This window comes from Equus quagga, chromosome 3, assembly GCF_021613505.1.
Source record: "Equus quagga isolate Etosha38 chromosome 3, UCLA_HA_Equagga_1.0, whole genome shotgun sequence".
In the NCBI taxonomy this organism is placed as follows: Eukaryota; Metazoa; Chordata; class Mammalia; order Perissodactyla; family Equidae; genus Equus; species Equus quagga.
The window spans coordinates 101,566,494-101,636,940 of NC_060269.1; the positions used below are offsets into that span (position 1 = coordinate 101,566,494).

General features: G+C 36.5%; 1 pseudogene; it reads right to left on the minus strand.

Annotated features, from left to right (window-relative positions):
• Positions 1–23,026: 23,026 nt before the first annotated feature.
• Positions 23,027–60,674, minus strand: LOC124236811 (UDP-glucuronosyltransferase 2B31-like; annotated as a pseudogene).
• Between the last annotated feature and the right edge of the window lie 9,773 nt (positions 60,675–70,447).

Consider the following 70,447-nt stretch of genomic DNA (forward strand, 5'->3'; position numbering starts at 1 on the left):
TGCTATATTAAAAAATGATCTATCTAAGAAACTCTGTTCGAATTTTAGAGTTATCATAATATGCATAGCTAGGCAAGTGATGTTGGCAAGATGGCAGAATAAGAAGTCTCTCACTCATGTCCACCCACAATAAAAATAATTTGACAGCCAACCATGGACAAAAGGGCTCTTATGGAAGCTTTGGGATCCAGGTAGGAGGTTGTCAAATCCTGCTGGAGGGGCAAGATTAAGGATGGCCATTTTATTTTATGTATTATTATTTTTTAATCACATGCTTTATTTGGAACATGGGCCTACCTAAAAAATAAAAACGAGAGAGTTGGGAAATGAGACAAGGAAGGTAGGAAAGCCACCCACAGGGGCATTAGTGAGCAGGTTATGCTCACTACTCCTGGGGGAATCTCTGAGAAGCTGTGTGGAACACTCAGAATCAACCTTGTTGAGTATGTGAGACTGCAACATTTACCCACCAACTGCTATGCCCCGTTGTTTTAGGAGTACCCTCAGAAACTATCATTTTCATAACCCTAGTACCTGTCTGTGTGCAGTCAAGTAAGTTCACATGGAACAAAGAAAGCCTCAGGCAGAGAAGAGATGCCCATACCTGGGATGTGTAAAGATACTAGCACACTGACAAGCTTTCTTGCTTTACAGCAGCAAGTGAACTTGAGTGGGCCAAGGGAGTGTAGGAGGGGCCTAAACAGTGTGTGATATGCATTTTGATGCAATCTAGTGAATGAATCAGAGATTCCATCTTCAAAAGGACAATCAATGGAACCACTCAATTCCTCTTAAGTGGGAACCTGAGAAACTTGGAATATTGCTTATAAATTTGTTCAAAGCACAGAGTAAGTTCAGATAATCATACTTTCTGCAAATTCTTATTAATTTCAAGAAAAGATATTTCTTGCCAGAGGGTGTTTAACAGGATTCTTTAAGATTATGAGGTCTTATATCTTTTCCATGGGCATCCACATTCACATGGTGTAAGAGTTGCTGATTTACTTTCGCCAGGAGGATGAAGCCAACCAAATTGAGATAGATGAAAACATCTAATTATGGAGAGAAATTATGAGGTTTTCCTAAGTTATTTTTCTTTATGAGAGAAAGCATATTGGTCATAAAGTAGAATTATAGCTTTTAAGGCTGGTGTTAAGAAAAAAGACCTTGGAAAAGCATAAGTAACTCCAAAAGACATAAATACCAATTTGCTATGGATGGGCAGAATTTTCCACAAGAAAATCAGTGAAACTGAATTTCAACAGATGAGTAAATGCTATATGGAGGAATGTGGCAAATCATCTTCACTTTGTATATTATAAATGTATCAATTTCCTTTGAGTCTAGATGGAGTTATACGAATACCCATGAACTGCCACACACACCAAGTCCTGTGTGTGACTGCTGCCCCAAGAAAGTCATAAAGCCTAGAGAGATAGGCCTCCTTTTGATGGAAGGAACTGCAAAGTCTCACTGCAAAGGAACACATTGACAAAGAGGTGACAAATAAAAATGGCAAGCAATAGGATATACTGGAGTATATGAGGAAATTCGGTGTAAACCTACTTTGGCCTGACTTTGTTTTTCAAAAAAGGTCTGACATTGCCATTGAATATGCATTGTACATCTGCTTTAAGCATTTCATATGTCCCAAAGTCAAGAACAAATGGCCTTAAGATAAGGGTGCAACTTCCCCCAAATTGGCATTTCCTTAAGGATAAGCATCTTTCTCTAGGCTAGGAACTGATTGCTGTGCTCACCTGTGACCACCCAGTTCTAGACAATAGATCTGCCACCCTGCTGTGTCTACTAAGACAGCAGATCTACTCCCTGCTGTGCCCATCAATCACTGTGCCACAGAGCAGTTTTGTGACTATTGTAAAAGGGACAATTCAATTATATTTAAAACATACTCTTTGAGAGTGTATAACCACTCTGTACACCCCACTTCTTTGGTGCCCTTCCTTCCTCATATTTTGGCTTGAAATAAACTCACCCCAATTTTGATTTGCAGATTGGTTATGGATTATTTGTGTCAACAGAGGTATAGATAATTGTACAAATTTTGGCAATCTACTTCAAGTCTAGATTTTTCTCTTTCTTTCCCTGGAAACAACTACCCATGAGCATTCAAATTTTTATCAATTGTCTATAATTAAGGACTATCCTAATTTGCATACCTTCCCCTAAAACAGCAAGTCTATTTCCTTTTTGCAGTAGACATTATTTTATTTATTTATTTTTTATTGTGGTAACAATGGTATATAACATCTCTGTATAGATTACATCATGTTCAGCACCTAAAGACTAACTATAATACATCATCATACACATGTGCCTAATCACCCCTTTCAACCTCCTCCCTCCGCCCTTCCCCTCTGGTGACCACCAATCCACTCTCTGTCTCTATGTGTTTGTTGTTGTTTTTGTCTTCTATTTATGAGTGAGATCATACGGTATTTGACTTTCTCCCTCTGACTTATTTCGCTTAACCTAATACTCTCAAGCTCCATCCACATTGTACCAAATGGCAAGATTTCATCCTTTTTTGTGGCTGTTATTCCACTGTGTATATATATCACTTCTTCTCTACCCATTCATCCCTTGATGGACACCTAGGTGGCTTCCAAGTCTTGGCTATTGTGCATAATGCTGCAATGAACATAGGGGTGCACGTATCTTTATGCATTTGTGTTTTCACATTCTTTGAATAAATACTCAAGAGTGGAATAGCTGGATCCTATGGTAGTTCTATTCTTAAGTTTTTTGAGGAATATCCATATTGTTTCCCATAGTCACTGCACCAGTTTGCACTTCAACCCGCAGTGTATGAGAGTTTCCTTTTCTCCACAGCTTCTTTGACACTTGTTATTCCTGTCTTGTTAATTATAGCCATTCTGACGAGTGTGAGGTGATATCTAATTGTAGTTTTGATTTGAATTTCCCTGATAATTAGTGATGTTGAACATCTTTTCATCATTCATTGTATTCTTCATTTCTTGAATTTCTGTTTGGTTCTTTTTTTAGAATTTCTATCCTCTTTTTTGGACTACTTGTTTGTTCATGCATTATTTATCTGATTTCATTGAATTGTATGTTTGTGTTCTCTCAAATCTCAGTGCATTTCCTTTAAGTAATTGTTTTGAATTCTTTTTCTGATGACTTACAGATATCCACTTCTTTGGGATCAATTACTGTAAAATCACTCTGTTCCTTTGGTTGTGTCATGTTTTCTTGCTTTATTTTATGTTTCTGATGGCATTGCATTGATTTCTATGCACTTCAAGGAGTAGTCACCTCTTCCAACCTTTTCAGACTGGCTTCAGTGGGAGAAGATTTTCACCTGAAGGTGGCTGTGAGAGTGCTGGCAGTGCAGTGTCTTGGTTCCTGGGAGGGAACAGCAGCATAGCCTCTGTGAAACTGTGTCAGCTGAGGCCAACCTTGATGCAGATTGCAAGGATCTTCTGTGGCCAAGGATATGAGCGTCCAGTGGGTGGCAGTGACAACTAGAGATATTGGGATCCTTGGAGATGAAGACTGCTGGGTTCTTCCTATTCTCCTATTTTACCTGTGGTAGGAAGTTCTAGTCTAGGGGATCCCTCTTGTCCCCTAGTCTGGGGCACTGGCACTCAGAGCAGTAGCAGAACCAGGGTCCTGTGATCAGGTGCAAGCAGAACCACTACAGGGACTGGGTTTTGGGATACAGCTGCACTTGCTGTAGTGATGACACTGGTATCTAAGGTGGTGACCTGAGCAGACCTTCTGTGGAACCAGGGTCTGGGTATGGGGCTCTCCACAGTGACTTCTGACAGTGGTGAGGAGATAGAATGCAGTATCAGCACAAGGTCTGGGGTGACAGGGTGCATCAGTGGCTTGAGTCCATGGCAGGGTACAGTAGCAGTACAGCCTGGGTGTTGTAGGTCAAAGTTCCAACTCTGATTCCAGCAGGCAGTTCAGAATAGCAGCATCATATCTCCAGTGGTGGCCACTTAGTCATCTGTTGGGGCCCAGGGGCAGGTTTCAGATCAGTGACAGCATAGCCCTAGCAAAGAGGGTCAGAACTGTGACCTAGGAACCAGGGCGTGGGGCTCAGAGCAGTGGCAGTGTGACATTCGAAGTATGAGTTGGAACCCTAAGGGCTCAGAGCAGCAGTGGTTATCCCAGTAATTGTAATGGTGGGACAAAGCCATGACCTGGACTGAAAGTGGACCTCAGAGTAGCAGCAGATCTGGTCCTCTATACAGCAAAGCACTGTGTTGTTCCAATCCTACAGAGTGGGGCACATCAATGGTAGGGACCCCTGGGGACAGGTCTCACTGTCAGATAGGATAAGCATTGGTAAAGACTGTCTGGGAGTCCTAGGTGCCAAAAGCTACAATAGTGAAGCTTGCTGCTGTTTTCTTGATCTCCTTTTTCTGATGAGGTGAGATTCCTCTGAGGGAAAGCACCCTGGTGTGGAGCTGCTCTGGACTGGGATGTGGGGTGATACAGGAAAATGCTTCCTATGCTTTTCTACACAGTCATCCTTGTTTTCTTGTCTCTTCAGTGTTTTTGCTGCTTACATGTTGTAGGTCAGAGCTTTTCCTGAGCTACTTTTTTCAATTTCTAGTTGTGTTTGTGTGTGTGTGTGTGTGAGGAAGATTCTCCGTGAGCTAACATCCATTACCGTTGCCAATCCTCTTTTTTTGCTTGAGGAAGAGCAGCCCTGAGCTAACAGCTGTGCCAATCTTCCTCTACTTTGTACGTGATTTGTCTCCACAGTATGGCTGATGAGGGGAGTAGGTCTGCACCAGGATCTGAACCCTCCAACCCTAGGCTGCCTAAGCAGAGCGCATGGAACTTTAACCCCTCCACCATGGGCCAACCCCAGGTCTTAGTCTTTTAGTCATTATTTTTGTTATTTTTGTGGGGGAGATGAATGGTGGCACCTCCTAGCTCTTCATCCTACTCTCCAGCCAACTAATACATTTTCAAATCACATAAATAATACATGAAAACAGCATTGTGAAAGGTCAAACAATGACGATATATAGAGTAAAAATTTAAATTCCTGTCATTGGAAATTCAGTGTTTTCTTCCAGATTATTTCCTCTGTGTTTATACAAATTAAATATATTTTGTTTTATTTCCAAAGAAGAGTAAAATGCCTATTTTTTTTCCTGGAACTTGTTTATTTAGCATTGTGACATGGAGAGCATTCAACAATGCTTCCAGTAGTATATCTGTTCTCTGTGATGTTGTATACCTTAAGGCTTTCACTGGAAGTAAATGTGTTCATTGACTGTCAGCCATTTAAGTGTTGAACATAAATGTGTGCATGTGCAACTGTTTCTGCATGACGAATTTCTCCTCTAGAATTGCAGAGTTAAGTAGTGTGTATGAATTTTATTTGAAAGTGTTATTCCCATTATGCTCCGTCAAAAGTAATTTTCTCAGATTCTGATGTTTGACAGATCTTCTGTGGGAAAATAATTAATTGATTTAATTTTCATTTCCCTAACTATCAGTGATTTGCCATCTTTTACATGTGATAGGTCACTTTTACTTCAGTAAATTTCCCCTTCATATCCTTCATCTATTTTCATTTTGGACTATCTTTTTGTTTCTGATTTGTAGGATTTCTCACTATATAGTGAATACCAATCCTTTTTCTGTTACATGTGTTTCAGGATAGATTTGAGGAAAATTAATTCAACCCTATATGCATGTTTTAATATAATTATGTACCACGGTACAATATTATTTATATTTTTCTTTGAAAATATGTCAGTTTTCTAAATGAGATGTGTGGAAAAGTCTACTGTAAACTTTTCCTGTCGTTTCCTTACTGTCAAAGTTTGAATTCTTTCTAAAAATAAATTCATGTGTTAGACTGTTTGTTATGATACTTTGATGATGGCCTTCTTGGTCAATAAAGACAAAAACGTTTTTCTCAACCTGGGCCATTTCAATCACAAAGTGATTCTCTGATGTGTTAGTTTGGGGTGGGGGGGGGCTTGAGAATCCTTGTGGTTTGATTTATCTATTTTCTCCCCAAATTGCAGAATTTTGTATTCTTTGTATTGTTATCAATTACGGTCAGTCATATGAGGTCTAGGTTTAAAAGAAAATGGTGATTGTATTATTTTTTGTCATACTAAAGGATTTAATGTTTTTATATCACGTTAATGGCAGAGATAGGACAATAGGCTTCTGAGGAAAGAAAGAATGAGACATGCTGATCTAGTATGGTTATAGAGTACAGTTACTATTATTTCAAATTGTCTTCAGCAAACAACTAATTTGCACAATGAATTCATAACATATCTGTAAGTAACGAAGTGATTCTGTCTTTTTTTGAAGGCAGTGGATATATGTACATACACACATCTGAAGAGAATGAATATTTAATAAATCCCTTTAGAGTATAGTCTCTATATTATCACAATCTAGAAATGAGACTTTACATTCATTATCAAAGATTGAAAGTGAGAGTGAAAGTAATGAGGTGAATCTTTTCAAAGGACTGTAAGGTAAAGAGCGTTAGCTAGTGAAACCAAAGGCTCTCCCAAACAGCTTAAATTCATAGTAGAAAGCAGTTGGCAGTCATCATATTTTTAAATCCACGTACATTCTACCGGGAAACGACTTAAGCTGAATGAAAGCAATGTTGTGCCTTGTCTTTAGGCTGAAATTGATACTGAGGCTGGATGCACAGTAAAGTCAAGTAGCATTAGTGGTCTCCCAAAAGTAAATGAAAGGGTGAGACTTTCTACACAATTGTAATTATTGAATCATTTCTTTAGCAAAAGGTAAAGCTACAAATTTCTGTATCCACATGAAGTGAAAATATTCTGAGTATTGGCAAAATAATATTAGTATGGTGAGTAGACACCTTATGTTCTTGTGTCCATGCACAATTTTAGAAATATAAGTAAGCTCAATAAATTTTTTTGGTATAAATTGTGAATTAGAACTGTAAATTTCAATATAAACCCATATAGTTGCATTTGATTTTTATTTTCCACCAGTTTTCTTTCTCTTGCCATGAAATATTTCTAACTCTTAAATGTGTATTAAATCCCTTGAAAACAAATTTTCTGAGAAGCTAAGTTTAGAAAAGTCATTTGGATATACGAGGAAGGGACCTTTACATCACAACTTCTTGCTGGAGTAAACTGGAGCAGTCCCATCTATGGGGCATATCAGCTTTAGCCCTCAGATACAACTATACCCTTTTTTCCTTCTTTCCTAGTTTAGCCAACTTCTGGTAAGAAAACAGACAGGCTTTTGTGATGACAAATACAATAGTTGCTACACAGGCCAGCAGGAACCCAATCACATCCAAAGAGTGGTACTGGAACCAGGTGAGGTCATGGCTGCAACCCGAAGGTGTTTGGCTCCTGTGTGGTGCATGACAAACTCGATCCAGAAAACAACTCGATCTAGAGGCTTCACTGGCTGATCATGGTGAATTCTTGATAGTTTCATAGCATTCTCTTTATATCTAAAGCAGAAACACAAAGTTAGCAACACTGAAAGGAAGTCAGCTTGCCTAAACATATTAATCACATTAACAACAGTTCTATTCATTTCCTGGGTGAGTGCAGTTAATATTTATAGATCTTTACAGTATTCTTTGCAGGGGGTGAGACTCAGTTTATGCTGGAGGACACAACAAACCTTGGGGCAAAGGTGAGCCAAGGTATGTTTAGGCCAGGCACATACAGGTCCCTACATCCTTTTATATAACTCTCACACTGAGACATCTGACCCTTTAACCCTCTTTCTTCGGCAGGGCCCTGGGGATGTTGAAGGAGTGTTAGTTAGTCAGAAGAGGGTCTTTCTTGTCTATTACAGTGGGATTCACCTTTCCCAGCAGATTCCCCTGGGTAAGCACAAGCGTTATGAAGAGAGCCAATACAGCAACTAGTAACAGGAGTTTGAGCAAGGAGGACCCTTGGCCTTTCCTGCAGGGGTTGCTTTGCAACTCCCGTGCTTCGTGAGCCCTGACTGTGTCACTGGGCTGCAGCAGTTGCAGGACGGCGTCCGGCAAAGACCCACAACTAAAAATGCACAACTGTGTACCGGGGGGCTTTGGGGAGAAAAAGGAAAAATAAAAAAATCTTAAAACAAAAAAGATGATAAAAAAAGACAAATGATCTTGTGCTTTTAAATACGGATAATAAACACTAGTATCATTGTAAATTCTACTGCCTCTAGACTAACAGGACATTACCTTTCACGTAGGAAGTCTCCAGACAAGAGAGCAGCATTGTGTCAACACAAATCTATTCTGATTTATTTTGGCATTTTCAAATATGCTTTCTGAATTCTCTCCTCCATATTTTCAGACCTATTATATTAGCTCCATTTCATTATCTTTGCCTTTGTTTTTCTGACTTTAGGGACTCCTTCCCTTTTTCCCTTTTCATCCAAATATGAGTGACTGTCAAGTCACACTTTAATTTCTTCCTTTATTTGAAAACAGTGCCTTTAAATTATGATCCTTTTCTTTCTAGACATTTGCAACATTCCTTATGTTACTCTTCCTCCCTCAAAACTTACTCATAGAAAGTATATGTTCTCAAAGTTTCTTTTTTTTTTTGAACTTTGCTTTGTAGAATGCCTTCGTAATCCAGTTACGTCATATTTTTTTTAAAAGTTTTTACCAGGAATTCTTAATCAAATTACAAGTAGGGAAGGTGAGATGAATACCATGGGATAGATTTGTTTTCACACTATTAACAATCTGTTGACCTGAAATGAGAGGTGATTCTTTCTGAAAAATAATTTGGACACAAATTCTAGGAAAGCACTGCCAGCAGAATTGCTGTATCCTTCGATTTTGGCAATACCCTTTTGGTGGATCTTCTGATGTGTTACCTGGATTCTCCTTCTGGGCATATAAAAATTGTTCCCCAGCTGATGAGAAAATTGTCAACTGACACCTCTTGTTGATCAGGTTTCTTTGAGTGCTGCCTCTGCTGAAGAGAACTATCTAGTCTAAAATGATGTCTCCTTCTTGGGGAAACCCATATCCAATGCCTGGTCTCCTGATTTCAATTTGGGACAACTCTTAAAGGTGGTCTTAGCTTCAGATCTCCTAGTGGGTTGGTTGAGACCTATGCTGAAACTTTATTATGTCCCTATTTATGTCACTGTCCAACCTTATTTCTTACCCTTCACACTCACAGACTTTGTTTCCAAGAGCAGTCATTAATAATCTCTCTGTGAACTAATCTCCAGCTCAGTGTCTGCTTCTTGGGGGCACTCAACATTTGATAATGGATACCAAGGGTAACATGAGAGAAGACAATGAGATCAGATTTTGTAGCTTATCATTCACTACCAGTTGTAATGAGGACTCTATCGTTAGTGGTAGGTGGGACACAAATAGTCTCAGAACGACGTTAACTGTGAAATTATTACTGATGTCACCAGTGACGGTGAATTAGGACCATACATTTTTGGAAAGCAAGGCATTAGCAGTTGTGATATATCAGGTATTTGATAAATATGGGAAAAAGGAAATTATGAAGATAATGGAATTAGATGATTGCTTCTACTGAATTCATGTTTTGGAGAATACACTGGAAAAATGACAGCTATTAACTGTCAAAGGAAGACTAACTGTGAAAGCCACAGAGGAGTCCTTGGCAACATATAAAGAGATTCTCATCAATTACAGAAAGCCAAAAAGACCGTACCATTTTAAAAATAAAATTTTTCCAATTCTACTTAAATTCCAAACCTAGTCTGATCTCTTACCAAGGTCAGGGCCTTACTGGAGAAAGAGCAGAACCACAAGACATCTGAGACATGGTTAATTGTACATGACGATTTTGAAATCCCAGATTCCCTTGAACCATCTGAGTCCACAGAAGTGGCCCACTTCTCACTGTAAAGGGATAGCCCTTCTCCATTGTTTGAGGATGATGTAGTGTCTTCTACCCACAGGACATCATGTGTCCCTCTCAGCATCTGCTCTTACCTCCTTTCTTGGCAATAGGCCAATAACCAGGGTTGAGTCACACTGTATTACAGCCAGGAATAAGCTGGACTACGGAGGGAGGAATGATATTATTACTCAAAGAACTGAATGTCTAACCAATATTTACCAGCAAGAACAGGGAGATTATTTAGGGAACCCTATGCTGAGCAACTGGATTATGGAAAATAGAACATTCAGTTGCATAGGGAAGCACAGTTTTATTTTGCAGCACTCTCTCAGGAAATAGGATTTAATACCTGGTGTTCAGACTCCAGGAGATGGCAGTAAAAACTACTAAGATTCCATAGAAACTTGGAAAAGTGATGTCCCACACAAAGTGACCTGATGTGCTAGTAGTGCCATGGCAAACAGTGGAAGAAAGAATCAAAAGGCTTAGAACAGTGGATATGTTAAGATATATATGTAAGTCTGGAAAATCTAACAGATGGTTCTTTACTGAAGTGACAAGGAGTGCTCAGTGTGGCTGTCCTCTGAGGGACAGGTTTGTAGGCAATTACAATATTGAGATCACTGATGTTAATCAGAATCAGATCCAAAAATGAAAGAGACCAAGGGATGGCGCTCAATCATCAGAAGTCAGGTAGTCACAATGATCACAGTGATTGATAGGATCAGATTTGTATCCAGCAGGCCTGACCCATGAAAAGCTATGGATATGGTTATAGAACAGGCAGCCATAGGGAGAGAATAGGCCACCAAAAAGGGTATTTCACAATCTACACTAGCTGTGTGGAATCTGTGGTAAGCCTAATGGGGGAGTCACAACACAGCAGGCCAATGCCATCTTGACTGAAGAATTACACGTGTTTGCAAAGACAAATCCTGGCATGCTATGGAGCCCTGTTAGGGATGGAACACATGACCATGGGACACCATGTTAAAGCTCACCAGAAAGCATGATCATGCAATAGGTGGTAAACAACAAAGTAGGCAGAAAGACTCAACCAGTTGTCATCAGCCACTCTCTAGCATCAGCTATCCCAGTTCTGGTCCCAAGAGTAAATTAGTAAAGTGTCCCTAATGACAGAGAGTGAGGCAATGCATGGGCCCAAATGCATGTGCTCTTTTCAGCAAAGATGGTCTCATTACTCCTAAAACTGAAGTCAAGAGTATCAAGTCTGTTAGCAATAGAATCAAACAGTCTGTCCCTGATATGGTGCCACTGTTTAAAAAGAACAACTGGAAGTTTGGGAACCAATTTCCCATATTGGATCCTTTCTATGTGGCTTTTTATGCTGACAGGATTAGCCACATATACTGGGAATCCCTTTATCTTTCTTATTTTTATAAATCAGATATGGAGATAAGAAAGACAAGGTCACATTCCATTAGCCTGGAATTGTAGCAGTTTGAACATTTGACAGGACTGAGAGATGTAAAATTAGCATTAAAATCAAGACAATTTAAGGCCATATGTAAAATTGATTTTAGCAGGTAAAAACAAATTCTTCTCTGGGTTGCTTAATTTTCCATGGAAAATAGTGTAGGTCACTTTGAATTCTCAAATTATGCACATTCAATTCCAAATGTCCAGTCTTCTCAAATTCCACTTTATTTTTCCTTATAATAAATCAGAAATATTAGAGATGAAAGACACAGTGGAAGATATAAAACTAAAGATGGATTCCCTGAACGTTCGAACAGACATGGTGGAGGACCATTTCAGCATAATTGAAGATAGACATGTTGAAATGCTCTAGATAGAGGAGGAGGGAGAAATAAGACTAAAAATAAATGAATAAAATCTCCAAGAAATATCAGACTCAATTAGGAAATGCAACATAAGAATTATAGGTATTTCAGGGGCTGGCCCCGTGGCCGAGTGGTTAAGTTCGCGCGCTCCGCTGCAGGCGGCCCAGTGTTTCATTGGTTTGAATCCTGGGCGCGGACATGGCACTGCTCATCAAACCATGCTGAGGCAGCATCCCGCATGCCACAACTAGAAGGACCCACAACGAAGAATATACAACTATGTACCGGGGGGCTTTGGGGAGAAAAAGGTAAAAAATAAAATCTTTGAAAAAAAAAAGAATTATAGGTATTTCAGAAGAAGAAGAGAAGGAGAACAGAGTAGGAAAGTTATTCAAAGAAATAATAGCAGAGAATTTCCCAAACTTAGGGAAGGAAATCCATGTGGAAGAGGCTGCCAGATCTCCTAAATACATCAATCTACATATGTCACTGTATAAAGACCTACTGCAAGGCATATAGTAGTGAAATTGGCAAAAACTGAATGACAAAGAAAGAATACTTAGGGCAGGAAAGCAGAAGAAAATAACCTACAAAGGAACTACCATCAGGCTTTAAGCAGATTTCTTTGCAGAAACCTTACAGGTTAGAAGAGACTAGAATAACATATTCACATCTTTGAAGGACAAAAACTTTCAACCAAGAACACTCTAACCAGAAAAAAAATATCCTTCAGATATGATGGAGAAGTAAAAAACTTGCCCAGGTAAACATAACCTAAGTGAGTTTGTAGCCACTGGACTCCTCTTAAAGGAAATCCTCAAGAAGGCCTTCAAACCTGAAAAGTAAAAGGGGGAAAGGGGTTGCAAAACATGGAGTAAGTATATAAATAGGTAGACAGAATCAGAGTAGGATAGCAAATACTCAAGTAAGTATTAAAGACAAAGGGAAAGAAAACACCAAAAACAAAAATAATCTTGTCGTTTTAACTACAAACTCATAACGTAAGATGGGATAAGATGTAAGAAAAACAACTTAGGAGGGGAAGAGGAAAGGGAATGAATTGGTTTAATCTAAGGAAATTAGAGGCCATCAGAAAAGGGACTATCTTATCCATGATATTTTGAATACAAACTTCAGGATAACCACTAAATAAAAAATAAGAACAAAGATACAAATGATAAATAATGAGAAAACAAAGAAACACAACATAAAAAACTACATATCTCAATTGGCAGACCAAAACACACAGGATGAGAAACAAAGGAAATGCAGTAGAACCAGCAAATGAGTGTTAAAATGGTAGCATTATGCCCTCATATATCAATAATCACCTAAAGGTAAATGGATTGAATTCTCCAATAAAAAGACACAGAGTGGTGGGATGATTAAAGAACAAGACCTAACAATATGCTGCCTCCAGGAAACTCATCTCAGCTCCAATGATAACCACAGGCTCAGAATGAAGGGATGGAAAATGATACTCTAAGCTAATGGCAAACAAAAGAAAGCAGGTGTTGCAATATTTATATCAGACAAAGAAGACTTCAAGATAAGAGAGGTAAAGAGAGACAAAGAGGGGCAGTATGTTACGATTAAAAAGACATTCCATCAAGAAGAAATAACACTTATAAATATCTATACACCCAAAGCAGGAACACCAAAGTACATAAAGCAACTATTAACAAACCCAAAAGAAGACAATAATAAGACAATAGCAGTAGGGGAACTCAATACTGTACTAACACCAATAGATAGATCATCCAGACAGAAAATCAATGAGGAAACAATGGAATTAAATGAAAAGCTAGACCACTTGGACTTAATAGACATATATAGAACAGTCCATCAAAAAATAGCAGAATACACATTCTTCTCAAGTGTGCACAGACCATTCTCAAGAATACACCATATGTTGGAAAAAAGGGAAAGCTTCAATAAATTAAAGAAGATCAAAATAATAACAAGCATCTTTTCTGATCACAATGTTCTAAAGCTAGAAATTAATTAAAGAAAAAAGCTGAGAAAAGGACAAAGATGTGGAGGCTAAACAACATGCTATTGAACAAGCAATGGATAATTGAAGAAATTAAAGGACTAATCAAAAAATGTCTGGAGACAAATGAAAATGAAAACATATGAAACCAACTCATATGGGAGGCAGCAAAAGCCATATTAAGAGGGAAATTCATCACAATACATGTTCACCTTAACAAACAAGAAAAAGCCCAAATAAGCAATCTCAAACTACACCTAATTTAATTAGAAAAAGAATAAATAAAGCCAAAGTCAATAGAAGGAGAGAAATCATAAAAATCAGAGCAGAAATAAATGCTATTGAAAGAAAAGAGGCAATATAAAGGATCAATGAAACAAAGAACTGGTTCTTTGAGAAGATAAATAAAACTGATAAACCTATAGCCAGACCATCAAAGAAAAAAAGAGAGAAAACTTGGATAAGTAAAATTAGAAATGAAAGAGGAGAAATAACAATGGATACAACAGAAATACAACGGATTATAAGAGAATACTACAAAAAACTATATGCCAACAAAATGGACAATCTAGAGGAAATGGATAAATTCTTAGACTTTTACAACCACCCAAAGCTTAATCAAAAAGAAATAGAGAATCTGAATAGACCAATCACAAGTAAAGAAATTGAAACAGTAATCAAAAGCACCCCAAAGAATAAAAGCCCAGGACCAGATAGCTTTCCCAGGGAATTCTACCAAATTTTCAGAGAGACTTTAATATCATTCCTTCTCAAGTTATTCCAAAAAATTAAGGAAGATTGAACACTTCCTAACACATTCTATGAGGCCAACATCATTCTGATACCAAAGCCTAATGACAACAACACAAAAAGGGAAACTACAGGCCAATATCACTGATGGACAAAAATGGACAAAACCTCACTGATGCAAAAAACCTCAACAAAATATTAGCAACCTGAGTACAGAAATACATCAAAGAGATCATACAGGATGGTCAAGTGGGATTTATACCAGGGACACAGGAATGGTTCGACATCCTCAAATCCATCAATGTGATACACCATATTAAGAAAATGAGGAATAAAAAGCACACAATCATCTCAATAGATGCAGAGAAAGCATTTTACAAGATCCAACAACCATTTATGATAAAAACTCTTAACAAAATGGGGATAGAAGGAAATTACCTCAACATAGTAAAGACCATATATGACAAACCCACAGCCAACATCATACTCAATGGAGAAAAACTGAATGCCATCTCTCTGAGAACAGGAACAAGACAAGGATGCCCACTCTCACCACTTTTATTCAACGTAGTACTGGAGGTTTTGGCTAGAGCAATTAGTCAAGAGAAAGGAATAAAAGGAATCCAAATAGGCACTGAAGAAGTGGAACTCTCACTGTTTACAGACGACATGATCTTATATATAGAAAACCCTAAATAATCCATTGGAAAACTATTAGAAATATTTAACAACTACAGTAAAGTTCTGGAGTACAAAATCAACTTAGAAAATTCAGTTGCATTTCTGTACTTTAATAATGAACTTACAGAAAGAGAGCTCAAGAATACAATTCCATTTACAATGGCAACAAAGAATAAAGTACTTAGGAATAAATTTAACTAAGAATGTGAAGGACTTAGTGAAAACTATAAGAAATTATTGAAAGAAATAGATAAGGACATGAAGAGGTGGAACGAAATTCCATGCACATGGATTGAAAGAATAAAGATAGTCAAAATGTCCACACTACCTAAAGCAATCTACAGATTCAATGCAATCCCAATCAGAATCCCAATGACATTCTTCATGGAAACAGAACAAAGAATCCTAAAGTTCATTTGTGGCAACCAAAGACCCCAAATTGCTAAGGCAATACTGAGAAAAAAGAGCAAAGCCGGAGATATCACAATCCCCTACTTAAAAATGTATTACAAAGTCATAGTGATCAAAACAGCTTGGTACAGATACAAAAAGAGACACACAGATCAAAGGAACAGAATTGAAAGCCCAGAAATAAAACTGCACACATGCGGACAGCTAATCTTTGACAAAGGTGCTAAGAATGTACAATGGAGAAAAGACAGTCTCTTCAAAGAATGATATTGGGAAAACTGGACAGCCACAAGCCAAATAATGAATGCAGACCATTATCTCATGCCATACACAAAAATAACCTCAAAATGGATCAAACACTTGAAGATAAGTCCTTAAACGATAAAATTCCTGGAAGATAATATAGGTATTGTACTCTTTGGTATCGAACTTACAAGGATTTTTTCGAATACTATTTCTTCTTAGGGAAATAAAAGAAAAAATAAACAAGTGGGAGTTCATCAGGCTAAAGAGCTTCTGCAAGGCAAAAGAAACTAGGACCAAAATGAAAAGACAACACACTGATTGGGAGAACATTTTTGTAAGTCATATATGTGATAAGGGTTTAATCTTCATAATATAAAAGAAATGCACACATTTGAACAACAAAAAGGAACAGTCCAATTAAAAAATGGGCAGAGAATACGAACAGACATTTTTTCCAAAGAAGATATACAGATGGCCAATAAACACATGAAAGGTTGTTCAATGTCACTAATCATCATGGAAATGCAAATCAAAACTATAGTAAGGTACAACTTTGCACCTGTTAAAATGGCTATAATCACTAAGACCAAAAATAGCAAATGTTGGAGAGGGTGTGGAGAGAAGGGAACCCTCATACACTGCTGGTGGGAAAGCAAACAGGTGCAGTCACTATGGAAAACAGTGTGGAGATTCCTCAAAAAACTAAAAACCAAACTACCATATGACCCAGCTGTCCCACTACTGGGTATCTACCCAAACAACTTGAAATCAAAAATCCAAATTAATATATGTATCCTTGTGTTCATCGCAGCACTATTCACAATAGCCAAGACATGGAAATAATCCAAGTGCCCATCAACTGATGATTGGATAAAGAAGATGTGGGATATATACACAATGGAATTCTACTCAGGCAGAAAAAAAGACAAAATCATCACTTTTGCAACAACATGGATAGACTTAGAATGACTTATGCTTAGACAAATAAGCCAGACTGAGAAAGACAAACACCAGATGATTTCACTCATATGTGGAATATAAACAAGCACATGGACAAAGAAAACAGCTCAGTGGTTACCAGGGAAATGGGGATGGGCACATGGGGTGAATGGGAGCACCTATGTTGGGACAGACAAGAAATAATATACGACTGAAATTTCACAATGATGTAAACTATTATAAACTCATATATATATATATATGAAGAAAACATATATATAAATATATATAAAATATGTATATAAAAGAAATAATACATGAGAATTTCCCAAACCTGGGGAGAGATTTAGATATCCAAGTTAACAAAGCTAATACATCACCCCAATACTGTGACTCAAAACAATCTTCTCCAAGACATATTACAAGCAAACCATCAAAAATCAAAGGCAAAGAGAGAATCTAAAAGCATCAAGGGAAAATAAAATTGTAACCTGCCAAGAAACCCCCACTAGGCTTTCAGCAGATTTTTCAGCATAATTTTTATAGATCAGGAGAGAGTGGATGGATATATTCAGAGTGATGAAAGAAAATAATTGCCAGGCAAGAATACCCTATCTGGTAAGTTTCCCCTTCAGAAATCAAGGAAATAAAAGACTTTTGTAAAGAAATGAAAGCTAAGGGAGTTTGGAACCCCATACCTACATTACAAGAAATGTCGAAAGAATTTCTTTAGCTGAAATGAAAATACACTACTAAGTAATATAAAAACATGTGAAAATACACAACACACTAGAAAACTTAATTATACAGTCTGATCCAGAAAACTCTAATTCTTAATATGATGATGTGTTAAACACTTAACTATAGTATAAGGTTAAAGGAAAAGGGAAGTAAAGACAAATACCACTACTATAATTTGTTATCAAAAAGATAAAATGAAACGAGGTAAATTGTGACATCAAAAATATAAACAGGGGGGCTGGCCCAGTGGTGCAGTGGTTAAGTTCACATGTTCCACTTCTCTGTGGCCTGGGGTTTGCCTGTTTGGATCCCAGGTGTAGACATGGCAATGCTTGACAAAAGCCATGCTGTGGTAGACGTCGCATGTATAAAGTAGATATATATAAAGTAGAGGAAGGTGGGCATGTATGTTAGCTCAGGGTCAGTCTTCCTCAGCAAAAAGAGGAGGATTGGTAGTAGTTAGCTCAGGGCTAATCTTCCTCAAAAAAAAAAATAAATAAATAAATAAAAATGTGTCTCAAAGGGTATAGTTTTTTTATGCAATCAAAGTTAAGTTGCTATCAGTTTAAATGAAATGTTTTATCTATAAGATGTTTTATGGAAGCCTCATGGTAACAAGAAAGCAGAAACCTCTAGTAGATTCAGAAAAGATAAAGAGAAGGGAGTCAGAGTACACTACCATGAAAAATAACCAATTCATAAAGATAGGCAGAAAAAGAGGAAAAAGAAACAATAAAACTACAAAACAAACAGACAGAAATTAGTAAGATGGCATTACTAATCCTTCACATATCCATAATTACACTAAATGTAAATGGATCAAATTCTCCAATAAAAAGGTACAGAGTGGATGGATAGATTAAACAAACAAAAAAATAGACAAGACCAAAGTCTAGATTCCCACAAGAAATTGACCTAAGCTTCAAGGACACACATGGGCTCAAAGCAAAGGGATGGAAAAGATAGTCAATGCAAGTGGAAACCAAAAGACAACAGAGGTAGATATACAGAGATGAAATAGATTTTAAGCCAAAAGTGGCAAGAAAAGACAAAGAAGATCATTATATAGTGATAAAGGGATGAGCTAACCAAGAAGATGCAACAATTTTAAATATATATGCAGCGAACTTCAGAGTATCCAAATATATTTAGTAAATACTGACAGAGCTGAAGGAAGAAATGGACAATACAATAACAGTAAGGGATTTCAATAACCCACTTTCTGCACTGGATAGATCATTCAGACTGAAAATCAGCAAGAAAACGTTGGAATTGAACTATACCTTAGACCAAACGAATGTAACAAACATATATAGAACACCCCATCCAACAACAGCAGAATACAAATTGTTACATCCATATGAACATTCCTAGTGTAGATAATATGATAGACCACAATACAAGCCTTAGCAAATTTCAGAAGATTGATATCATTCCAAGCTTCTTTTATGACCACAATAGTACGAAATTGTAAATCAGTAACAATATCTGCAAAGTTCCTTTTGCTATGGATACTCAGATATTCACAGATTTTGAGGACTGGGGCTTGGATATCTTTGACAGCCATCATTCTGCTCGAAAGAGTCCATCCTCTGGGATCAAAAGATTCATGTCCGTGCAAAATATGTTCACTACATCATTAAGTCCCACAAAGTCTCAACCCTTTGTTACATCATCTCAAAGTCCCAAATCTCATCATCCATATGATCTAAATTAGGTATTGGAGAGGCTCTTGGAATGATCTATTATGGAGCACAATTTCTTTGCTTTGAAACTAAACAAGAATTTATCTACTCCCCAAATATGATCGTGATAGATCCAGGATAATAGCTATAGATATTTTAGTTCAAAAGAGGAGAAAATTTTTAAAAACATGTTGATGGTTCAAGTCATTGTGAAATCCATCTGGGAAAATGTCACTAGATTTCAAGACCTGGAGATGATGGTTTTGTACTTCACAGCTCTGCCCTCTGGCCTTTTGACCCTCCCTTCTGGGCTGTCCTTCCTTTTTCATGGAAGTAGCAGGTATTTGCAGCCAAGTAGATTCATTATCCCCATTTCCTGCATGTATAAATCTAGAGATCAGACAGTTTTCTTTCATTTTGTACTCTCTTTTGGTCGACACAGAGAGTGTTTCTTCTGGAACAAAATTCTCACTAACTCTGTGGGTCTCCTGTGTATGTCATGGAGATTCACTCCCTTTGATAAGAGGCTCATGCTTTCTGAGCTAATCCTCTATCTTTTGACTTTTACTGAGATCGCTGAGGCTTAACTTCCTAGAATTTCTCTGTCTTGATTGAGTCATGCTCCCAATCCCTTCAGTCTTTTGTGTGACTGAATACTCTAACCTTTGATTTTTCTGAAGAGTTAGCAAAATATTGAATAATAACACCCTCAACTTTTCCTCTAGAATATCTTGTTCTCACAGTGAATTTCTTAATATCAACTTCTTTTGCAATTTTAACAGACTATAAATTTTACAAATCATCAAGCCCAAGTTCCTTATTGTTTAAGAGTTCTTCCATGAATTTATCTCTCACCTCTCATATTTTACTATAAGCAGCAGAATAAAACCCAAATAATATCTTGAAACTTTGCTGGGAAATATGCTCAGGTAAATATATAAGTTTGTCACTTACAAATGCTGCTTTTCATGTCATTATAGGACACAATTCCTCAAAGATTTCTGAAACTGCAGAACGATGATTGCCTTTCCTCCAGTTTCCAACAGCATATTTTTCATTTCCTTGTGAGCCTTTGCTGGCAGCAACTTTAGTGCCTATATTTCTGCTTACAGTCTGTTCTTTGTAATTTAGATATTCTCTAATATAATTTAGATTTCTCTATCATGTTCCTTGTTATAATTTTAAAGGAAATAAGGAATGATTTGCCTATATTTTATTAAGCAAAGACATTTCACTGAAGATTTATATCTTTCTATGTTATGGAGTCAATAATATAGTCTCATTGACTTGGGAGTAAGAAATAACATTTATTCTTAGAGAGGTAGTTAAACTTAATTTTTACTATATATTAGGGGGGAAACATTGTTTCCTGTAATATTGTAGACAGAAATAGTTGACTTGAGTCGAATATATTTTTGCCACTAGATGTCTAGTCAGTTGTTTTCTGTAGATTTGATGTATAAAGCAGACAATCCCATAGAATTGTCAGACATCATAATATTATCATTGATATACCCACAAGAATGAAGATCCCACATTATAGTCAATTGAACATCATTAGCTAAAATGTGAAAATTATCAGGTTATCCTATTAGGTGACCTAATGCCCCTTTATAATATAGAAAATATTGACTAGATCATGAGTCTAACTAGAGCCTGAGGAAGAGGAAGGCTTACTTCTATTAAAATTCAACTTAGGTCTTCAAGTTGAGTACAGGTTTCTCACCAACACTAGTTAACAAGAAGGCTAAGTACTTGTGCCTGGTACAAAGCATTTTGTTTTATTTCCAAAGAAGAGTACAATGCCTATTTTTTTCCTAGAACTTGCTGTTTATTTAGCACTGTGACATGGAGAGCATTCAACAATGTTGCCTGTGATGTACCTGTTCTCTGTGATGGCTGTACATCTGAAGACTTTCACTGGAAGTAAATGTGTTCATTGACTGACAGCCATTTAAGTGTCGCACATTAATGTGTGCATGTCTACCTATTCCTGCATGACAAATTTCTACTCGTAGAATTGCAGAGTTAAGCAGTGTGTTTGAATTTTATTTGAAAGTGTTATTCCAATTATAAGTGTTATTCCAAAATAGTTTTTTCAGATTCTAATATTTGACAGATATTCTGGGAGAAAATAATTAATTGATTTAATTTTCATTTCCGTAACTATCAGTGATTTGTCATCTTTCAAACGTTAAAGGCCATTTTTATTTCTGTAAATTTCCTCTTCATATCCTTCATCTATCTTCATTTTGGACTTTTTATTTGTGATTTGTAGGATTTCTCACTAAAAAATCCTTTTTCTTTTACGTGTGTTGTAGGAGAGATTTGAGGAAAATTAATTCAAGCCTATATGCATGTTTTAACATTACTATATACTATAGCACAATATCACTTGCATTTTCCTTTTAAAATATGTCAGTTATCTAGATTAGCTGTGTGGAAAATTCTGCTGTAAACTTTTTCTATAATTCCCTTACCATCTAGGTTTTAATTCTTTCTAAAAATAAATTCATGTGTTAGGTTGTTTGTTTTGATACTTTGATGATGGTCTTCTTGGCCAATAAAGACAGATCAGTTTTTCTCAAGCTGGACCACTTTGATCACAAAGTGGTTCTCTGATCTGTTGGTCTTTGGAGGGCCTTGTGGTTCCTGGTGGTTTGATTTACCTATTTCCCCCCAAATTTGCAGAATTTCGTGCTCTTTGTATTGTTATTGATTACGGTCAGTCATATCAGGCCTAGGTTTTAAAGAAAACCGTGATTGTATTATTTTTTGTCATACAAATGAGGTAATGTTTTTATATTATGTTAATGGGAGGGATAGGATAACAGACGTCTGAGGAAAGATGGAAAGCATGAGACATGCTGGTCTAGTATGTTTATATAGTACAATAATCATTATTTCAAATTGTCTTCAGCAAACGCAATGAATTTACACAGTTTACACAATGAATTCACACCGTAACTGTAAGTAACTAGCTTATTTTGTGTCTTTTTTGTAACCAGTAGCTATATGTATGTACACACATTTGAAGAGAATGAAAATTTAATAATTCTTTTAGACTACGGGCTCTATATTATTACAACCTACAACTAAGATCTTACAGCTACTATCAAAGGTTGAAAATGAGCTTGAAAGCAACCAAGTGAATCTTTTCAAAGGGCTGTGAGGTAAAGAGAATAAGCTAGTGAAACCAAAGACGTTCCCAAACAGCTCAAATTTATAGGAGGAAGCAGTTGGTAGTCGTAATCTTTCTAAACCCATATACATTCTACTGGGAAACGACTTAAGCTGAATGAGAGCAATGTTTTGCCATGTCCTTAGGTAAAAAGCGATGCTGATACTGAGGCTGATGCACAGTAAAAATCAAGCAGCATCAGTGGGCTCCCAAAAGGAAATGAAAGGGTGAGTCTTTCTACACAATTCTAATTGTTGAATCATTTCTTCAGCAAAAGATAAAGCTACACATTTCTGTACCCACATGAAGTGAAAATACTCTGAATATTTGTAAAATATTACTGGTACTGTGAGTAGACACCTTATGTTCTTGTTTCCATGCACAAAGTTAGAAACACAGTTAGGCTCAATAAATTTTTTTGGCATAAATTGTGAATTCGAACTGTAAATTTCAATATAAACCCAGATAGGTTTATTTGATTTTTATTTCCCCCCATTTTCTTTCTCTTAGCATGAAATATTTCTAACTCTTAAATGTGTATTAAATCCCTTGAAAACAAATTCCCAGAGAAGCTAAATTTTGAAGTCATTTGGATATACGAGGAAGGGACCTTTACATCACAACTTCTTGCTGGAATAAACTGGAAGCATACCAGCTTTAGGTCAAGGATACAGCTTGGCCCTTTTTTTCTTCTTTGCTGTTTTAGTAAACTTCTAGCAACAAAACAGACAGCCTCTTGAGATGACAAATATAGCAGTTGCCACACAGGCCAGCAGGAACCCAATCACATCCAAAGAGTGGTACTGGAAACACGTGAGGTCATGGGCTGCAACCCGAAGGTGTTTGGCTCCTTTGTGGCGCATGACAAACTCGATCCAGAAGACTGCTCGATCTAGAGGCTTCACTGGCTGATCATGTTGAATTCTTGATAATTTCATAGCATTCTCTTTATATCTAAACGAGAAACACAAAGATAGCAACATTGAAAGGAAGTTTGTTTGTCTAAGCATACCAATCCCATTAATGATTTTTGAAGTGTCATACATATTATTCAAAATAAATGCTATAGGATTGCAGAAGTTAGTAAATCTTTATTTGGATCGCATAGAAAGTTTGGCTTTTAAATAGGAATTTTCCAATTGAAAAATATTTTAAAAAGTAAAAAAGGAAGGGCAGGTGAGAAAATTATATCTTTTCTAGCAGAAAAAATGATACAAGCCATTCCAAGCGCTGTAAGGCAGAGGGCGGAAATGCAATTTTAGCATGATGCTTTTTTAATTTTTCAAGGAGACCAGTATCTTGGAGGATGAAATGCCTCTTCACTAGTCCCTGTGTTTTTACTCTTCTACTTATACTGTCTATTTTCCATCGTGTAACCAGAATGATTCTTTTCAAACACATGTCAGCCTATTACACTTCCCTGCTCAGAATTTCAACCTGGCTTCTCATCTCATTCTGAATAAACTCTAAATCTCTTCTTTGGACCTCAGGACCTCCATGGACAGAGCCCTGGCTCCCTCTTCTCCTATCACTTTGTCCCATGCACACTCTGTTGTAGACTGATTGGCCTTCTAGCTGTTCACTGAAGCTGCCCAAAGTTTTCCCACCTCAGTGCCTTTGCACTTTGTGTCCCCTCTGTCCCTCCGCTGGAGCACTCTTCCCTGCAACACCCCAAGCCTTGCTTCTCCCTTTCGAGGGAAGTCTTTGGCTCAGAGTTCCATCTCAGGGAGGCTTTTCCTGGCCACATTCTGACAGCACTCATGGGCATTTCTTCTATTGTTTTTTGTGAATTGTGCTTTCTACCATGTAGGTATTTTTAAACATGTTATATATTCTAAAATAAACATTTAAGTATGAAACATATGAAAGCTGCACATTTCCTAAGTAAGCAGCTCCAAATTCAAAATTAGCTAGAAAATTATGACAAGGTAAAACACTAATCTAACTGCTCTCCAGATCATCACTTAGACAATCATAAGCTCCCGAGAATCACTTCCTCCTTGTGGGCACTTTCAGCCACTGCTATCTTCCCCAAATTAAACACTAGCATGATTTCTAATGTCCCAGAGTAGTTTTGCTCATGTATATACTGGAATCATATAGTGTCTACTCATTCGTGTCTGTCTTTTATGTAGCAATCGTTGGTTAATTCCATTGTTGTATAGTATTCCTTTGAGTGACAATACCATAAATTATTTATTCATTCTTTGATCAATAGATATTTGGGCTGTTAACAGTTTTCTGGCTATTATGACTAATGCAGTTATAATTCTTGTATATGTCTTTTGGTTTGCATACTTATACTTTTTTCTTTTTAAAGATTTGTGCCTGAGCTAACATCTGTTGCCAATCTCTTTTTTTCCTTCTTTCTTCTTCTTCTCCCCAAAGGCCCCCAGTACATAGTTGTATATTCTAGTTGTAGGTCCTTCTGTTCGTGCTGTGTGACACACTGCCTCAGAATGGCTTGATGAGCAGTGCCATGTCTGTGCCCAGGATCCAAATTTGCAAAACCCTGGGCTGCCAAGGCAGAGCGCGCAAACTTAACCACTTGGCCTCGGGGCTGGCCCCTATACATTTTTGTTAGTCATATATCTAGGACTGGAATTGCTGAGAGAATAGTGCATGTATGTTTGGGTCTCATTGATATTACTAAACAGTTTTTTAAAGTTTTTTATTAATTCATCTTCCAACCAGTAGTGCGCGAGAGTTCCTATTTCTCCACATCCTTGTCAAAGACTTGGTTGTATCAGTCTTTCTAAAGTTTAGCTCTTCTGATGAATTAATAGGAGGTTCTAATTTACATTTTCCTGAGGACTAATTAAGAGCATAAAGCTGTATATTTTTTGCCAGTGATATAATATTCGTTGTAGGTTTCTTTTTAGATAATCATTATCAGATTAAGGAAGTTTCTTTCTAGTTTGCAAAAGGTTGAACTTTTTGAATATGATGAACAGATGTTGACTTTTATCAAAAATTTCTTTAACCATTGAAATGGTCATGATATTTTTCTCTTTCATGTTGAAAATTTATTGTATTATGCTGATTGATTTTTCAAACATTTCAGCAAACTTTCAATCCTGGAATAAACCTAAACCTATTTTGGTCACGATGTTTTATTCTTTTTTAAATGTACTCTATTTAGTGACCCAATATTTGATTTCAGAAAGGAATTTTTTTCAAATTTTCTTTTCCTGTAATGTTCTTGTCTTATTTTTATAGGCCTCAGAAAATGACTTGAAAAGTATTAAATATGTTTGACATTATCTAGAAGAGTTTACGTAAACTTGGTGATATTTCTTTCTTAAGTATTTGGAAGTATTCACAGGTGAAGGCATCTGGGCTAGGAGTTTCCTGTGTTGGAAGTTTTAACAAAGACTAAATTGAAAGTTTTAATAGCTTTAACAAACATTCAATTTCTTTTCTCTTTTTTTTGTCAGGAAGATTGGCTCTGAGCTAAAATCTGTTGCCAATTTTCCTAGTTTTTCTTTTTTTTGCTTAATGAAGATTATTGCTGAGCTAACTTCTGTGCCAATCTTCCTCTATTTTATGTAGGATGCTACCACAGGGTGGCTTGACAAGTGGTGCTAGGTCCATGCCCAGGATCGGAACCTGCAAACTCTGGGGCACCAAACCAGAGTGCACAAACTTAACTACTATGCCACTGAACTGGCCCCTCAATTTCTTTAATGGATATGAGGCAAATCAAATTTTCAATTTGTCCTGGGGTGATTTTTTTGTACAATTGTGTTTTATAATATTTTGTTCATTATATAGAATTTTGTTCATATAGTTGCACCTAATACACTGTTAGGAGAAATTTTAATGTCCAATAGCTCTAGATTAATGTCATTTCTTTATTCTTGATATTGGTAATTTGTACCTGCTTTATTTCTTTGTTGATCCAAGTTGCCAGGATTTTATAAATTTTGTTGGTCTATTTAAAGAGCCAGTTTTTGGACTCATTGATCGTCCTCATTTTATGTTTGTATTATATTGATTCATTTCCCTATTGTATTCATTTCTTCCTTATACATTGGTTTAATTTGCTCTTGTTTACCTCAGATCTTGAAACAGAAGCTAAGATCATTGTTTATTAGACTTTTTACCTTTGGCATACATGTGAATTTTAAGATCCAAGATTCCATTTGGGTATAACTTTTGTTGCATTCCACAAACCTTGATACCTTTAATTTTCCTGATCATTTTGTTAGATGTATTAAAATTTCCATTATGCTTTTGTCATTGACTCTGAATTATTAGAATAAAATTGCTTAATTTCCAAAATTTAGATTAAAAATTTTTTGGTGATTTCTAACCAAATTCCACTACAACCAGACAATTTACTTTGTATGAGTTCAGTCTTTTCAGATTTTCTGAGTCTTGCTTTATAGACAAACATATGGCCAATTCTGGTATTTTATTACATATGCTTTTTTTTTTTTTCCTGAGGAAGATTAGCTCTGAGCTAACATTTGCCAATCTTTCTCTTTTTTCTGAGGAAGGCTGGCCTTGAGATAGCATCCATGTCCATCTTCCTCTCCTTTATATGTGGGATGCCTACCACAGCATGGCTTGCCACGTGGTGCCACGTCCACACTCAGGATCTGAACTGGTGAACCCCGGGCCACTGACGCAGAACATGCACACTTAACCACTGCACCACCGGGCTGACCCCCACATATGCTTTTGAAAAATGTGTACTTCCAGTTTATCTGTCTATCTATCTATCTATCAATCAATCAATCTATCTATCTATCATCTATCTATCTTACCTAGGGGTATGAAGTCATGGAGACTGACTAAGGAGTATAAGCTTTCTTTTTGGTGTGATGAAAAAGTTCTAAAATTAGATTATGATGATGTGGTGAAGGTTTCATAACTCTGCAAACATAATGAATATACTTGAATTTTACAGTTTAAGGAGGACAACTTTATGTTAAGTAAATTTTATCTCCTTTTATAACGTATTAAAATAATTATATTAATAAAAAAATTAGGGGAATATTTCTATAGTTTTAAAACTTTTAAGTAATTAATTGAAATATTTCCAGATATTTTTTCACATTCATCAGTTTTTCCTTCTGTGGATTCAGTCACATTTTTTTTTTAAAGATTGTATTTTTTTCCTTTTTCTCCCCAAAACCCCCAGTACATAGTTGTATATTCTTAGTTGTGGGTCCTTCTAGTTGTGCTATGTGGGATACCGCCTCAGCATGGCCCGATGAGTGGTGCCATGTCCGTGCCCAGGATTTGAACCAGTGAAACTGTAGGCTGCTGCAGCGGAGCACTCAAACTTAACCATTCAGCCACAGGGTTGTCCCCCAGCCACATTTTTAAAAATGTGTGCCTCTTACAATAAGCTATATAACTTAAATTTTTTTTTGCTTAGAAAATTGTTGAACTAATTGGTTACTCATTAAATCTATAGAATTAAAATGAAATTTTGAAATAACTGACTGCTTGAATGTAAAAGTGAATTTTAGATTGGTGATGCCATTTTAATTATTTAAAATTAGCCTCTTAATAATAGGACATATATATATATTCACTGCTGAAAAGAGAACCTATCTATAAATACTGCCTGGTTAAAAAAAAATGCTATACTCATGAAGGGTCATTAATGACAGTCTTTAATGCATTGAGCAAATCTGTACTTGACATTGTGTTCAAGTCCAATCTAACAGCTGCTCCCTTGGCCACCATGTGAGCAATATTATCAGGTTGATCAACAAACATGGGGAGTCCCACCATGGGAATCCAATGGTAAATGGCTTCATAGGTGCATTGCCACCACCGTGAGTGACAAAAGCTTTGGTTTTTGGATGATGTAAGAAAGAGATCAAAGAAAACAGTAAATTCTGAGTCCCATGTGTAAAAATAGAAATTGACAGTATAAGCCAGTAAAGAAGGCAGCATTTTCTGCACAGGATTACTATGCTCATGGGATCGTATAAACATTTGTGGATTTCCAAAGGAAGTCTGTCTAAGGAAAAGAGAAAAAGGGTTACATTGAAGGAGATGTTAGTGTAGAGTTGTTTGTCCGATAGACAAGTGTGGAAGTGAATGAAGATTCAAAGAACTTTGCATTCAAAATCATGGCGGTGAAGAAACATTGTCTCAATTGTATAGAGAGGGATCCAATCTGAAAATGTGTGGAGAATCTCAGGAAGTGTTTGGACATAAAGGACAAATGATGAATGAGTTGAACACAAGGTGTTTTGTGTCCTATTGGGTGTACTTTATTTTGTAGGCAGCGTGAGTCACTGAAAGTCCATAGGAAAGGAGTAATGTTTTCTTATATTTTTTAGGAAATGCATTACAACATCAATGAGAAAGATAGACTGGAGAAGAAGAGCATGGAGCTGATAAGACCTATCAAGAAGCAATAGAAAATTTATGGTTAAGAGAGAATTAGCACATGATTGTTGAAGTTTTCAAAACCAAATGTTGCATTACACTGGTGTTCCATTGTTTTTCTTGATATTTCCTCTCAGTAGGATTTTATTTGTTTGCCACAGTCTTACCAAGAAGATCATTCTGTGGGATCCAATTGAAGAGTTGAGTATTGCGTCCTAAGGTACCTGGTTTCTTTCCACTGAATCTCCAAACAACCTATTAAGATGAAGAAAATGCTCTACACCATGAGAAAGATCACATAAGCATAGAGTATTTTTGAAATTAAAGTCTAGCAAGGAGTCTTTTCCAGCTCCCTCCCATTAACAAATTTGGATATTTTTGCCCAGAAATGTTAACATATGAGTGCTATCAAATAGTTTAAAAAATCAAAGTACCAAAAATCTGGGTACCTATTTATCAACTATCTTTCTGTAGAGTTTGCTACAAATTATTAGTTTATTATTCACTGTTATTAGTTATAAAGAGCTGAGGGAAATTAGTTTGTAAATGACACTTTAATATTAAAAGCTTTAAGGGATAACTCAGGACTTTAGTGTAAACACAACATTAACTGCAATTTCTGCAATTTTATTTCAAGTGACTATCTCATATAAGAAACTTGTGGTTTTAATCTAGGAAAGGCTTTGCTTGCTTAGCATTTTCTGAGCAGAATACATGAGGATTTGCTTATGTTCACTTTCTCCATAAAGCATTTTGATGGAAAGTTATACCTTTCTATTTTATATCGTCAGCAATATCATACTTTATTCTACTTAGGACAGAGGGTTAAAGTCCCTTCTTCTATAGAGGGAATATCAAATAATTTAGATTACGTATTGCAAGAACATTGCTTGCTATAATCTTTGAAGTAGGAATCTTCCAAGGCCTTATTTCAGTTTTTTCCCCCAGAAAGGGATTAACAATGGACTTATCCATCCATAGTTTTACATATTTTTTTTTACAAAAGTAGGAACTGCAGAATTAATAATAGGACAAGGGATAAAATTTTTTTAAAAGGTCTTTAATTTTCATTGACCATAATAAGCTAAAATAGGCAAATTAGCAGCTTATGATGTTAAGAGATCTACTTGCATTTTATAAAATAGAAAACACTAATTTAGAATGCCTCATGTATCAAAGATGCTGCAACCAGACATAGTGACTGATACTGAAATTCTCACTTCTAAGTGAGATGAAATCCCAAGGAATCCTAGGTTAGTGGGGCAACTTTTTAAAAGAATAGCAGGTGGCTGTCTATTACCTGTCATGGCAGTCAGCCTGATCTCAGGTTCTCTGCGATAAAAATATTGTGGATTGTTAGGGGCCAGTTTAGATCATGCCTGAAGGTGGAAAGTAGTCCACAACCAGTGAGAGAGCTCAGATGGATCTTGTAGTTTCATTAAAATATCTATAGCATTTTACAGGAGGGAGCACTTCTGGACTTATCTCTATGTTAAACCTGACTCTGCGCAGGCTTTCCCAGTTTTTGCCTCTCTCTTTCCCCCCACCTTTGAGAAAGCAGTTGATAATCCAGTTTGTCAGAACAGTATTTGGATTAGACCAAGTTTTTAATGGGCAGGAATAAGAGCACTTAAAGTCAGAGCCCGTGTCCCTTCCTTCCTATTGCCCTTTCTGCTTTAACAGGAGACAAAGCCTGGCCCTCTGGGCCTGCTCTTCAATCTATCCCCACTATTCAATGCCAAGGGGAATCAGGAGGGCCAGGCTTCTCTCTTGTTCGTTCACATAGGGTTAGTTTTAAGATATATACTGTATTTATCTTAGGAGAAGGGGGAGCAGGAACAGGAGGAAGGGTCTGAATCTTTATTCTCCAACTCAACCTTTTAGAAAATTCTACTTTGACTATTGAGTGTTTATGCAGCTACCAATTGAACTATGATTTGATGCCTCTCTGATGCTCATAATTTCATAATCTCTGAGGAGATGTTTTTGGAGAAGCTTTGATTTGTGGGGTAAAATTTGGGCATTCTTGCTGTGTTACCTGCATACTATTATCATAATAGGAGCAAAACCTTACACAGAGTCTCTAATATATAAATATCTCAGAGAGCATAATGAAACTTAAAGTGGAATATTTAAGCAAATGTGTCCTCTCTGCACTATTTTAGAATTTGACTTCAAATAAAAACAGAGATACAAGTTCATTTTGATCTAATTGCATTATGAAATTTTTACTCCTTTCTAGTAACCATTTTAATGAACCCACTCTACAGATTGTAAAGAGACTTACTCAATTACTTGTTCAGCATAAATGCAACTTATCAGAACTTCTGTGGAATCTGAGCAAGGGCCGATGCAATCATGTTAGCCTTTTCTTCTGGAAGGTTTTGGACCATTGACCATAAACTAAATGCTACAATGCCATCTTCTCCAGAGCTCTGCACAAACTCTTCAATTTCCTGAAAAGAGATAGTTCATGGTAATATGAAAGGGCATCAGTGCAGAGAGATTTTTTTTATTTCATTTGTTCTTTTTTTTAGTTTGCTTGAAGGAAATGAATACATACATTCCTAAACAGAGTAGAATTCTTAGAATAGTCTCATCTTCTAACATGCTAAACCATTAAATCCTTTTAGAAGGAGATGTGTGATATGAAATCCAATTTCTTTCCCAAATGTATATCATTGATTTCTAGGCAAATATGGTTCTTTTTTTTTATCAATTCCCAGCAAGTGATTACAATACAGAGGAAGTGTCCTTTGAGAACCTTTCCCACTATGGCAACATAGGTTTAATTTTCTTATGTGAGTACTAAAAACCATATAATTTCTATTCCATGCATTAAACGTCACCAGGGCGAGACATTTTTTTCTAATTCTGTGTTAAACGTTACTGAGACCTAGCAACAGTATCTTAGTTATTTGTCCCAGGATTACATGATCGTGCCCAACTAAATTAGTTTACTCATTAAAACACATAGCTTGCTTACCAAGATAAGAATTAACACCTCACCTACCTTTGTCCAGCAATCCAAAGTTATATCATAAACTTTGCTCACTTACAACCAACTGCTTACTTTACAAAGCCGTCCATGTATCACAAACCCAGGCCCCAACACCTCGGAATTATCTTGACTTCCTTTTTCTGGAACAATAATAAAACCCAGTCTGGAAGGTGTTGTTCCCCCTTCCTGTAATAAGTCAAATAAACCTAGCTTCGTTTGATCAACAGTTTTGTTTTGTTTTTGGTGTTCGTTTGAGGAAGCAACAGATGACTAAAGAATTAAAAGAATCTAAATTCCTATCAGAATTCCTTGAATAAAGTGAAAGACCATTTGCAACTAGACTTCATGAATTTGTATGTCATTCTATGTCCAATATATTTGTTACTGAATTGTTACACTTTTCATCTTGGCAGTTTTTCAGGAAGTCTCTTTTGGTGTAGGCTTTCCTGATGATAAAGGCTACATGTAATGTGGCCTGATTATGAGGTTATATACGCTTGCTTTGGTATAAGAAGGAAAGTGCTTTTGTTAAGTCAGTTTTACGTACATAAATAAGACCTTCAATTTATTAGCCACAAAGTTTCCTGGAGTTTCAGATTCCCACTACATAACGGATCCCTAAATTTGAGCCTCCGCTAAGACTCTGATCTATTACTTGTTTTTCTGGTGATATTTCATTAACTGACTGGAAGATTTATGTATTTATGAAATAATTTTCCCTTTCATAAAGTCTCATATCCTTTTTTTTCTGGCACATGCTCTGCTAATATTGCGTGTGCTGTACTAAATTTCATCTCATATTAAGGAAATAGCTTTCCAAAACTTCCTGCAGTTTGTTTCTTCCAATTTTCATTCAAAGTCCTAATGAAAGTGCAATGACATGCATTAACATTATTTTTATATAGAGTTCTTCAGCCTGGGTACAAGTTTGTGTCTATCTTATCCTGGCCCAGATATTTCAAGGGAACTAAAGACATGACTGCTAATGAATGTGACCAATTTTGCTTGCAAACTATTTATTTCATGGGTTTTTACTCCTTGAGAGTGTGATTTAATGGGTAACATATTTAATCAGTGTGTATATGAACTAATTGAGATCCATGTCACAAAATGATTGAAAACCATCATTTATATTTCTAAATCTGTGGCATGTTGTACAGGTTAATATTAAATCAGGCATTTCCTCTCTAATATCTTACTTAATATATTTGTTTTCAAGCCATCTTGTGAGATTAGGCCATTTAAAACTTTGAAATAGAATTATATCTAATCCAGTTTATACTCCACTGAATGATTTTTAATGCCCACTATAGCTAATTCCAGAGAAAGGCTGATTTCAACAAACTGTGTTATCATGGTACAACGATCTCTGCTCTGTTTTGTGATATGAAGTTATTTGATCTCATGTATGATGAGATCAAATGCTAGAAAGCATTCAGAAATATCTTTGGAAATGATTTCAGGGGTTTGCCAGTGTACACTCATATATATACATATACATATCTCAGAAGGAGTCCCTCCAGTCTAGATACTGGTGAGGTTGTGTAAAGTTTCAAATAGATTTTAGCAGTTTCATCTGCTCACTTTGTTTTCTAAAATGAATTTCTTCAGTTAAAAGAGTCACTAGTAAAATTGAAATCACAATGGTTAATATCTATTAAGTACTATATTCCTGGCACTGTGTAAGGGCTTTACATATTTAGTCGATTCTTATTATTCTAGGCAGTGTTGTTTTATGAAGTTGCTGCAAACATGTTATTAGCAAATACTGAATCATTGCCGTCAGTGAACACAAGGTTAGTTTCCTGCAAGCTTCTTGTTACAACATTTTTACCATCTGATCAACTCACAGCCTTCTTTCATGTGTGTTTCTGCTTAAAGGCACCATATTTAATATATATTGTTTGATCTCATCAAGATGATGATGTAGGCGGACTCTGAACTCACCTCCTCCCATGAACAGAACCAGGTTCAACTATTCTTGGAAAAATTACCCTTGAGAGGGAACTGAAAACTGGATAAAAAGAACCCCCACCACAAGGGACAGTCCTGACTGAGGCAGAAGATGCAGAAAAATCCTTCTGGAGAGAAAAAAGCCACCTTTGTGAGCCACAGAGCTTGACTGCCAGGTGAGAGCAACCTTAAGGTAGGAAGCCTTCCCTGGAGGAGCAGGGACCAGAGCAAGTGTGTGTTAACACTATAAGCATACTTCAGACCCAGCACAACAGAGACAAGTGTCATAATACCTGGCTTTACTGGTTATTAACTACAATGAGGAATACCTCCAGAAAAGCTATCTGACAAAAGTAGAAAAACTTAGCTAATAAAGGGCCCATGCACTAACTTACCCTTCTCAGAAAGCAGCCTAAAAACATCAGAAAGAAAGGTGGACAGTCCTTTGGTGAAAAGGGACTCACCCAGCAGTTTCTGGCACATCTCAGTGAGAAGTGAAACCTCTCGGGAGGCAGAGACATTGGTGGCAGCCATTGTTGTGACTTTGTACAGGCATACTGACACAAATGCTGACAGATGCCATTGGCGTTCTTCCCCTGGCCTCTTAGCCCAGGGATCTACCACAATCACTAAGGCACCGATTTCATCCAGCTCTGCCAGGGCAGGCAGCCTGCCATAGGGACTGGGACTACCCAACAGCAAGCCCTCAGGCTATTTGTCAGCCTGCATAGATTGGGTGCCTGGATCCTCTGCAGGCAGGTATGTCTTCCTTTCTGGGGCAGGACCTGTGCGAGGAGCAGGCAAAGTGTGGGGCCTCTGCAGTGGGGTGACTGGCTATGCTTCAAGGGGTCGGGAAGTGTACATGGGACAGGACTGTGCTGAAGGTGTGTGTGAACCTGTGAGGGGGTTGGGGCTTATCAGTAGCAAACGACCTCTGCTTCACAAACAGCCACAAAGGGGATTGAAACCACATGATAAAGCCTGAAACAATTGGGTTCTTCCATGTCTGGGCCAAGCCCCAATCAGCTGCAATCCTAAGAGAGCTGACAAGAGCCTTGCAGGTCTAAGGCCTATAGCAATTGTATGTCCCATTGCCTAGCAAGCAGCAACACTGGGTGCCTACTCACTTAAAATGAAAAAATGTAACAGGAATGTGCTATTAGACCTTTTAGCCAATAGTGCTGTGGCTCCCCAGCCCTATTTACAAACTGTCAAACAGTGCAGGAAAGCCTAGACTCTCTGCATACTTGCAGTGAGAGCAAACTTTCTGCAGCAGAAGGACACACATAGCCCACACAGGGGTCACTCATGGAACATTTTACTGGTGATGAGAGGGAAGCACACTGCTGGGCCTCAAAAAGCGTTTCTGACATAAGGCCACATCTCCAAATCAAGAGACATAGCTGACCCATCTAACACATAGATATAAGCATAGAGAAAGAGGAAAAATGAGGAGGCAAAGGAACACATTTCGAGCAAGAAACCAGGACAAAACTCCAGAAAAAGAACTCAATGAAGCACAAATAGGCAATCTACTTGACAAAGAGTTCAAACAAAAACTCATAAGGATGCTCACTGATCTTGGGAGAAGACTGGATGAACACAGTGACAACATCAACAAAGAAGTGGAAAATGTAGAAAAGAACCAATCAGAAATGAAGACTACATCACTAGAGGGACTCACTAGCAGAGTAGATAATACAGAAGAACAGATCAGCAAGCCAGATGAAAGACTACAGGAAATCACCCAAGCTGAAAAGATAAAAGAAAAACGAATTAGAAAGAACAAGAACAGTCTAAGGGAAATCTGGGACAATATTAAGCACACTAACATTTGTAATATAGGTGTCCAGGAGGATAAGAGAGAAAAAGGGGCAGAGAATATATTTGAAGAAATAATAGCTGAAAATTTTCTTACCCTAAGGAAGGAAACAGACATCCAAGTCCAGGAAGCACAGAGAGCACCAAATAAGATAAACTCAAAATGCCCACACCAAGACACATTATAATTAAGATGTCCAAAATTAAAGATAAAGAAAGAATCCTAAAAGCTGCAAGAGAAAGGCAACAAGTGACATACAAAGGAAACCCCATAAGACTATCAGCTGGCTTCTCAGCAGAAACTCTACAGCCTAGAAGAGAGTGGCATGATATACTTAAAGTGCTGAAAGGAAAAAACTTACAGACAAGAATACTCTACCAGAAAAGCTTATCACTCAGAATGGAAGGAGAGATAAAGAGTTTCCCAGACAAGCAAAAATTAAAGGAGCTTAGCACCAAGAAACCAGGTCTACTAGAAATACTAAAAGTATTTAAGTGGGAGAGAGAAGACCAAAAATAGATATGATTTCAAAACACAAAATGTAGGAGGAGAGTGTGAAAGAATAAGACGTTTAGCAAGAGGTCAAACTAAAGAGACTATCAACTCGTAATAGATTGCTATATACATAGAAGATTCTATCTGGACCTCATAGTAATCACAAACAAGAATCTATACTAAATACTCAAATGAGTAAGAGAAAGGAAATCAAACGTTTTAATAAAGAAAGCCATCAAAACACAAGGGAAGAGAGCAAGAGCAGAAGAAAGGAAAAGAGAAGAACTACTAAAACAGCCAGAAAAAACGTAACAAAATGGCATTAAATGCATATTTATCAATAGCTACCTTAAATGTCAATAGACTTCGTGCTCCAATCAAAAGGCATACAGTGGCCAACTGGTCAAAAGCAAGACCTATATATGTGCTGCATACAAGAGACACTCTTCAGACCTAAAGACACTGACAACCTAAAAGTGAAGGGATGGAAAAAAGATACTCAATGCAAATGGCAAAGAAAAGACAGTTGAGGTAGCAATACTTATATCAGACAAAAAGACTTTGAAATAAAAACTGAAACAAGAGGTAAAGAAGGGCATTACATAATGATAAAAGGAACATCCAAGAAGAGGACTTAACAGTTGCAAATATCTATGCACCCAACATAGGAAAACCTAAATATGTAAAGAAAATATTAACAGACATAAAAAGAGAAATAGACAGTAACAAAATAAGAGTAGGGGACTTTAATACTCCACTTACCTGAATGGATAGGTCATCCTAACAGAAGTTCAATAAGGAAACATTGGCCTTAAATGATACATTTGACCAGAAGGATTTAGTAGATGTATATAGAACATTCCATGTAAAACCAGAGAATACACATTATTTTCAATTGCACATGTAGCATTCTCCTGGATCAATCAAATATTAGGCCACAAAATAAGTCTCAAAAAACTTAAGGAGATTGAGATAATATCAAGCATCTTTTCTGACCACAAAACTATGAAACTAGAAATCAACTAGAGGAAGAAAATCAGAAAAGCCAAAAATATATGGAAAGTAAACAAAATGCTACTGAACAATTATTGGGTCAATGAAGAAATCAAAGAGAAATCAAAAAATAACTGGAGACAAATGAAAATAAAAATATGACATGGCAAAATCTATGTGTATGGAAAAAGCAGTTCTAAGAGGGAAGTTTATAGCAATTCAAGCCTACCTCAACAACAAGAAGAATCCCAAATGAACAATCTAAGAGTGCACTTAAAGGAACTGAAAAAAGAAGAACAAACAAAGCCCAAAATCAGCATAAGGAAGGAAATAATGAAAAGCAGAGCAGAAATTAATGAAAAGCAGAGCAGAAATAAATGAAAATAAGACTGAAAAATCAATAGAAAAAATCAAAGAAACCAAGAGCTGGTTCTTTGAAAACATAAAGTAAACATAACTGCCAAACCCTTAGCTAGACTCACCAAGAACAAAAGTGAGAAGCCTCAAATAAATAAAATCAGAAATGAAAAAGGAGAAATTACAATGGACACCTTAGAAATACAAACGAATATAAGAGAATACTAGGAAAAGCTATACGTCAACAAACTGGATAATCTAGAAGAAATGGATAAATTCTTAGAATCACACAACCTTCCAAAACTGGATCAAGAAGAAGTGTAGAACTTGAATAGACCGATGACCAGCAGGAAGATAGAAACAGTAATCCAAAACCTCTGAAAAAGTAAAAGTCCAGGACCAGATGGCTTCCCTGGTGAATTCTAGGAAACATTCAAAGAAGACTTAATACCTATCCTTCTCAAACTATTCCAAAAATTTGAAGAGGAGGAGAGGCTTCCTAACTCTTCTACGAAGCCAACATTATCCTGATACCAAAACCAGACAAAAACAACAGAAAAAGAGAAAATTACAGGCCAATATCACTGACAAACATTGATGCAAAAATTCTCAACAAAACAGTAGCAAATAGAATACAATAATACATTAAAAAGATCATATACTATGGTCAAGTGGGTTTTATTCCAGGGATGCAGAGATGGTTCAACATCCACAAATCAATCACTGTGATACATCACATTAACAAAATGAAGAATAAAATCACATGATCATCCCAATAGATGCAGAGAAAGCATTTGACAAGATACAGCATCCATTTATGATAAAAACTCTAAATAAAATGGGTATAGAAGGAAAATTTCTCAACATAATAAAATCTATATATGACAAACCAACAGTCAATATCATTCTCAATGCAGAAAAACTGAAAGCTATCTATATAAGAACAGGAAACAGACAAGGATACTCACTTTCACCACTTTTATTTAACATAGTATTGGAAGTCCTAGACAGAGCAATCAGGCAAGGGAAAGAAAGAAAAGTGATCCAAATTGGAAAAGAAGTGAAACTATCACTATTTGAAGATAGGCTTGTATATGTTCAAAACCCTAAAGAGTCCACTAAAAAACTTAGAAATAATAAATGAATACAGTCATGTCACAGGATACAAAATCAACATACAAAAATTGGTTGCGTTTGTATACACTAACAATGAGGTAGCAGAAAGAGAAATTAAGAATACATTCCCATTTACAACTGCAACAAAAAGAATAAAATACCTAGGAATAGACTTAACCAAAGAGGTGAAAGATCTGTACACTGAAAACTATAAAACATTGTTGAAAGAAATTGAATAAGACACAAAGAAATGGAAAGGTGTTCCGTGCTCTTGGATTGGAAGAATTAACATAGCTAAAATGTCCATACTTCCTAAAGCAGTCTATAGGTTCAATGCACTCCCTAAAGTTATCTATAGATTCAATGCACTCTCTATCAAAATTCCAACAATGCTTTTCACAGAAATATAACAAAGAAACCTTCAACTTATATGGAACAACAGAATAGCCTGAATAGTCAAAGGAATCATAAGAAAAAAGAACAAAGCTTGGGTTATCACACTCCCTGATTTCAAAATATACTACAAAGCTATAGTAACCAAAACAGCATTGTACTGGCACAAAAACAGACACACAGATCAATGAAACAGAATCGAGAACCCCAAAATCAACCCACACATATATGGACAGCTAATTATCGACAAGGGAGCCAAGAGCATATGATGGAGAAAGGAGAGTCTCTTCAATTAATGGTGTTGGGAAAACTGGCCAGCCACATGCAAAAGAATGAAAGTAGACCATTATCTTACTCCAGGCACAAAAATCAACTCAAAATGGATTACAGACTTTAATGTAAGATCTGAAACCATGAAACTTCTAGAAGAAAACATAGGCAATACACTTTTCAGCATTGGTCTCAGCAGCATTTTTTCGAATACCATGTCTGACCAGGCAAGGGAAACAATAGAAAAAATAACAAATAGGACTACATTAAACTAAAAAGCTTGTGTGTAACAAAAGAAACCATCAATAAAATGAGAAAACTTAACAACTGGGAGAAGATGTGCTTCTGCTGAAGAGATCTATCTAGTCTAAAGTGCTGTCTCCTTCCTGGGGAAACCCATATCCAATGCCTGGTCTCCTCATTTCAACTTGGGCCAACCCTTAAAAGTGATCTTAGCTTCAGATATCCCAGAGTGTTGGTTGAGACCTATGCTGAAACTATTATGTCCCTAGTTTTTTCCACTTTCCAATCTTGTTTCTTACCCTTCACACTCACAGATTTTGTTTCCAAGAGCAGTCGTTAATGATCTCTCTGTAAACTAATCTCCAGCTCAGTGTCTGCTTCTTGGGAGCACTCAACATTTGATAATGGATACCAAGGGTGAAATAAGAGAATAGACAATGAGATCAGATTTTGTCGCTTATCATTCACTACCAGTTGTAATGAGGACTCTATCGTTAGTGGTAGGTGGGACACAAATAGCCTCAGAACTGTGGTAACTGTGCAATTATTACTGATTGCACCAGTGATGGTGAATTGGGATCATAAACTGTTGGCAAGAAAGGCACTAGCGGTTATGATATATCAGGTATTTGATAAATATCAGAAAAGTAGAAATTACGAGGAAAATGGAACTAAATGATTGCTTCTGCTGAATTCGTGTTTTGGAGAATGTTATGGAAAAATGGCAGGTATTAACCATCAAATTAAGGCTAAGTGTGAAAGCCACAGATGCCTCCTTGGCAGCATATAAAGAGATTCTCATCTATTACAGAAGGCCTAATAAATTCTGTATCATTTTAAAAATAAAACTTTTCCAATTATACCTAAATTCCCAACCTAGTCTGATCTCTTACCAAGATTAGTGCCCTAGTTGAGAAAGAACAGAATTCCAAGACATCTAATAAATGGTTTATTGTACATGATGATTTTGAAATTCCAGATTCCCCTGAAATTTCTGAGTCCCCAGAAGTGGCCTACTCCTCTCTGTGAAGGGATAGCACTTCTCCATTGTTTGAGGATGACCTTCAACCAATGATGAGGTATCTTCTACCCACAGGACATCATGTGTCCCTCTCAGTATATGCACTTACCTCCCTTCTTGGCCATAGGCCAATAACTAGGGGGTTGAATCACATTGTAATACAGCCAGGAATAACCTGGACTACCGAGGGAGGAAAGATATTATTACACAAAGAATTGAACGATCTAACCAATATTTAACACCAAGAACTGGAAGATTATTTAGGGAACTGTATGCTGAGCAACTGGATTATGGAAAATAGAATATACAGTTGCATAATGAAGTATAGTTTTATTTTGCAGCACTCTCTCAGGACATAGGATTTAATACACAGTGTTCAGTCTCCAGGAGATGGCAGTAAAAAACTACTAAGATGCCATAGAAACTTGGAAAAGTGATGTGCCACACAAAGTGACCTGATGTTCAAGAATTGCCATGGCAAAAGGTGGGAGAAAGAATCAAAAGATTTTGAGCAGTGGATATCTTAAGATAGATAAGTCAGTCTGGAAAATCTACCAGATGGTTCTTTACTAAAGTTATAAGGAGAGCTCAGTGTGGCTATCCTCTGAGGGACAGGTTTTTTGGTCATTATAAAATTGAGGTCACTGATATAGATCAGAATCAAATCCAAAAATGAAAGAGAGCAAGGAATGGTGCTCAAGCATCAGAATTCGGGGGGCACAATGATCACAGTGAACAATAGGATCAAATTAGCATCCAGCAGGCTAACCCATGAAAAGTTATGGATTTGGCTATAGAGCAGGTAGCCCTAGGGACAGAATAGGCCACCAGAAAGGGCGCTGCACATTCTACACTAGCTGTGTGGAATCTGTGGCTAGCCTAATGGGGGAATCACAACACAGCAAGCCAATATCATCTGGACTGAAGAATTACATGTGCTTGCAAAAACAAGTCCTGGCATGTTATGGGGCCCTGTTACGGATGGAACACGTGACCATAGGACACCATGTTAATGTTCACTAGAGAGCATCCATCATGCAATAGGTGCTAAACAATAAACCAGGCAAAATGACTCAACCAGTTGTCATCAGCCACTCTCTGTCTTCAAACACCCCAGTTCTAGTCCCAAGAGTAAATTAGTAAAGTGGCCATAATGGCAGAGAGTGAGGCTGTGTGCATGGGCCCAAATCTGTGTGCTTGTTTAACAAAGGTCATGTAATTACTCCTAAAATTGAATGTCAAATGTATCAACTCTGTTAGCAATAGAATCAAACAGTCTGTCTCTGATATGGCACCACTGTTTAAAAAGAACAACTGAAAGTTTTAGGGCCAATTTCCCAAATTGGATCTTTTCCATCTGGCTTTTTACCCTGACAGGATTAGCCAGGAATCCTGGGGATATCTTTACCTTTCTTATCCTCAAAAATCAGATATGCAGATAATAAAGAAGAGGTCACATTCTATTAACCTGGAATTTTAGCAGTTTGAACATTTGACAGGGCTGAGAGATGTAAGATTGGTATTAAAATCAAGACAGTTTAAGGCCATATGTGGAAACTGGTTCTAGCAGGTCAAAACAAAGTCTTTTCTGAGTAGCTTAATTTTCAGTAGAAAATAGTACGGGTCATTTTGAATTTCCAAATTATGCACATTCAATTCCAAAAATTCACTTATCATCAAATTCCATCTTTTTTTCCTTATGCAGCAATACCCGCAGTTCCTGCTGGATATCCTGTTCCTTGCAGTGTAATCCGGAAAGTGACTATACCTAGAAAGCTGGAGTGATCTTAGGGTTCACCTCATCAAATTTCTGTCCCTTAGTTATCATGTTCTTGTGATACCTAATCTTCAATGTCTGAAAAAAGTTGTTATATAATATTTGTCCAGTTTTCTAGTTGTCTATGGTATACGGCTAGTGTGGCCACAGTCACACCATGAGGTCTAGAAATGGAATTCAATACTCAATTCCAAATATCTTGGAATAGTTGAGTAGAAAAATTAAAACAGAAAGTGAGGAAGTTTTGTAACAAGAATTGAATCTTCTTAATACAGATGTTAGTGACTAGCTGAACTTATATCTTAGAGAAAATACACCGTCTTGTTTTTCCAGACTTACCAAAATTCAAAGAATAAAGTAAGCACCTTTTTGTTTCTGATAAAGAGCAAAATGATTAACACTTCAGCCAGGAAGCACCCAATAACATTGAGAGACTATTATTGATAAGAGATGAATCCATTGGCTGTGGGTCAAAGGTTTTCAGCTATTCTGTGGTTCATCACAAATATAATTCAGAAAAAATGCTTGATTTAGGAGATTTTTAAAATAATATAGTAGTAGTATTTTAAAATAAAAAAATTTCATGTAGAAATAAATACATTATTTTCCTCTCTTTCATTACATACAAATTTTAATTGGCACAAAGACATATAAATGTGAAAGAAGAAAAAGATGATTCTTTTCTTGAATGATTTTCGCATCTTCTCCTTGTAGATGAGGCAATACTTTATATTAATGGGGAAATAAACTTATTTCTAACAACAAAAATAGCGTGAGCAAAAGCACAAAGTTGGAAAAATAAAATAGGTGATTTGCAATGCTTCACTTCATTATTACAGTAATAATTGTTTCACCTTTTTAACCCCAGTTTTATGGCACAGTGCTATGACATGTTAGGTACGGGCTGGTCAGTAAGATCCATGGTCATGGTCCTCTAGAGCTCTTCAGATTATCTGACTAAGAGAAAGAAGTCAAAACCACAATACCATGCAGAGATGTGTGTGTGTGTGTGTGTGTGTGGTTGAACACAGGTAAGTAGGGTACCTTATTTTTTTCTGAGTTTTATGCCTATTTTGTTGTCTCCTGTATATGGAAAATCTTATGTTAGATATTGTCAAATGTAAGTACATTTTTTATTAAATGTGCTAGTTCCTTTGATTTTGGAGTTTATATTCTTTTTTTTTCCCTTGAGGAAGATTGTCACTGAGCTAAGATCTGTGCCAATCCTCCTCCACTTTGTGTGTGGGATGCCACCACAGTATGGTTTTATGAGCAGTGTATAAGGCCACACCCAGGATCTGAAGCAGTGAACCCCAGGCTGCTGAGGCAGAGCACATGAATCTAACCACTATGCTACCAGTCTGGCCCCTGGAGTGTATATTGTTCAATAAAGAAAATAATTTTGCATAGACTTCTCATTCAAAACTATTTCTTAAAGCATGGAATTGGAATTTTGCCAAATGTCTCATCACTTTAGAAAGACAAGAAATGTTAAAGGATGACTCGTTAAGAAATAATCTAATGACAAATTGACATTTAGAAGACTTTCTTAGGGATAGTCATTAGAAAGATCTTTAATGATCTTAATTGCAAAGAAAACAATAAGAAACTATCCTGCACCTTATGGATTTTATTATAGTTCATGCTTGAATGAAATTATTTTTACTGACAATTTTAATTAGGAAATATAGCAAATATTTTTTGCAGTTTAAATATGTTATTTTTCTCTAAAATTATCCCATCATTTTTAGAGGTACTCATACAAATCCTGTTGTAAAGTTTCCTGGCAGACACATCTCACTAGAGTTATATTTAAAATGAATGGCTCTGGGAGATTAAGACAGTCCTGTTAGCCTAGATTTTAGATTATGAACTTCTTGATCAATTGAGATATTTACATTTTTCTCATTATAAAACTCTCTTATCATAAAATGATTTTTTTTTTGCGGGGAAGATTAGCCCTGAGTTAAAATCTGCCACTAATCCTTCCATTTTTTGCTGAGGAAGACTGATCCTGAGCTAACATCCATGCCCTTCTTCCTTTACTTTTATATGTGAGATACCTGCCACAGCATGGTTTGACAAGCAGTACATAGGTCCACACCTGGGATCCAAACTGGGAACCCAGGCAGCCCAAGCAGAATGTGTGAACTCAACCGCTGCACCACCAGGCTGGCTCCATAAAATGACTTTTGTCAGGAATTGTTAAAACTTTGTGAGATGGTCTCTAAGTTTTTTCCATACTAGGAGTCTACATTTATAAGTTTCTATTTTTTATTGATTACAGATATATGGTTTCCTAAATTAAAATGAAGGGGAAAAGATATTAATATCACCTCTGCTGAAGGACTCAATGTCTATGTATTAAAGAGATGAGAGAGAAGAAAGAAAGGTCTTTGAGAAGATATCGAAAGAACAAGAAAATATCATCTAAATTTCTTTATGGGAAGTAATAGCTTCATATACCACTGTCTTTCAAAAACACTTTCAATAACACAACAAATCTTAAAGAAATTAGACATTTCTCTTGTTCTAGCATGGGAAGATAGAAGTACATAAATATTTTGAAAGAATAAGCATTCAAAGACATCAACCTGATTAGACGAACTACATTTGAGAATATGCACAATTAAAGGTTATGTACACAGGGAGAAAACCTTAGGAAAAAATCTTCAAAGCCCTTAGGAAAAATTACTTTAGGTTGTGAAACAAATCACCTTCCCAAATACCTCTAGTTTGTTCTAAAAAGCAGTCATGTACTATAATAAAATTTAAAATCCAATGTAAATTTTCAGAGGAAGTGATTTATTCTTTAAACACAAAATTCTGGCCATTCTCTTTGAAGGGATTTGCCCGGATAAAGAGTGATTCCAAGGAGGGATGCAGCACCATGAATCTCTGTAAACATAATGGAGGCTGGACTCTTAACACTCAACTCCAGAACTTCTTCTTTCAATGAGTGATGAAACTATAGAAAATGAAGCCAAATTTAATTAAAATATTTCAAACACCTGTCAAGAAATGTTTTTAAACTAATTAGAGTATTTATACTTCAATAATCAAGACAAGTTGAGCCTTGAAATCCTTTGATTTATTCATTTTTAGTTATTTTTTTAAAGCTCCAAGTGCCAACCTTACGCCTCCCCCAACCCTGCAACCAGCTCATTGTGCATGCTCCTGAGGGCAGCAGTGAGAGCAACTTCTGGTAAACAAAGATTATGCACAGAAAACAAGCCAAGCTCCATGGGCAAGGCAGAAATCAAAATCTTGAGCTTCAGTGCCACCTTCTGGAAAACAAAAGAGAAGTTTCATACAGCTGCTGTAGTGAGTTGTAAGATCAAGAGAGGACATACAAGCCTAAGATTTCTGCCATAAAATGGAGCAAAAATGTGGAGCAGTAGCATCTATACAAGGTTGAGAAAGCCTCAGACATAAATGGTACCAATGAAAAGTATTTCCCACCTGTAGGCAGTTGTAAAGATTAGAGGAGACTGATACTTCAAATGCAGAAACAACAATGCTAAACTCCAAGAAACATGAAGAATCAAGGAAACATGACATCACCAAAGATAACAATAATCTTCCAGTAGCCAATGAAAAGACTCAGAATTCTGTGATTCACCCAATAAGGATTTCAAAACGGTTGTTTTTAGGAAACTCAGTGAGCTAAAAGAAAGATAATACAACGAAATTAGAAAAATAATATATGAACAAAATGATAAATTTAACAAAGTGATAGGAAATCTTAACAAAGAACCAAATAGAAACTCTGGAGCTGAAGGAATGAATTGAAAAACGTGATAGAATCCATAGCAGGATAGTCCAACAGAAGACAGAATCAGTGTGTTAGAGAATAGAAACTTTGAAATAACTCTGTGAAAGGACAACAAAGAAAAAAAATGAAAAAGATTGAAGAATTTCTATGTAATTCCTGGGACATCATCAGAAAACTCAATATCTGAATCATTGGAGTTCTAGAATGAGAAGAGAGGGAAAAGGGGGCAGAAAGTTTAAAGAAATAGTAGCCAAGATCTTCCAAACCTGGGGACATATTTGGATATCCAAGTTAACAAAGCTAATAGATCACCCCAACACTGAAACTCAAAACCATCTTCTCCAAGACATATATTAATGAAACCATCAAAAATCAAAGGCAAAGAGAGAATCCTAAAAGGATCAAGGGAAAAGAAAATTGTAACCTGCCAAGAAACCCCCATTAGGCTCTCAGCAGACTTTTCAGCATAATTCTTACAGGTCAGGAGAGAGTGGATTGATACATTCAGAGTGATGAAAGAAAATAATTGCCAGCTAAGAATACTCTACCTTGTAAGTTTATCCTTCAGAAATGAAGGGAAAATAAAGACTTTTGTAGACAAATAAAAGGTAAGAGAGTTTGTTACCCCGTATCTACATTACAGGAAATGCTGAAAGGATTTCTTTAGCTAAAATGAAAAAGCACTAATTAGTAACAAGAAAACGTATGAAAATATACAACACACTGGAAAAGGTAAATGATATACAGTCAGATTTAGAAAACTCTAATTCTTAATATGATGATAAGAAAAATATACTAGACCCCTATATTTTGCTTTATTTTTTAAATCAAGAGAAAGCATAACTGTAGATCAGAAAAAACAGACATGGATAAGTTTTCTCCTATTATTAAGAGGCCGATTTTGAAATCATTAAAATGCTATAACCAATCTAAAATTCACTTTTACATTCAACCAGACAGCTATTTCCAAATTGCATTTTAATCCTATAGATTTAATGGTTAACTCATTAGCACAACAATTTTCTGTGCAAAAAACTTTAAAAGCCATATAGCTTATTGTAAGAGGAATTCACAGAAGGAAAAACTGATGAGTGTGAAAGAAATATCAGAAAATACGTCAATTCATTACTTAAAATTTCTAAAATTATAAAAATATTTTTGCTAAAAAATTATTTTTTAATATCACTATTTTAATAGATTATATAGTGAGACAAAATTTACTTACCATAAAATTCACCTCTTTAAAATGTAAAATTCAAATGAATTCACTGTGTTTACAGAATTATGAAATCACTCCTACTTTTCTGTGAACTTTCAATGACTCACACAGAAAAGTAGAGGTGTTTTCCTGTATATTTTAGGAAAAAAGCATTATAACAGCAGTGAGAAAGACAGATCTGAGGTACAAAGGCATGGAGGTGAGAAGACCAATCGAGAAGTTATTGAAAATTTATGGATGAGAGATAATTACTACCTGGTTGTCGATGTTTTCAAAAGCAATTTTGCATTACATTGCTGTTCCACTATTTTTCTTTAGATTTTCTTTTAATTAAAATTTAATTTGTTTGCCACAGTCTTATCAAGAAGATCATTCTATGGGATCCACTTGAAGACCTGAGTACTGCGTCCTAATGTATCTGTTTTCTTTCCACTGAATCTCCACACAAACATGAAGAAAATGTTCGACTCCATGAATAAGATCACACAGGCACAGAGTATTTTTGAAATTAAAATCTACTAAGAAGTCTTCCCCAGCTTCCTCCCATTAACAAATATGAATATTTTTTCCCAGAAATGTTAAAATATGAGTGCTATCAAATAGTTTAAAACATCGAAGTACCAAAAATCTGGGTAACTATTGTAGGGGAGGAAGACATTTCCTCTACCCTCTCTGGGTTTGTCTGGCTGGAGAATGAATTAAATTCACATGAGACAGAATAATAGGAGAAAATTAAACAAAGCTTTATGACATGTATACATGGGAGAGGCTCAGGCAAGCTGAGCAACTTGCCAAAATGGCTGAAGCCACCACCTTAAATATCATATCCAGCTAAAGACAAAGGAGGATGTCGGGGGTAGGGAGAGTCAGTTACAGGAGGTTACCAGAAACAGGAATAAGATTATTATGCAGATTTAAGTCCTTGCATTCTGTATTGATAGGAGTTTCTAGAGATAAGGTCATCCTTGTTCTTCCTGGTATAGAGAGGGGGACAACTTTACAGATGGAGATTTCCCTTACAAATGCAAATGTCTCTTAACAAAAGGGTAAGTAAATTCTACTTTTCAGTTGCTTTCCTATCTGCAGTGTATTAAAAGCAACCAGCCCCAAATAATCCTCATGCCAAAGAGACATATCTTGGGGTGGCCAATTCCAGGCCCCCACACTATTTATCAACTATCTTTTTGTAGAGTTTACTACAAATTATTAGTTTATTTTTTGCTATTGTTAGTCCTAAAGGACTGAGTGAAATTAGTTTGTAAATGACATGTTTTAATATTAAAAGTATTAAGGAATCACTCAGAACTGTAGTGTAAACACAACATTAACTGCAATTTCTGCAATTTTATTTCAAGTGATAATCTCATATAACAAATTTGCAGTTTTAATCTAGAAAAGGCTTTGCATTTAATGCACTTTAATATTAAAAGCATTAAGAAATAAATCAGAACTGTCAGGTAAGCCCAATATTAACTGCAATTTCTGAAATTTTATTTCAAGTGACTATCTCATGTAACAAACTTGTGGTTTTAATCTAGAAAAAGCTTTGCTTGCTTAGCATTTTCTGAGGGGTATATGTGAGGATTTGCTTATTTTCATTTTCTCCATAAAGCATATTGATGGAAAATTATATCTTTCTATTTTATGTTGTCAATAATATTATACTTTCTTCTACTTAGGGCAAAGGGATAATGTTCCTTCTTCTTATAGAGGGAATATGAAATATTTTAGATTTTATATTGGAAGAACACTGCTTCCTATAATCTTTTAGGCAGAAATTTTCCAAGGCATTATCCCAGTTTGTCTGTCTCTCAAAGGTATTAACAATGGAATTTTCCATCCATAGTTTTATATATATATTTTTACAAAGGTAGGAATTGCAGAATTATTAATAGTACGAGGGATAACATTTTTTAAAAAACTCACATTAGGGGAATGACATCACCATCATGTCATAGGGAGCTCTCTCAGTGAATTGTCTTTCCCACAATACAATGAAAAATACATTCATATTCCAACAGAGAACATCCACACAACACAAAAGACATCTGAGAGTGCCACACAGCTATACATCAGAAGGTGGAGAGGCTGAATTCCCCCTCAGAAGAGGTGGAATGGGGTAAGAGAATGTGTTACTCCCTCCTTGAAAGATTGCAATCTAGAGATTGCCAGCACCTGTGAGAGGGAAGGAAGGGGGAGGGGTTGCCCCTTTGCAGGAACATCAAAGATCCCTGAGGTTCCTCTTAGCCTAGAGGAAAGCCCCCTATGGAGGGGAAAGCTATTGTGGTGCTAACTTCATCAAGCCAACACCTCAGGAGAGCAGATAGTGAGGGTAGAGCAAGAAAATCCCAAGAGCACACAGAATGAGCACCCCTCCCCCTACTACTCAGCACCAGCCCCAGTGCCTTGGATTCCAGCAGAACAGAGAGGGCTCTGAATACACAGCTCTTGACTCCCACCCAGGGGCGATAAGTGGTAACTATGACCAAATAATACCACAATGTGTAAGAACAGAGCCGTGCCCTCTAGCAGTATCAAAAATTATATTAAATCTCCAGAACAGAAACAAAATGACAAATACCCAGAAATCAATCCTGAAGACCCAGAAATATGTAACCTTAATGACAGATAATTCAAAATAGCCATCATCAAAAAGCCCAACTAGTTAAAAGAGAATGTAGAGGAATAATTCATGTAGTTCAGGAGCTACTTCAAAAAAGCGGTTAAAATTATAAAAAAGAACCAATCAGAAATATTGGAGGGGCTTGCCCAGTAGTGTAGTGGTTAAGTTCATGTCCTCTGCTTTGGCACGCTGGGGTTTGCTGGTTCAAATTCCAGGCCCAAACCTAGCACTGCTTATCGAGCCATGCTGTGGCAGGTGTCCCACATATAAAATGGAGGAAGACGGGCACAGATGTTAGCTCAAGGACAGTCTTCCTCAGCAGAAAGAGGAAGATTGCCGATGCATGTTAGCTCAGGGCTAATTTCCTCAAAAGAATAAAATATTGAAGATGAAAGACACAATGGATGAGGTAAAACAAATATGGATTCCCTGAACATTTAAGCAGATATCATCAAGGAGCAAATCAGCATAAGCCAGTTGGTCACAACAGTATACTGATTAGGCCAAGTTACTGATGGGCAGGACCAAGAGCACTTAAAGTCAGAGACCATGTCCCTTCCTTCCTATTGCCCTCTCTACTTTAACAGGAAACAAAGCCTGGACCTTTTTGGGCCTCCTTGTTAAGTTGTCCCCACTATTAAACACCAAGGGGAATCCAGAGGCCCAGGCCTCTCTCTTGGTCTTTCACAAAGGGCTAGCTTTAAGATATAGGCTGTTTTCATCTTAGAAGAAGAGGAAGGAGGAACAGGAGGAAGAGTCTGAATCTTTATGCTCGTGCTCAGTTATTTTGTGAATTCTGCTTTGAATATTGAGTGTTTATGCAGCTCCTAATTAAACTATAACTTGTTGCCTCTCTGCTGCTCATAACTTCACAATCCCCCAGGATCCCCATTTGAAAATGCTTTGATTTGTGGGGTAAAACTTGGGCATTCTTGCTGCGTTACTGGTATACTATTATCATAGTAGCAGCAAAACATCACACAGAGTCTCTAATACATAAATGTCTCTGAGAGCAAAATAAAAGTTAAAGTGGAATATTGAAGCAAATGTGTCCCCCTTGCACTCTTTTAGAATTCGACTTAAAAAGCAAAACAGATACATGAGTTCGTTTTGATCTAATTGTATTATGAAATTTTCACTCATTTGCAGAAACTGTTTTAATGGACCCACTCTAGAGATTATAAAGAGACTCATTCAAGTAGTTGTTCATCATGAAGGCAATTTATCAGAACTTCTGTGGAATCGGAGCAAGGGCTGATGCAATCATGTTAGCCTTTTCTTCTGGAAGGTTTTGGACCATTGACCCCAAACTAAATACTACAATGCCGTCTTCTCCAGAGCTCCGGACAAACTTCAATTTCCGGAAAGGAGATAGGTCATGATAATATGAAAGGCATCAGTGCAGAGAGATATTTTTGTTTATTTTATTTGCTTTTTTTTTTTAGTTTGTTTGAAGGAAGTGAATACATACATTTCTAAACAGAAAAGAATTGTTAGAATAGTCTCACCTTCTAACATTCCAAAGCATTAAATCCTTTTAGAAGGAGGTGTGTGATATGAAATCCATTTTCTTTAACCAACATATAACACTGATTACTAGGCAAAGATGGTTTTTAATTATCAATTCTCAACAAGAGATGACAATAAAAAGAAAATGTCCTTTGAGAACTTTTCCCACTGTGGCAACATAAGTTTAATTTTCTTAAGTGAGCACTAAAAATGTTATAATTTCCATTCCATGTGTTAAACATTACCAAGACAAGGCACTTTTTTCCTAGTTCTATGTTAAACATCACTGAGACCTAGCAACAACAGCTTAGTTGTCTCAGGATTACAGGACTGTGACCAACTAAAATAGTTTACTCACTAAAACACATAGATTGCTTACTAAGACAAGAGTCAAGACCTTGCCTCACTGTGTCCAGCAGTCTGAAGTTATATCATAAACTTTGCTCACTTGCAACCAGTTCCCTACTTTACACAGCCCTCCGTGATATCACTAACCCAATCCCTTGGAATTATCTTCCCCTCACTTTCCTTTTCTGAAACAGTAATAAAACCTTGTCAAGGAGCTATTGTCTTTCCCATAATGAGCCAAATAAACCCAGCTTTGTTTGATGAACAGGTTTTGTGGGGGGCTTTTTTGTTATTCTTTTGAGAAAGTAACAGATGATGATGAATGAAAAGGATCTAAACTCCTAATAGAATTCCTTGAATAATGTGAAAGGCCTTTTGCAATCAGGCTTCTTGAATTTGTATGTCACTCTTCATCCAATATATTTGTTACTGAAATGGAAGTGATCCACTTTCCTTCTTGGCAGTTTCTCGGCAGGTCTTTTTTGGTGTGTAGGCTTTCCTGATTACAAAGGCTATATGTGATATAACCTGATTATGAGGTTACATATATTTGCTTTGGTAAAAGAAAGGAAGTGTTCTAGTTAAATCCCCTTAATGTACATAAATAAGAACTCTCAATTTGTGATCCACAACCTTTCCTGGTGTTTCAGATTCCCACTACCAAAAGTCTCCCTAAATTTGAGCCTCAGCTAAGACTCTGATCTACTAACATTTTTTTCTAGGTGATATTACATTAATTGACTGAAAGATTTATGAATTTATGAAATAATCTTCTTAAACTCTTATATCCATTTTCTTTCCGGCACATGCTCTGCTACTATTTGGCGTGCGATGCTGATCAAATCTCATATTAAGGACATAGCTTTTCAAAACTTCCTGCAGTTTGTTTCTTCCAATTTTCATTCAAAGTCCTAAAGAAAGTGCAATATGTATTAACAGTATTTTTATATAGAATGATTCAAACTTGAGTACAAACTTGATTCTATCTGATCCTGGCCCAGATATTTCAAGGCAACTAACACCTTAACTGACAATGAATGTGACAAATTTTGCTTGCAAACTATTTATTTTGGGTGTTTTTACTACTTGAGGATGTGATTTAAAGGGTAAAACATCTAATCAATATTTCTATGAGCTAATTGGGATCCAAGATGTAAAATTACTGAAAACTTTCACTTGTATTTCTAACTCTGTTGTGAAGGTTAATGTTAAACCAGGCATTTCCTGATGTCTTATTTGTTGTATTTGGTTTCAAGCCAGCTAGTGAAATCAAGCAATTTAAAAGTTTGAGCATAATTATATCATATCTTATTTATGCACTACTGAATGATTTTAAATGCACCACTACAACTAATTCTGGAAAGAGGCTGATTTCCACAAATTGTATTATCAGGTTACAATGATCACTGCTCTGTTTTGTGCTGTGAGGTTTTTTGATCTCATATAAGACCAGATCAAGTGCTGGAGTGCATTCAGATATGTTTTTGGAAACAATATCAGGAGTTTGCCAGTACACACTCATATACATCCATACTCCTACATAGACCTCAGAGGGAATCCCTCCAGTCTAGATACTAGTGAGATTGCTTAAAGCCTCAAATAGATTGTGACATTTTTGTGTGCTTATTTTTTACTAAAATGGATTCTTTCTGTTAAAAAAGGTTACTAGTTAAATTGAAATCACAATAGCTAATATTTATTAAACACTGCGTGCTTAGCTCTGTGCAAGGGCTTTGCATATTTAGTTGATTCTTATTATTCCCGGCAGTGACATTCTGTGAAGTAGCTGCAAACATCATTAGTGAGTATTAAATCATTGCTCCCAGTGGATGTACGAGGTTAGGTTCCCGAAGCCTCTTGTTACACATTTTCATCAACTGATCAACACATAACCTTGTTTTCTGTGTGTTTCTGCTTACAGACACCTTGTTTAATATATATTGTTGCTTCATTAGCATTGAGCTCATAGCCAACAGTGCTATAACTCATGGAACTGAATGAAGCTTATCTAACAAGCATATTTTCTCCCTAAGGCATGGCATAGTCATCTTGCTTCCTCTGAGGAACACTAGAAAGCACTTCAGTACCATCTTTGGGGGCCATTCCAAACAGTGCAATCACCAAAAAATTACAAAAATGCAAAAAATGTGGCATTAAATAGACTTGGAGGGGCCGGCCTGGTGGCGTAGTGGTTAAGTTTGCATGTTCTGCTTCTCAGTGGCCCGGGGTTCGCTGGTTCGGATCCTGGTGCGGACATGGCACTGCTTGTCAAGCCATGCTGTGGTAGGTGTCCCACATATAAAGTAGAGGAAGATGGACACGGATGTTAGCTGAGGGCCATGCTTTCTCAGCAAAAAGAGGAGGAGTGGCAGTAGTTAGCTCAGGGCTAATCTTCCTCAAAAAAAAAATAGACTGGGAAAGTGACACATTTATAGTATGATAGCTGTACAACGAGGCACACCATCACCTTGGCCTTAACCGGGAACATGCCTGTCAGGTGAATCAATGTTTTTGCTAATCTGTACACATCCATGAATGATTATGAAAGCACTGCATGTATTGATTTTTGAGTTACAAGTAAATTTTAGTGAGTAGGTAAATTCAAAAATATGGAACTCGCAAATAATAAAGAATGACTGAATTAGAACTTTTTATCCTCACATCAATTCAATGGGATAGGTAAGTAAAACCTTTATTTTTTGCTTTTTTCTTGCACATCCATATTTTGTAAAAAGAGTATTAAAGGCCAGATTGAAGCCTTTGTATATTTGCTGGCTATCATATCACGTATTAAAGCACCATATCCCACCACATATTTTCACTTTCAATTTAACTTTGTCAGAATTTGATTCTTTTAAATACCTGATTGCAATTTACTTTAATAAAATACAAGACAAGAGCTCCCATACCACCTCCATCTTACTTATAACATGATTTATACTTTACTGTAAATAATTTCATGTACTTCACATTTATAGTTTTTCGACCAACTAGTCTCTAAGCTCCCCATCGAGGGTAACTGTGTCTGTCTCATTCACTTCTTCTTCTCCTCCAGTGCACAGTGTAGAATTTGGCATCTAGTAGACAGAGTATGCTCATTTGTTGAAAAAATTGCCCATTATTATGTGTTGGACACTGAAAGACTGCTTTATAGTGGTTATATCCACAAGATTCTGCAGTTCTTTCATCTTTTGAACAACCATCTGTATCCCAGAATCTTCTGTGATAATGAAAAACATAATATGTGAGGGAATGCTGTGAAGAAATTTGTATATTCCCCCATGTCTTTTCTATAAGATGATATCTGGATTGGGAAAGAAAACGAATTTCAAGACACCAAAGTTTTCCCTTGGGGAAGAGTTTGGTAGGTTTGCACTGGAGTCCTCCAACAAATTCAAAACCAGGTAAGAGTGGATGAGGAAATTGAAAATCCCAGTAGTTTCGTATCAGCCATATATCAGCTTTCCTCATCAGTTCACGCAAGGTAGTGAGTCTCCCTGAGAAAGCAAGTAGGGAAAGGAAAACAGATATATTTGTGAATTTATATCCATTTATTCTTAGAAAATATAGGAATACATTTTCAGGTCTCTGTAGGTGAAGATGTTCAAAATATGACTGTGTTTTAAAATCTTTAAGCAACAAATGTTTAAGCAACAAAAATAGCAAAACGAAAACCATGTAAGTGAGAGAATTAATAGCTAAGAAGATACTCTTACCTCAGCAGGTTTTCAAAGTTCAAATATTTGTTAAAGACTTATTTCATCTTTTTCTGTATTACAAATTCAAGATAACTGATACATTATATGTCTAAATCAATATTTCTCTGTAATTGTTTAACTATATAGTGAATGTTACATTCTAAATGACCATCTTCTTGTTTTCCATCTCCAAGGTTTTAGGTTTATATCTTTTATGATATTTGTGACAGTTTTACTGAATCCTGCGGCATTTTAAATGTATTATTTTCTTTGCTAACTGATGACCCTCAATCTCTGCAGAAGACCCCGTGTGACAAGGTTTCACATGAGACATGGTACCCACTGAGAATCCACTTTACTGCTCACTGAAGTGAAGAAATGCCCTATGATTGATGTAAGTTGGTTGAATAAGAAATTGCTTTCTGGGGCCCGCCTGGTGGCACAGTGGTTAAGTTCCCAGGTTCCACTTTGGCAGCCCGGGGTTCACTGGTTCAGATCCTGGGTGTGGACATGGCACTGCTTATCAAGCCATGTTGTGGCTGGCATCCCACATATAAAGTAGAGGAAGATGGGCATGGATGTTAGCTCAGGGCCAGTCTTCTTCAACAAAAAGAGGAGGATTGGCAGCAGATGTTAGCTCAAGGCTACTCTTCCTCAGAAAAAGAGAAAAATGCTTTCTAAATATCATAATGATCCTCCACATTAAATACAGATCTGCAGCGTGAGGATTTGCATTGTTCACACTTGTCTCAATCTGGTCTCCAGTTGCACAAAGAATAAACAGGTTACACGTGGGAAGCTGAGTATCCTTTACAAGGATAGTGAAAGGCAAGCAGAGAAACCCCAGTGGCTCAAGAGTCCTCCCTAATGATATAGATCTCACCAGGAAAAAATAAACCTTCCCTTCTAAGGCTTAAAGTCTCACTCTCCCTTGAAAATTTTACAGCAGAAATTTTATTTCAGGACCAAAGTCCTGGATCATCCGTGATCAGGAAAATACATGATGAATGAGAGATACAAAATGAAACCATGTCTTTCACCTCCATCTCCATGTCATCAATCTTTTCTTTCTGAAGGAATTTGAAATATTCTGACATGGATAGATTATTACTATTTAATCTAAAAAGAAGATGCTTGAAAACTGCGAGGAAAGAAATGGTAGCCTGAGGTACTAACCCATCATTCAGTCTACTGAGTATTTTCCCATACCTAATTTGTGTCTCTAGTCTACAGAAAAGTTATAAATATAGAAAAACTAAAGTAAGTATTGCCAAGCATATAGGAATGGGTGGTAAGAAAGATTCATCTGCAAAAAGTCAAACATTCTCCCTTTTAAGTATTTATAACTTGGCCGGGAAACTCCTTTGTCAGTTTCTAGCCCTAAAATAAATCAGCACTGCTGTGATGAGAGCCTGTTCAAGGAATGACATAAAACCTCTGGAAAGTCAGGATGGAAAACTGACTTTACTGTAAAAGTTTATTTGCACCAACCTCTTGCACCGGTGTCCTCTTATTTACCTACAATGATCCCTAAGCTTCTTTGTGGCTTTGGATTATTTGCTTGGTCTTACATTCTCACAGGCCCTCCAACCGAATCACTCACCCCACTCACTGTTCAGCTTTCTACTTTGTTTGCCACTTGATCCCTGTTTTCCTTCACGTTACTGTGCATGCTCTTACTATGGAGTCTCATCTAAGAGGTTATTTTCTATGACCTATGATTCCTGGTTAATTTTTAGCAGATTAATCTTAGAAACTTTGGTCTTTAGATTATTTGTTTAGTCTTTTATTGCGGGCAGACCTACCCACCCTCCCCCATTCACCAATCAGTTTTCTTCTTTGATTGTTTGCCATTTGATGCCTTACTTTCCTTCACATTACTTTCCATACCCTTGCTCTGGAATCTCGTCTAAGAAGTTATTTTCTGTGATCTGTGATTCTTGATTAATTTTTAAGAGCTTTGCTTTGGAGACTTTCGTCTCAGTTTTATTCTCCAAGTCACTGCCTCCCATACTCTCACACAGTACATAATATATAGTCAAAGGATAATGTTTTTATAGCTCAGATCTTTATTTCCTCTGTAATCTTAAATTAACCTTATATACCTTCTTATACATTGATAATAATTATTACATTTATGCTATGCATGTTTAAGTTCCATTTGAAAGGGATATTTTTTAGAATTCAAAATTTTTACAAGGCTCAACAAAAAGGTGCTTTATATATATGTGTAAATGGTGAAGCGGGAGGACTCCTTTGGTCAAAGCTAAGTTTGGGTAGTTGAAAGATATGTGTTGGCAATGGGAAGTGTTGGTTTAAAAGTTCTCCCAGATCAAGAAAAACTAACTTTCTTGGTCTTTTTTATTGTAGGATACTTGGTGCTTAGCAAGATGTCTCTTCAAGTAATATATTGAGTTTTTGAAGTCAGAGCCTGTCTCTTTTCTATGAGTTAATGCAATATGTAAAGGGGTAAGGTCCACGGGCCTGACGGCTGTGTTTCAGTGCCCTCCCCAACCCATCTTCCCCATGAGAACTTGGGCAAGTTACCTGGACTTTCTGTCCTTCAGTTTCCACATCTGTAAAATGAGGAGAATAGTAGCACCTATAAAAAGGATTTCTACATGTATCTTCTGTGAGTTAGTAAATATAAAGAATGTAGAAGATTTCCTGGAAAAAAGTAAATTCTCAATAAATGTTGCCTAAATTTCTTCTTTTTTCTGGAAACAAAAATCATAGCAGAAGCTCAATAAATGTTTGTTATTGAATGAATGTTGTCACAGAATCATGATTAGATACCGTTTAGATATGTAAAGTATACTAGACCCTCATATTTTGCTTTTTTATTTTTTAAATGGAGGGGAAGTAGCAATTGTAGAATCAGAAAACAGGCATTAATAATTTTAAAGTAATTCCCCAAATTTTAGATTTACTTAGCTGATGATTTTTAATCCATTGAGAAGGGAGGAGTAATGCTAGATAATGCTCAGAGACAACTCATCCACAACTAAGGACTTGCCCTCTTAATAGATGTATTAGATGATTAGATCAAAGAAACAATTCAGATATAATATAAAAATTGAATCCAGGAGAGAGATCAAAGACTTTGATTCTGAAACCTGAAAGGAATCTTAGCTGTGAGCTCCTAGAAGTACTTAATTTTAAAGAAAAGTCAACAGAAAGTTTACACAAAGTAATCATTCTTTCTTATACATAAAGTTGAGTTTTTACTAAAACCAGATTAGTAAAACATATTTCTTCATGGCTGATTTTTGAATATATTTAATAAAGTTTCTGAAGTATATTAAAAGTGGCTATGTATTCTTCACAACTTCTCCTATCTAGAGCTGGAAGCTATTTTTCCATCCTTTGAGTTTGGATTTGCCTCATAACCTGTTTTACAAGTAGACAATGGTAAAAATGACATTCATGTTCTAGGCCTGGAACGTTCATGCAAGCATTTCTGGAATTATGGTATCATCTGTAAAAGCACAACATGTCTATTGGAGATGCCACATGGAAGAGATAATTAATGTGTCTAGCTAATCTGCCAAACCCCAGCCACGTGAGTGTCACTTTCTTGGACCATGCTGCCCCAGCTAAGCTGATAGCTACTTGTAGCCTAATGAGTGAGCCCTAGCAAGGCCCAAAGAAGAGCCATTTAACTGAGGCCAACCCAAGTTGCTGGTCTGCAAGATCGTGAGCAAATAATATGGTTGCTGTTTTAAACTCTAAGTCTTAAGATGGTTGGTTATACAACAATAAATAACTGAGACATTATGATTTATGGAAAACATATTGCATATGTAGCTCTTTAAATAAACAAACTCTAAAAATATTAGTATGGTAGATGAACGTCAAATGAAATTACATCTACAATGTCACAGAATTCTAGAATAGTTTGCACAAGCTTTCTTGAATGAGTGGTAAATTTTGACTGAAAAATTATCTTACGTCCATTTTGACACTAAACCTTAGAAAATATAAATTCTCTTTAGTTGTATATATATATATACATATATTCTGTAACACACAAAGAAAATAAGGTTTCTTTCCATCTACTGTAGGGAAAATGTAACAAATAAACCAATGGCTCACTTAATGCTTCTCCGCAAAACTTACCCCACTTCTTTTTAAAGGTCTCAAATGCAAAATCAAAATATAAGAAATGCAACGTATTTGTCACCCTCTCCATAAATGTCATTTTGTCGCTAAGTTCTGATAGGACAACAGGTACATAGGAAGGAGGTAACGAAAGCCCTCCACAGAGTTTTTCACATGTAATGCCAGTGGTAAATTGAAGAGTATAGACCAAAGGAGGTTAAGTAGTTCAGACAGTAGATCACCACAATGAACAATGGCATCTCCAAGAACATCAAATTTGGCTCTTGCAGTTTCTTCATTAGATCTTGGTCAAAACTGCATCCTCACAGAGCTTTGGAATAAAGTCAGAATATTCATAATTTAATTTTTGCATCATTGAATCGATTTTTTTATGCAGTTTATTGAATGTATTGTTCTAAGCTCAGCAATAGAGCCCCTACTTATCTTTCGGAGTTAGTGCTTTCCTCAACATGAAGTTCTTGGTGACATTTATTAGGTGTCTCATGACTTCTCAGGGAACCGTAGGAATCACTTCTTGGTTGCTGTGATCATATCCAGTGCCCTCTGCACCCTCCACTCCCACCTAAACCCTGTTTTACTCTATTGTATCTGTTTTATTGTCATTTCTGTTAATCTGCAGTTATTAAACTCATATAGTTCTGGAAAAAAAAAAGAAAAGAAAAGGCCCACAATATACACTTCGATGACTCATATGACATCCTGATTCATTTCATAAAAAGGAAATCAAGTTCGTTCTTAGTAAAGGATGTAGGATGAACCTCAAATTTAAGAGCAGATTGTTTGTTGGGATCCACGAGAACGGAAGCTGAAGATACCAGCACAGTCACCTCATGGCTCCTCTGAGCAAGTTCATCTGAGGTTGTCTATAAATTGATCCAATGACTATCTTCCACTGGCCACACAAGCACCTTTCCACAGAACCGACGGCTGAAATAACAATACAGTGCAAGAAAAGAGGCTCACTTCTTAGACATCCTGGTAAAATTCAATCTTTCCTTATAAATTTCTTTTAAATTTGATGTGGTTCTCATTTCTATCCAGGAAAGAATCAATTAAGTAGTTAAAATATAACTAGTACATATCAATTTCACTATGATTAAAAGAGCTCACAGTAGAAGTGTTGGAAAGCAACTACATAAAGAAAAGGGTAAATGATCTTGTGCTTATATGTGCATATAATAAATCCCAGTATTATTGTAAATTCTACTGCCTGCAGGTTAAAAGGATATTACCTTGCATGTACAGAGTCTCCAGATAATAAAGTAGCATTGTGTCAACACAGATCTATTCTGATTTATTTGAGCAACTTCAGCCAGGCTTTCTGAATTTCCTCTTCTGTATTTCACACCTGTTATATTAGCTCCATTTCATCCCCCTTGGCTCTGTTATTCTGACTATAGATACTCCTTCTCTTTTTTCATTTTTGTCCAAACAAGGGAGATTATTGAGTACCACTTTGGTTTCTTTCTTTTATTTGAAAGTATTGTCTCGAAATTGTGATCATTTTATCTTCCAAACATTTGCAATACTCCTTATGTTACTCTTATTTCGTCAACATTTAATCTTAGAAAGTATTTATCCTTTAACAATCTTCTTTTCAACTTTGTTTTGTAGATTGCCTTTGTAATCCAGTTAAATTGTATTTAAAAAAAAATTTACCAGGAATTCTTATCAAATTAGAAGTAAGAAGGGAGAGATGCTTGTCATGGGAAAGCTTTGTTTTCATGCTATTAATAATCTGTGGATCTGAAATGAGAAGAGAATCTCTCTTAAAAAGAATTAGAACATAGATCCAAAGTAAAACATTGCCAGCAGAGTTGCTATATTTTTGAATCTTCATTATGCCTTTTGGTGGATGTTTTGATGTGTTACCCAGATTCTCCTTCTGGGAGTATAGAAATTATTCCCCAGCCGATGAGAAGACGGTCTGCTGACACCTTTTATCTACTAGGTTTCTCTGAGGATTGCCTGAGCTGAAGAGAATTATCTAGTCTATAGTGACATCTCCTTCCTGGGAAAGCTCATATCCATTGCCTGATTTCCTCATTTTAATTTGTGCCTATTCTTAAAGGTGATCTTAGCTTCAGAGCTCCCAGTGGGGTGGTTGAGGCCTATGCTGAAGCATTATTATGTCCCTATTTTTTTCACTATCCAATCTTGTTTCCTACCCTTCACACTCAGAGACTTTGTTTCCAACAACACTCCTTAGTAATCTCCCTGCAAGCTCATATCCAGCTCAGGCTCTGCTTCCTGGCAGCATTCAACCTTTGATAACTGATACCAAGGGTGAAATAAGAGAGTACATCATGAGATCAGATTTCAGAGTTGGATCGTTCACCACCAGTTGTAATGACTCTATCACTGGTGGTAGATGGGATACAAATAGCCTTGGAAGTGTGGTAACTGAAGTTTTTACTAGTTTCAGTGATGGTGAATTGGGACCATATAGTGTTGAAAGGGAAGGTATTTGATAAATATGGGAAAAGTAGAAATTATGATGACAATGGGGCTGGATTTTTATTTTTGCTGATTTCAAATTTTGAAGACTATAATGTAAAAATGGCAGGTAAAAATGGCAGGTAAAGGTAAAAATATCCTTCAAATTAAGGCTAATCATGAAAGCCAGAGAGGACTTCTTCACAGCAAGAAAGAGATTCTCATCCTTTTCAGAGGCCAAAAAAAATCTGTATTATTCTAAAAGTAAAACATTTCCAGTTCCACTTAAATTCCCAAACTAGTCTGATCTCTTACCAAGGTCAGGATGCTAGTTGAGAAAGAGCAGAATCCCAAGAGGTCTTATAAATGGTTAATTGTACATGACAATTTTGAAATCCCAGATTTGTCTGAACCCTCTGAGTCCTCAGAAGTGGCCCATTCCTCTCTGTTAAGGGAGAGCACTTCTCCATTGTTTGAGGATGGTGTAGGGTCTTTTTCCCACAGGACATCACGTGCCCCTCTCAGGATCTGCTCTTATCTCCCTTCTTGGACATAGGCCAATAACTAGGGTTGAGTCGCATAGTAATACTACCAGGTATAAGTTGTTCAAACAAGGGAGGAAAGATATTAAAACTCAAGGAACTGAATGATCTAGCCAACATTTAACAACAAGAACTGGGAGATTATATAGGGAACTGTACACTGAGCAACTGAATTATGAAAAATAGAACATAGAGTTCCATAAGGAAGCATAGTTTTATTTTGGAGATGTCTCTCAGGACATAGGCTTTAATACCAGTGTTCAGACTCCAGGAGCTCGTGGTAACAGACTACTAGGATGTTGCTGAATCATGGAAAAGTGATGGCCCACACAGGGTGAAACTGATGTGCTGGAAGTGCTGTGGCAAACAGTGGGAGAAAGAATCAAAAGGCTTAGCAGTGCATATGTTAAGATAGATATATAGGTCTGGAAAATCCACCAGATGATTGTTTACTGAAGTTATAAGGAATGCTCAGTGTGGCTGGCCTCTGAGGGATAGGCTTTTAGGCAGTTATAAAACTCAGCTCACTGATATTAATCATAATCAAATACAAAAATGGAGGAGACCAAATGATGGTGATCAATCATCAGAAATCAGGTGTTCACAATAATCACAGAGAAAAATAAGATCACATTTGCAGCCAGCAGGCCTAACTCATGAAAAGCTATGGATATGGTTATAGAACAGGCAGCCCTAGGGAAAAAATAAGCCACGAAAAAAGGGCATTACACAACATATACTAGCTGTGTGGAATCTGTGGAAAGCCTAATGGGAGAACCACAACACACCAAGATGATTCCATCTAGACTGAGGAACTACATGTATTTGGAAAAACAAGTCCTGGTATACTATAGGGCCCTGTTAGAGATGGAACATTTGACCACGGGACACCATGTTAATGTTCCCCAGAGAACATCCATCATGGAATAGGTGCTAAACAATACAGTAGGCAAAATGACTCAGCCAGTTGACATCAGCCAGCCTCTATCATCAGCCATCCCATTTTCACCCCCAAAAGTAAATTAGCAAATTGACCATAGTGGCAGAGAGTGAGACTATGCATGGCCCAAATGTATGTGCTCTTGTTTAACAAACATGATCTAACTACGGCTAAAACTGAATGTCAAGACTATCAAATCTGCTAGCAATAGAATCAAACACTGGGTCCCTAATATGGCACCATTGTTTGAGTAGAACAACTGGATGGTTGAAGGGCAGTTTTCCAAATTGGATCCTTTCTGTCTGGTTATTTACTCTGACAGGATTAACCACATATGCTGGGAATCTCTTTATCTTTCTTTTCTGCGTAAATCAGATATGCAGATAAGAAAGAAAAGGTCATACTCTGTTAACCTGGAATTTAAGCAGTTTGAACAGTTGACAAGGCTGAGAGGTGTAAAATTGGTATTAACATCAAGATAGTTTAAGGCATATGTGAAAACTGATTTTAGCAGGTCAAAACAAAGTCTTCTCTGAGTAGCTTAATTTTCAGTAGAAATAGCTTGGGCAACTTTGAATTGCCAAATTTTGCACATTCAATTGCAAATGTATAGTCTTCTCAAATTCTCCTTTTTTTCCCCTTATGCAGTGATACCCCCAGTTTCTGGTAGAGATCCTGTTCCTTGCAATGTAATCTAGAAAATGACTATACTCAGGAAACTAGAGAAATCTTACAGTTCGCCTTTTCAATTTCCTGTCTCTTAGTTATCATGTTCTGGATCATGTTGAATTGATACCAGTTCAACACGCGGTTAATGTAAGAGAAGTCATCTTATAGAAAAGAAACCATATTCTAACTTTGAATGACTCTGATTAACTAATTTAGCTGGATATGCACTCTCCAGGAGATGTACATGCTCTGTAGATTTTAAGGCCTCTCTCAGCTGCTATAAGGCAATAACTTTGTAACTCTTTTGAGTTCCTTAGGAATGTGATGACCCCCAGGGCAAAGGGTCTATGCTGACAACCACCATCAATGACAACTGAAAGATCAGGGTATGGGGCATCGCTCCAGTCTCTGATGCATATCCAGTAAAACAAAAGATTATTGGGAACTAAGACAAGATGTCTTCCCCACCTGGAGACCAGATGCCTCCTAGACCCAGAGACCAGCCCCCTATATAACTGGCCTGCAATCTTTGTTCTGTAAGACGGTTTTTTCCGACATTAGTGAGCCATCTTCCCCCTTACTAACAAACTATAATGAAACCCTTTCTCTCCTACCACCTTGCCTCTCGACTATTGGGATGTCTTAAGGTGTGGAGATGACCTCCCTGGGTTGGTAACAAATTTGGCAACTCTGGTGGGACACTAATTCCTGCTCGTGGCTCTACCTTTCAACCTAAAGGTTCTACCTTTCAACCTAAAGGCTCTACCTTTCAACCTAAAGGTTCCAGGAGCTGTATATGATTACAAGAGAACAGTAGAACTTTAACACGCTTGTTTGCTGTCCTGAGGGCTTTGCTTGATCATCATCAGGTTGGAGGATCCCAAAACTACAGTGGGAAAAAAAATGTAGTTGCATTCCATTTTGCAGTTGGAGGTGGTTGGGGAGAAATGCAGGTTGCACTCCTGTTTGTGGCTAACAGTCCTATCAAACTGCTGTCAGTCTCAGGGAAATTACATTGGCCATTAGAAGGAAGCCTTGGTTTGGCCTTCATTGTGACAGTCTTGGTTTCAGGGACACCTCAAAATTTTCACAATCTGGTAATTTTCACAATCTGGTTATAGCTGCAGTATAAATATACTTTTGACTGGCTATGTCTAAATTCTGAAACAATGGGAAATGCTAATTCTATTCCCACCTGTAGTGCCTTAGGCTGCATATTCCGAAATTGGCAAATTTATAGCTGTGAGTAAGTAGTATGAGCTACTGAGTACTCCTTGGTTTATTGATCCTTTTCCTCCCAGAGATGGTCACTATGTTTCCTGTTTCTGTCTTTTGTATCACTTGTCATAAAAAGGAAAAATCGTAGGGCAAGAAGAAGGCATCTCTATAAGCCTGTTGTCTGGGAATATGTGCAAGAGGTGAAAGCTGTTACTAAGAGACATCATGGAAGTCAAAAAAGGTTGCAGTATTGGTGGGTGTGAGTCAAGCAGTTAAGATCCATTAAGGCACTTGCCATCTCAAGAAGACTCCCATGATAGGATAAGTTGGTCATGGAACAGGTTAGATGACAACAGGTCCCCTTACCAATCTCAAGAAAATGTCCATTCAATGATGAGGTACTCTGTAAAGCAAACACAATCCCCAACCCTATGGGACCTTCCACTTATGTATTAATCTGGCTCCGAGCTACCCAAGGTTTAGCTAATGCTGTTAATGTGCATATAAGATGAGGTTTTCTGTTTTGTCTTCTATGTCTTGAGAGCTTGGCTTTGTGAACTCTTTGGTCTCTGCCATCTGGGGGATGCATGTACTGGTGTGCATCTTGGTAGTCAGTCAAAAAGACTGGGCTTCCTAGAGGTACTCTCTTTGTCTGGCTATGTCACCTCTCAGGAGAGTTTGTCATAAGGAGTCCTAGTTTTTTTCATAAGAGGCCTTTGTTGTCTCAACCTTCATTGCATGTTGGTGCACTACCTTCTGTGCAGTGGAAGTCTTTGTTCTCTTGGACTATGTTTGGGAGTGAACTTGCTGGATCTTGTGAGAGCTTCTTCTTTTACATTCTCTTTTGGGGACATCTCTCATGTCCATGGTTAAGCCATAAAGTCTTATTGATTTGAGTGGCTTCTAAGATCCTACTCATCATTGTGGCCAGATGATGGATCATTTAAATTGGAAAAACTTCTACATTGGGCAAAATTTTTAAAGAGTGCTCATCATAATTGTTTTATTGCTACCTATAAAAATAAAAAAGAAATACAAAAAAATAACCACTAGCCTTAAGACTCTACCTCAGCCTACAGTTAAATTGAGAAAATGTAAAAGTATAAGTGTTGATAGGATTACAGAGTTTGGAATGTTTGAGATAATTTTACATAAAGAGGTTATACCAACTTTGCCTAAGTGTATTATGTTTGGCTGGACATGCTTCCTCTATCCAATATTATAAGACCAAGACCTATTGATAAAGTCCTAGTGAAAGCTGTGATTAGAGATGTGAGAGTTGATGGAATTCAGATGAAATTTTGTAGGAAAATTGACAACATTTATGGGCCTTATGTGAAGCAATTACATCTCTTTTTTTGCCTCATTATTTTATAGATTGTATGGGGAGGGGTAGACATTGTGTCCTACTGGGGAATATTTCCCCTTCCTGATTGTAAGACAGCATGTAAATATGCACTTCAAACAATGTTAATTCAACATGCTAAAGGGAAGTCAATAACCTTGCCTGAGTCCACACAGTATGAGATACAAAGTAAAGCTAATATCAGATGCTAATAAAAAGATAATAAAAACTCCCCCCTCCAGAGAGTAAATTTGTATAGGGTTAAACTGTATACTTAGAAAGAGGACCTTTGTTATTAAACACTCTGGGCAGACTTTTTAAGAGTGAATACATTGTCCTGAAGTTTTAGAACATAAAAATCTTTTGATTCACCTCTTAAGTTAAAAATTTCCCTATATAAAGAAGTAATTGAAAAAATATAGCTGGAAGGGTGGGTCAACCTCATTTGTCATTCAGACTATAATCCAGATCTTTGTGTGACTGGAAGCAATGATATTTATCTTGTAAATCTCTGTCAGGTTGAAGGTATGGCTCTAGAAAACAGTTCAAAGTTCATTTGTCCTTTTGCCAATCCCAAAGCCTCCCCTGTTCCCAGATATTGGGATGTTAGAAACTGATAAGGGAAATGTGCCCCAGAAACTCCAACTAGAAGAAAATTTTTCTGCTTTCTCTGTGTCTTTATGATGTAAATTTTCTGCTCCCATTTTCTCTAGACCTGAGAGCCATTGTTTGAAATTCAAATGTTTCTCAAACTAGTAAGTTTTGTACCATGATTCATAAAAACTTAATGGAAGCTATAAGGTCTCTATGTCTACCTGTGTGCTCCTATATGTCTATACGTATATGTTGTAAATGTGAGATATTTCTCTACCTCTGGATGACATGGCCAAAATTAAGAGCTTTATCGAAATTGACTTAAAGTGAGTGCCTACATATTATTTCTAAATGAAATAGAAACTAACTCAAATGTCTTTCAAGTTAACATGATATAAATTAGCCTTTGGTAAATGAAAGCTTGCTTAAATTTGTTGGTTTGACTGAAGTAGACATGTCCTCAAAGCTGTCAGTGCTTGGATATGATGCACACATGCCGCCTGGGTTTACTGGTCAAATAAGCTCATGTTATCCCTGTTACAAATTCATCAGTAAAATAACAGCTTTAGATGATAGCTAATTTTGTCCAATGTCTCATGAAGTTTTTGTGGGTAATCTCAACATAATTGTTGGAAACAAATGATTTAGATAGATGAAAATGGGTAAGAGTTTTTGAGTACAATAATTATGTTTTATAAACTGTATACTTAAAAAGAAGCTTTTAAATTGCTTTTGGTAATTTAAAACTTTAGGTTTTTGCTAAATTAAGGTAAATGATAAAAATTTGTTGAGTATCTAGGTCATTTCCACATAAGATAAAATATTAGAAGTTGGTTATTAAGCAAAGATTTGTCTACCTTTGGTTTCTTATTGCAGAGAAACTAAAAAATGCTTAGGTTGGTTGATAGACATGCTATGTATATGCTGAGGAATTTTCTATAAGAAAGCATGTATTTCTAGAAATTTTATGTACACATGCATCTTTTTGGTAAAGAAGGTATAGGAAATAGAGATATTTTTGTCTGCTTTGAAAAGAAAGACAAATTTGTCTTAAAGTACTAAGAAAAAACAAAGAATAACAGGGGACAAATTCTGAATATAAAAAAAATAAGTGACAGAGAGTTTGTGAAAGTAAAACCCTGAGGAGTTTTATGCATGGTCAAGTTAGCTAAAAGTAAATTATGTTCAATTAAGTAAATAAGTGTCAATGTCCAAAGTAAGCTGGTGCAAAATTAGAATTTGTTCTTGTCTCTCTTAAAAGATAACTTTCTTGAACTTGAATCTTTAGTCTGTTCTTGATAAAGAGATTATGAAGGGTTTCATCTTTGTGTAATCTACCAGAAGGGTAGGGATTTTATGTTTTATCAAAATAAATTTCCTGTATTTTTATCAGGTCTTTAATAACAGGCACTAAGGTTTTTCCTACAACTATTTAATTTGCATTTGCCTGAAAATCTTTAATTGTCACCATGTTAAATTGACATGTAAGCATTATTTCAAAGGGATCTATCATATTCTGTTGGTAAATGTTACTGATATAAGTGTTTTAAAATTATATATCATTCCTAAAATTCTGATCTGTCCTGGTTATCAGTCATATTTCTAGTTATTATTTTTAAATGTTTTATGTCACAAATTAACTACATTTCTTTGTTAATTGCCATTTCAAAGTCTTTTGTCATTTATACGCAGTTACTGTTTTACTCTGATGCCTTTTCAAACTGTGTTTCATCTTCAGAGAAGTTCATGGAAAGGGCTCTTACTCTAGAATACAGGTTTCTGATAAAGTTTCAGATCCATAAATGTAAACTGGGTAAAAAAAAAATTACAAAACTCTAACAGAAAAACTGACTTCATGAAACTGCTAACAGAAGGTCAAGATAAAGCATCGATTACATGGGACTAAATGAACTGATGAGAATGATTATAATTCTAATGAATTTTTGTTTGAACTATTGCTTATTTTTTCTCTTTTCTCTCAAGCTAACTATGACTTGTAGCAATTTGGTAATTGAACCTTTGTGAGCAGAATTGAAACATTTATCTCTTTCTTCCCACATTATCCCTCCAGAATTTGGAAAATCTTACTGAGTATTGCTATTTTCATGGCAATATAGTTATTTCAATAAGAATCTGTTTGTTCTCCTTATAACAGGGCACAATTGGAAACACTGGTTATTTTACAGAAGAGCTAACCACCTTTGACCTACAACCAATAAATTCATACATTATCAATAATATTCTCATAATGTTAATGGGTGCTTCCTGTCCCGAGTGTTGATCAATTTGTTCTTTATTAAGAAAAAAAATTGTTAAACTAATTAGAGTACTTATACTTCAATAATCAAGACAATTCGGCCTTCAAAATCCTTTCATTTATTTATTTTTAGGTTTTTTTTAATGGCCTGGTGCCAACCTCATGCCTTAAAATATTTCCAGCCATCTTTTCTGAGCACAATGGTGTGAAATTAGAAATCAGTAACATCTGCAAAATTCCTTTTGCCATGCATGCTCACACAGCCACAGATTCTGAGAATTAGGCCTTGGATATCTGTGACAGCCATTATTCTGCTTGTAACAGTCTATCCTCTGGACCTCAAAGATTCATGTCCATCACAAATGCAAAATACATTCACTGCATCCTAAGGTCCCTCAAAGTCTCAACGCATTGCAACATCAGCTCAAAGTCCAAAATCTCATCATCTGTATCATCTAAATGAGATATGGACAAGGCTCTGGATATGATCCATTATGGAGCATAATTCTTTCTCCATGTTTTTAGAAAAAAATAAGATTTTAGAGTCTTTACTTTTTTTCTAGGTTAGACTTGATTCTGCTCACTTTTTTCCCAAGTGCATGCCTGTCCACTCTTACCTCATCTGAGAAAGTTTGAGTTGTTCATCTGATTATTTAGAAGCAATTAGATTCATTGTCACATTCTGAATGTGCCAGTAAACAAACAGATATCAAATTTACGAACCTATATCCCAACGTTTCCCTTGCTATTTCACACTTGAAACTAGAAAACTTCAACTGGCTTTTGGTCTCTCTCCTCTACTCCACCAGCAGAGTGTAAGTAGACTCACGGTAGCCCATGCCATTTCTCTCAGGAAATACTTTAAATATTCTATTCTCAAATTGTGCACTGTAGTCAGTTTGGAAAAAGAGGGAATCAGAGCAAGGACAGGAGTTACAGATCATTTTATACCTGTAGTCAGAGCTTGTCACCTCAAACTTTACCAATTCAACACTAGGTAACAAGTGGTTGGAATGATAACATGACCCCACCTGATGCTAC